The sequence below is a fragment of the Salmo trutta genome, chromosome 6 (genome assembly GCF_901001165.1).
Source record: "Salmo trutta chromosome 6, fSalTru1.1, whole genome shotgun sequence".
Taxonomy (NCBI): Eukaryota; Metazoa; Chordata; class Actinopteri; order Salmoniformes; family Salmonidae; genus Salmo; species Salmo trutta.
Window position 1 is genome coordinate 13,666,397 of NC_042962.1, and position 70,688 is coordinate 13,737,084.

At 45.4% G+C, this 70,688-nt stretch overlaps 4 protein-coding genes across 20 annotated transcripts in view; 1 reads left to right on the plus strand and 3 right to left on the minus strand.

Moving 5' to 3' along the window:
- Positions 1–3,040: 3,040 nt before the first annotated feature.
- Positions 3,041–23,256, minus strand: LOC115195473 (queuine tRNA-ribosyltransferase accessory subunit 2). 3 transcript variants are annotated; one of them, XM_029755341.1, is made up of 9 exons: positions 23,172–23,256; positions 22,451–22,655; positions 22,290–22,345; positions 20,909–20,985; positions 18,682–18,891; positions 15,346–15,545; positions 9,662–9,813; positions 4,804–4,915; positions 3,041–4,687 (listed from the first exon to the last, which is right to left on the minus strand). In XM_029755341.1, the coding sequence occupies exons 2-9, from the start codon at positions 22,648–22,650 to the stop codon at positions 4,417–4,419; spliced, it is 1,278 nt and encodes a 425-aa protein (XP_029611201.1). In that variant the 5' UTR covers positions 22,651–22,655; positions 23,172–23,256; the 3' UTR covers positions 3,041–4,416. The 3 variants fall into 3 exon arrangements, with proteins under 3 accessions (XP_029611201.1, XP_029611199.1, XP_029611200.1); XM_029755339.1 differs by having other exon boundaries at positions 9,635–9,813; XM_029755340.1 differs by having other exon boundaries at positions 9,635–9,813; positions 22,451–22,651; positions 23,172–23,241.
- On the plus strand, positions 21,351–58,709 carry LOC115195472 (coiled-coil domain-containing protein 191). Of its 6 annotated transcripts, none has more exons than XM_029755338.1 (18): positions 21,351–21,628; positions 29,114–29,155; positions 29,296–29,431; positions 29,536–29,683; positions 29,830–30,011; positions 30,236–30,459; positions 30,648–30,801; positions 30,901–31,091; positions 31,435–31,687; positions 32,626–32,758; positions 38,602–38,902; positions 40,839–40,930; positions 43,413–43,495; positions 43,732–43,833; positions 46,514–46,657; positions 53,350–53,502; positions 57,766–57,920; positions 58,184–58,709. In XM_029755338.1, the coding sequence occupies exons 3-18, from the start codon at positions 29,411–29,413 to the stop codon at positions 58,350–58,352; spliced, it is 2,505 nt and encodes an 834-aa protein (XP_029611198.1). In that variant the 5' UTR covers positions 21,351–21,628; positions 29,114–29,155; positions 29,296–29,410; the 3' UTR covers positions 58,353–58,709. The 6 variants fall into 6 exon arrangements, with proteins under 6 accessions (XP_029611198.1, XP_029611197.1, XP_029611192.1 ...); XM_029755337.1 differs by having other exon boundaries at positions 21,352–21,628; positions 29,531–29,683; XM_029755332.1 differs by lacking the exon at positions 21,351–21,628 and adding an exon at positions 23,817–24,085 and having other exon boundaries at positions 29,531–29,683.
- Positions 58,710–60,597: 1,888 nt separating this feature from the next.
- LOC115195474 (palmitoyltransferase ZDHHC23) lies at positions 60,598–68,087 on the minus strand. Of its 7 annotated transcripts, none has more exons than XM_029755344.1 (5): positions 67,616–68,087; positions 66,311–66,517; positions 65,506–66,198; positions 62,705–62,785; positions 60,598–61,225 (listed from the first exon to the last, which is right to left on the minus strand). In XM_029755344.1, the coding sequence occupies exons 1-5, from the start codon at positions 67,672–67,674 to the stop codon at positions 60,952–60,954; spliced, it is 1,314 nt and encodes a 437-aa protein (XP_029611204.1). In that variant the 5' UTR covers positions 67,675–68,087; the 3' UTR covers positions 60,598–60,951. The 7 variants fall into 7 exon arrangements, with proteins under 7 accessions (XP_029611204.1, XP_029611202.1, XP_029611203.1 ...); XM_029755342.1 differs by having other exon boundaries at positions 62,705–62,872; positions 67,616–68,086; XM_029755343.1 differs by having other exon boundaries at positions 62,705–62,872; positions 66,311–66,484; positions 67,616–68,085.
- A 1,870-nt stretch (positions 68,088–69,957) lies between these two features.
- Positions 69,958–70,688, minus strand: part of LOC115195475 (protein Aster-C) — an 18,350-nt gene continuing 17,619 nt past the window's right edge. For all 4 annotated transcript variants that reach the window (XM_029755351.1, XM_029755352.1, XM_029755353.1 and 1 more), the window contains exon 18: positions 69,958–70,688. This exon is cut by the window's right edge and continues 834 nt beyond it. The gene's annotated coding sequence lies outside the window, so the exon portion shown is untranslated.

Sequence of the window (70,688 nt, forward strand, 5' to 3'; positions counted from 1 at the left end):
GGTCGGTAACCACCCCTGGAGGTGATCACTGAGAACTCAACCAGCTGGTTTACTGCAGTAATGGAGCTGGTCGGTAACCACCCCTGGAGGTAATCACTGAGAACTCAACCAGCTGGTTTAAGCCACAGCATTTTATAGCAAAGTCCCTCCTCCTTCAGTCTACATGACACACAACAGATGTATGGAATGGGTCACAAGGTTAAGATTTGAATGAAAGATACTGTCTGCTGTGAATTAATAGTATCTGCTGTAAAAACATGAGAACTCATTGTGTAGAGACCAGTGTCTGGCCCCCCAACTCCATACTGGAGCCATCTCTCCCTGGTACCTTATAGAACAGAAACATTAACTCATGCTCTGGAATGCGGTATCACCAAAGGCATGGTAGATCTTCCAGAGGCCCATCCTCAGAACACACACAGTTGACCGTTCTAACAACCCCTTATTCTGTTGCATAAAACAAATCCAATTTTATTAGTCACATGCACAACCGTTTGATGCAATAAAAGTATTATAACATAATCTGATCCTGACTACTCTCCCAGTCTCTGCTGCTGAAAAACATCCCCACAGCATGATGCTGCCATCACCATGCTCCACCGTAGGGATGGTGCCAGGTTTCCTCCAAACGTGACGCTTGGCATTCAGGCCAAAAAAGTTAAATATTGGTTTCATCAGACCAGAGAATCTTGTTTCTCATGGTCTAAGAGTCTTTAGGTGCCTTTTGGCAAACTCCAAGTGGGCGGTCATGTGCCTTTACTGAGGAGTGGATTCCATCTGGCCACTCTACCATAAAGGCCTGATTGGAGGAGTGCTGCAGAGATGGTTGTCCTTCTGGAAGGTTCTCCCATCTGTCGTGGCTTTGGCATCATTAAAACGGAAGACATGTTTATCAAATAACTCTCTGTAATTATTATTACGCGATTAAACTGATTCATCGTGTAACTGTAATTAACTAGGAGGTCGGGGCACCAAGGAAAATATTCAGATTACAAAGTTATAATTTTCCTAATATAACTTTCAGATATCATACTATCTGATCTGAGTCTTCTGATTAATGACGTATTCGTTTACCTCACGTCAGTCTCATTCCAAACGTCGTAAATTGTTGGTTATCTGCACGAACCCAGTCTTCACTATGAGTCATCCATTCATCAATTGTCTTAAAATCATTTATTTACTAACTAAATAATTCACAGAAATGCATAACAAACAGATATGGTTACAAGGAAATGATAGGAGAATGTGCCCTAGTGGGCTAAACCGGCATGGCGGCTTGTTACACAAAAAGGGAGTGGGGTCTGAAATTGAAATGCTAATCCTTTGCACATGAACGCTCACTCATTCGGGAACAATTGCAATCAATATATATATTTACACTCAGTGTGTTGTCGGGATCTTTGTTGGAGAGTTTGGTTCTGTTGGAGAGTTTTCCGCGCTCTCTCTCGGTTAGAATGGATATTTCAAAGTGACATTCATTAATGTCGTTATAGGACGGATGTTTCGTCGGTCTTCGCGTTCAATGATACCGAATTCCTAGCTGCAGACTAGTAATTAATATCAAAGACTTGTTATTATTCTGTCGGTATCAATAGTCTAAGAGTTTAACCACGTGGTATGGTTAAAGTTCAGAATGAGGAATGCATGGTCAAATCTTGGCCCTCTCTTCTCGAGGTAAGCTGGTCTGGTGATAGAAACCCTGGGCGGGGGTTATATTCCGAATACAGAAAAAGGCTGTCTCATGACGCCAGGTCCTGTCTGTGTCCCTGGGGGTGTGCCAAGGACTTAGTTAAGACTCCAAAGGGAATTTGAGTTTCCTTCATTAAACAGTCCAAAATCACATTTACACAAGTTCACAAACAGTTCCATCCTTATTCATTCATTCATTCAGTCTCACAACTGAGGCTATCATATACACAGAGCCATGGTAATGTGGCTGTATTGTCTCTCATGAGTTTCACAAAATTGTACCAAACGGACCAGTTCGTAGCTGGATTTTTCACCGATCTTTTATACCTTCTCCAGAACATAAATGTCGTTCGGTTCTCCAGTCCTGTGAGGTGGAAGAATTCCTTTGTCTCTACGTGAAAACACCCTGTTTTTATACTGTGGCCATGAGGTGGGACATTTTCTTAGGAATTTACGACCCCTTCTGACCACAGCAGCCTGGGTGTAGGAGACAGAGGGGGATTGTGAAGAAGTGCAGGGGGAGGGGGTCAACTGTGCTCGCTGTACCCAAAGAGGGCAATGTCATGACACATCTTCACAGAGGAACTCTAGAGCTCTGTCAGAGTGACCATCAGGTTCTTGGTCACCTCCCTGACCAAGGCCCTTCTCCCCCGATTGCTCAGTTTGGCCGGGCGGCCAACTCTAGGACGAGTCTTGGTGGTTCCAAACTTCTTCCATTTAAGAATGATGGAGGCCACTGTGTTCTTGGGGACCTGCAATGCTGCAGAAATGTTTTGGTACCCTTCCTCAGATCTGTGCTTTGACACAGTCCTGTCTCGGACCAATACGGACAATTCCATCGATCTCATGGCTTGGTTTTTGTTCTGACATGCACTTTCAACTGTAGGATCTTATAGACAGATGTGTGCTTTTCCAAATCATGCCCAATCAATTGAATTTACCACAGGTGGACTCCAAGTTGTAGAATCATCTCAAGGATGATCAATGGAAACAGGATGTACCTGAGCTCAATTTTAAGTCTCATATCAAAGGGTCTGAATACTTATGTAAATAAGGTATGTTTATTTTTAATACATTTGCAAAAATGTCTAAAAACCTGTTTCCGCTTTGTCATTATGGAGTATTGTGTGTAGATTGATGAGGATTTATTTTTATTTAATACATTTCAGAATAAGGCTGTAGTGTAACAAAATGTAGAAAAAGTAAAGGGGTCTAAATACTTTCTGAAGGACGTTGCCCTGACAACCAATCATTCTCCACAGCTGTATACCAGGGTACAGGATGCATCAGTCACTTTTATACAGTGTGTGTGTGTGTGTATACGGAAAAATGAATTAATAAAACCGTCAGGTATAAAGCACAATTACATTTATTAGATGTGGGAAAAAACTATCCAAGTTTTCATCAAATACTTGATTGAGTGCGAAAAATAATTATAGAAAAAGAGGGACCTAAATGAAAAGCAGATAAATAAAGCAATAGGTAATGATGCTAACAGCATCAGAGGTGTTTATAGAATGATGCTAACAGCATCAGAGGTGTTTATAGAATGATGCTAACAGCATCAGAGGTGTTTATAGAATGATGCTGACAGCATCAGAGGTGGTTATAGAATGATGCTGACAGCATCAGGTGTATTTGTAGAATGATGCTGAAAGCATCAGAGGTGTTTGTAGAATGATGCTGACAGCATCAGAGGTGTTTCTAAAAGGACAACATTGAGACTGATGTATAAAATGTATGTCAAACAAAAAACAATGATTGCAAAGTTAAACTAATGATACAGGTCTGCACAAGGACTACTTTGAACAATTTCCACAGAACATTTTACAAAGACATTTAATTGAACAGTGCAGATGTAGTTTGGTAACAGAACGACAGTTTGCTGTTTGAGACCGTCATTCTGTTACCAAACTTTGCATCTGCACTGCCCCATTTCCACTGGCCTGCCACCTGGTCCTCCTGCCCACTTTCCACTGGCCCTCCACACCCCTTCATCTGGTGCTCCTGCCCCCTTTTTCCACTAGCCCTTCAGCTGGTCCTCCTGCCCCCTTTCCACTGGCCTGCCACCTGGTCCTCCTGCCCACTTTCCACTGGCCTGCCACCTGGTCCTCCTGCCTACTTTCCACTGGCCTGCCACCTGGTCCTCCTGCCCCCTTTCCACTGGCCCTCCACCTAGTCCTCCTGCCCCCTTTCCACTGGCCCTCCACACCCCTTCACCTAGTCCTCCTGCCCCCTTTCCACTGGCCCTCCACACCCCTTCACCTAGTCCTCCTGTCCCCTTTCTACTGGCCCTCCACACCCCTTCACCTAGTCCTCCTGCCCCCTTTCCACTGTCCCTCCACACCCCTTCACCTAGTCCTCCTGCCCCTTTCTACTGGCCCTCCACCTGGTCCTCTTGCTCCCTCTCATGTTATATCTTTTTTATTTGTTGAGATGCCTATTTTGTTTTTACGGATGACTGCCGCCCGCTGCAAAGCCAATTTCTCCTTGGAGTCCCCAAAATGCATCCTGACTGCCTGAAAGTAATCACTGATCTGACATGACTGGGTAGGTGAGCGCAATTAAACAGAAACTTTGCCTTCGTCTAGCCACCTTCAAACCCACAGATTCTCCTCAAGGAAGGAGAGAAAAGGTCGCCCAACACTTTCACCTGAATCACTCCCATTATTCCTCCCACCTTCTGCCCAGCCCCCTCCCTGTCCCACCCTTACCTCTCCAACAAACCTATCCATCCTTCTCCCCAGCCCCCACCCCGCTCATCCCCTTGCCTGGTCCTTCTAGTACTCTTTTCTTGAGGTGGTCCAGCTTGTCGCTGGCTAGCGCCCCCCTGAGGGCAGTGAAGAAGGCGCAGTAGTGGGCCGTGTTGTGGAGCATGAGCAGTACTCCAGCCAGCAGCTCATTGGTCACCAGCAGGTGGTGTAGGTACGCCCTCTGGTGGTTCCTGCAGCAGTAGCAGCCACACCCCTCCACCAGGGGACTGAAGTCGTCTCTGTACCTGGAGAGCAGAGGGTCACACACAGATGAAACAGGAAGACACACACACATTCCTTAGAATAGAGTGAGAGGGACAGAGGCACACACCAACTGGCACAAACACTAATGGACACAAACCTCTTATCTTTCAGGTTGATCTCAAAAAGAGTCATCTTGGCTTGTTCTTCTTGGGGATTATCAGTTCCATTCTTCTGACCTACAGCAGCTTCGGACTTGTCCAACTCCACAACTGCCAAAATACACACCAATCAAATCAATCCCTTTGGCCACACCCATTCAACTAGACCAATCTGATCCATTTACTAAACCCACACATTCCAAAGTCCATAGAAGTCAGATCATGTCCTAAAACCATACATCCTAAACCAATTATGGCCCATTGTGTTCCAATTTCACGATCTTCTCCTTTCCCACAAAGGAATATCAGTATTTGCTGAATTCAAGGCCCCGTCCACCAAAACACACATTCACTCACAAAAGCATCCCCCCCAACACAAGGGAAATTCCTCGCCCAACAGCTTCAATAAATAGTTATCAGGCACTTCCTTCTAGAGAGAGCAGCTGAGGTCAACTGAAGGGCAAACAGAATGATCCAGTCAGTGTGACAGAGAGAGAGAAAGAGAGCGTGAGCAAGCGAGAACAACAGGACGGGGGGGGGGGCAAAGGAGGTGGGAAAAGAGGTGAAAAATGGAGAGGAGAAAGAGAAGTCAGGTCAGGAGGGAATGATAGTAAAGAGAGGGAAGATGAGTTTGACAGATGGCAGAAGAGAAGGGAAAAAAGGGATAGAGGGAGAGTAAAGAGAGGGATGGAGGGAGAGTGAATAGAGGGAGTGATCTGAAGAGAAAGGGAGGATAGCGAGAATGAGAGAGAGGACAAGGATGGCAGGTGGTAAGCCGAGGGCCTGTGGTGCCAGAGAAGAGAAAGATTGGGGCGAGGGCTGTGACACCTCCCCACAGAGCCCTCTAATTAGCTGAGGGGGGATTTGGATGCTGTCTCCTCATTCGCTGATGGACCCCAGTCCTGTCCTAACACTCACCTCCAGTGAATCTCGATACACTCCCCCGTGTAGAATCGATTAGTGCTATCTGATACTTAAATCAGTCTGATCCTCACCTTCTGAATCTGTTACTTTGGCCTGATATAAAAACTTTTACAGTTCTCAAACGGAAAATCCCATGGGACGCTTCAATTTCCCTCAGGAATGCTTTAATCATATTGTGTTTTCTTTTCCTTTATCAGAGATTAACGGCAGGGCATGATTTAATTGTTATCAGTTTACTGGGGTAACAGTGAGATCATTTATTGATTTAATTTCACCATCTGACCCGTTGGGATTGTATCTCCACCCATTTATTTGATTTAACCGAGGGCTAGAAAACACATATGGCATCTTATCCCCGCAAACACACACACACACACACGTCTCTATTTATCTTGTTCACACACACAGCAAGGGACGCAATTATAAAGAAGACACTTTCTATCATATTCACACAGTAATTAAAAAAACATACACACACACACACACACACAGGTCTTTGCTGCCATAATTCCCAGTGGTATTGAACTGGAAGCTGGTTGGGAACAAAGTTTGTTGATTAATTCATGATGTTAAGCCAAAGAAGCCTCTCTTCAACAGAGAGATCTGTCTACAGTGGCAGAAGGATCTGAGTGAATTAGAGACTGCTGTACTCTGCTGGACTCCCTGCGGTGAGGGGAAAGCCCAACGCCCCATGACTCTTAACTTCATCATCCTCCTCCTCATCATACTGATTAACATCAATTATCTTCAACAGCGTGATCACAGCCTTCGCCCATGAGAGCCCACTGTAATGTTTAATCATGTACAGTGCCATGCAAAAGTATTAATCCCCGTTGGCGTTTTCCCTATTTTGTTGCATTATAACCTGTAATTTAAATTGATTTTTATTTGGATTTCATGTAACGGACATAAACAAAACAGTCCAAATTGGTGAAGTGAAATGCAAAACAATAAAACACGGAAAAGTGCATATGTATTCACCCCCTTTGCTATGAAGCCCCTAAATAAGATCTGGTGCAACCAATTACCTTCAGAAGTCACATAATTAGTTAAATAAAGTCCACCTGTGGGCAATCTAAGTGTCACATGATCTGTCACATGATCTCAGAATATATACACCTGTTCTGAAAGGCCCCAGAGTCTGCAACACCACTAAGCAAGGGGCACCACCAAGCAAGCAGCACCATGAAGACCAAGGATCTCTCCAAACAGGTCAGGGACAAAGTTGTGGAGTACAGATCAGGGTTAAAAAATATCCAAAACTTTGAACATCCCACGGAGCACCATTAAATCCCTTATTAAAAAATGGAAAGAATATGGCACCACAACAAACCTGCCAAGAGAGGGCCGCCCACCAAAACTCACGGACCAGGCAAGGAGGGCATTAATCAGAGAGGCAACAAAAGAGACCAAAGATAACCCTGAAGGAGCTGCAAAGCTCCACAGTGAAGATTGGAGTATCTGTCCATAGGACCATTTTAAGCAGTACACTCCACAGAGCTGGGCTTTACAGAAGAGTGGCCAGAAAAATGCCATTGCTTAAAGAAAAAAATAAGCAAACACGTTTGGTGTTGGCCAAAAGGCATGTGGGAGACTCCACAAACATATGGAAGAAGCTACTCTGGTCAGATGAGACAAAAATTGAGCTTTTTGGCCATCAAGGAAAACACTATGTCGGGCGCAAACCCAACACCTCTCATCACCCCGAGCACACAATCCCCACAGTGAAGCATGGTGGTGGCAGCATCATACTGTGGGGATGTTTTTCCATCGGCAGGGACTGGGAAACTGGTCAGAATTGAAGGAATGATGGATGGCGCTGAATACAGGGAAATTCTTGAGGGAAACCCGTTTGTCTTCCAGAGATTTAAGCTGGGACGGAGGTTCACTATCCAGCAGGACAATGACCCAAAGCATCCTATGGCTTCCATTGGCTGTCTAAAGCCTTCAGAAAGTGGTTTGAGCATTCTCCTGTCACTGGGCAGAGTATAGGAGCTCATTCACTGAGTGGTCTGCCTGGCAACAAAGGTCACGCGAGCACGCCGTTCCTTTTTCTTCTTGAATGAATATGCTATTGTCCGGTTGGAATATTATCGCAATTGTACGTTAAAAATACATAAAGATTGATTTTAAACAGCGTTTGACATGCTTCTAAGTACGGTAATGGAACATTTTGACTTTGTCTCTCGTTCCGTGCTCGCGCCTTTGGATAAGTGATCTGTACGCTCGAACAAAACGGAGGTATTTGTACATAAATATGGATTATTTGGAACAAAAACAACATTTCTTGTGGAAGTAGCAGACCTGGGAGTGCATTCTGACGAAGATCAGCAAAGGTAAGAGAATATTTCTAATACTAATTCTGAGTTTAGGTTGCCCCGAACTTGGCAGGTGTCTGAATAGCTCACCATGATGGCTGAGCTATTTACTCAGAATATTGAAAAATGTGCTTTCTCCGTAAAGCTATTTTAAAATCTGACACAGCGGTTGCATCCAGGAGTAGTCCATCTATAATTCTTTAAATAATTGTTATATATTTTGTCAACGTTTATGATGAGTATTTTTGTAAATTGATGTGCACATTCACCGGCCGTTTTGGTGGGAATACATTTTCTGAACATCACACGCCAATGTAAAATGCTGTTTTTGGATATAAATATGAACTTTATCGAACAAAACATACATGTATTGTGTAACATAATGTCCTAGGAGTGTCATCTGATGAAGATCGTCAAAGGTTAGTGCTTCATTTAGCTGTGTTTTGGGTTTTATTGACACATGTCCTTGCTTGGAAAATGGCTGTGTGATTATTTTTGTCTATGTACTCTCCTAACATAATCTAATGTTTTGCTTTCGCTGTAAAGCCTTTTTGAAATCGGACAATGTGGTTACATCAAGGAGAAGTGTGTCTTTTAAAATGGTGTAAAATAGTTGTATGTTTGAGAAAGTTGAATTATGACATTGTTGTTTTTGAATTTGCCGTCCTGATATTTCACTGGCTGTGTCCCGCAGGTGGGACGCTAGCGTCCCACGTAGCCCATAGAAGTTAAGGGGAAACATTTAAATGTCTTGAAATGGCCTAGTCAATGCACAGACCTCATTCCAATTGAGAACCTGTGTTATGACTTCGATTGCTGTACCTCAGCAGAACCCATCCAACTTGAAGGAGCTGGAGCAGTTTTGCCTTGAAGAATGGACAACAATCCCACTGGCTAGATGTGCCATGCTTATCAAGACATACCCCAAGAGACTTTCAGCTGTTCTGACAGCACTGTATCACACCTGTCAGTGTGGAGCGGGTCCATGGTTCTGACAGCACTGTATCACACCTGTCAGTGCGGAGTGGGTCCATGGTTCTGACAGCACTGTATCACACCTGTCAGTGTGGAGCGGGTCCATGGTTCTGACAGCACTGTATCACACCTGTCAGTGTGGAGCGGGTCCATGGTTCTGACAGCACTGTGTAACACCTGTCAGTGTGGAGCGGGTCCATGGTCCTGACAGCACTGTATCACACCTGTCAGTGGTCCATGGTTCTGACAGCACAGTATTACAGCTGTCAGTGGTCCATGGTTCTGACAGCACTGCATCACACCTGTCAGTGATCCATGGTTCTGACAGCACAGTATTACAGCTGTCAGTGGTCCATGGTTCTGACAGCACAGTATTACAGCTGTCAGTGGTCTATGGTTCTGACAGCACTGTATCACACCTGTCAGTGGTCTATGGTTCTGACAGTACTGCATCACAGCTGTCAATGTGTTCTCAAAACATCACAAGTAGCCAGCAGAATGAAAATAATTGAATTGGGTGGCATCTGATGCACCCCCATTTGTTGAAGTCATTCAAGTAGCTGGCCACATAAGGGTTAGTAGTCAGCTATTGGCGCTTATGGAACACACAGACCTGTTGGGGGTGCCTGTACACCTGTACCTGCTGCCTCTGGGTCAGTGGTGATGTTGAAAGGGAAGGTGAGAGCACAGCCTCGCTCTGTCACCTGGAAGGGGAAGAAGCTCTCAAACAGGTCCACTCCCGCCTCCACGCACGCCAGCACCTCGTCTGGCCGCCCCACACCCTGCAGCAGCCTGACAGACAGAAAGAGAGGCAGGCGGGCAAACAGACAGAAACGGATTACACTGTTGATCAATGATTGAATTATCAGACAAACTGAAAGAGACTCTTACCCATCTCTCTAATCTATCAGTGTTATCCCTGAAGCACTACAGATGCAGCATCTCTCCCTCTCACACACACACACACACACACACACACACCAAAATCAATACAAAAACAGAACATCCACATACAGAACACATGCATGCTCACAGCAGACAGAAAAAAACAGGTTGCATCCTCCTGAAACCCATTCCCCCTTAACCCACCTCAGTCTCAAAATCACTCACGTTTCCCCCTCACTCTCTCTACTCCACTGCCTCGAGTTTCCAGGGCCAAACTAATTTACCATCCCATAATGGTGGCAGAGGGAGGGAGTGGATCTCCCAGCACCACCACAACCCAGGGGCAGGCCGACCCAGCACAGGCCCGATGGAGCCTCTTTTCATTAAGGAAACGCAGTACGGCCCAAAGTGAGCATCTGGGGGTCTCTGATACGACCTGCAGCACCACTCTCTCCACTACTCCTGCTCCTTCCCAGAGCCCCAGTCGGCTCCCTCACCTCCAGGGCAAGGAGGAATAGGACAGAGGGAAGCAGGCTGAGTTCAGTGGGGAGTCTACTCTCTAGCCAGACCAGTATTCCCAGTGCGGCTGGAAGAAGAGTCGGAACGGGGTTGCCATGGCTCCCAGGAGGGAAGGCAGGGGTTGCCATGGTTTCCTGGAGATTCTGAGTGAGCATTATGAGCACAGAGTGATGGAAGGATAGAGGGAGGGGTGTCTGTCTTCCTCTTAGTCTCCCACTGTGAGAGTAACAGCAGTCCACTAGGGGGTTTTAGGGTTGAGTGTGTGCGGGGTAGGATTTAATAGTGTATAATATGGGGATGGGGGTCGCCGTGTTTTCACCAGGGGTTGGAACTGAAATTATTTCCCCAAACATTTCATTCGTTAAGTTCCGTTCCACTGTTCCGACCTGCAAAATAAAGTCCAGAACCAGTACCGGTTATATCGTTGCTTTGTTTGTTTCTGTCATTTATTTTTACATTAGCTCGACCTTAAATTACTTCAATCAGTGCGGACTGAGCAGCTTGCTATAAGCGGGCAAGTTATAGTTCTTTTAGTCTAGGCAGCTGATGCATGGGCGCTATCGGCTGCCTAGGCTATAGTTGTTTACATGCGCAATGGACAGACAAGTGTAGGGTGCGAGATACAACTGAAATGTTGAGGGTGGGGAGAGGGCATTGTTATGACATGCATTATCTGAATTAGGCCCACAGAATTATACCTAGGAAGGAGCGGCTTCTATGAAGGAAATTTTTGGAATGTCTATACAATGCAGAGACTTGGCTTAGTGTTGGGACAGGCTAGCTAACAAGCTTGTGTGTGCAGAGCGGCACAATAAATAAAAACACGCCTTTTCGTAGTTAATAAATCCAATGTGAAACGTGATAACTATAGCATCCGTAACTAGCATGGAAAAAGTTAATCCATTCTTCTCTAATTAAAAATCTCTCCCTAATTTCGGAATCACACTTGTAACGTCAGTAGGCTACCTTGGCCTAAGCTTCGGCAGGGGGAGGGGCAGGTAGCCTAAACACACACTGGCAAAGAATTTCATCTAGCAGGCAGACACTGGAACACGTTTCTGAGTGACGGACTGAGGGCTTTGCATAGGCGCCTTGTTGCGTTTTTTTTGTGAAACTGAAAATAATGCCTGGAATGAAAGTTATTACCGTAATTTCCGGACTATAAGCCGCAACTTTTTTCCCACGCTTTAAACCTCGCAGCTTAAACAATGCTAATATATGGCTAATATATGGATTTTTGGATTTGGATTTTTCCCGCTTTCAATTTTTTAATAAAAAAAAAAAAAAAAAAAAACACATTCTGTGACGTGCTCAGTTTTTTGGCGGCATAAAGCTTTTATTAGACCAATGAAATTGCCAAACGGGTTAAGGTCAAACAACTTTTTTGTTTACTGTTTAGATTAAATCGAGCGCTCTCAAACTTCCCATCATTCTGATTACGGTAGTCATTTTGTCACCCTCATCATGGCAAAGACACGGAGAAATGCATATGATGCAGCTTTCAAGTTGAAGGCGATTGATCTGGCTGTTGGAAAAGGAAATAGAGCTGCTGCACGGGAGCTTGGTCTTAATGAGTCGATGATAAGACGTTGGAAACAGCAGCGTTAGGAATTGACTCAGTGCAAAAAGACAACTAAAGCTTACTGCTAATTATTATTTTTTTGTTACAAGCCGTTTTTCGTTAAGGCCTGTGTAAAGTTCATTTGTTTCAATGTACCGGTAGGCACCTGCGGCTTATATATGTTCAAAATAATAATAAAAAATAATAAAAAATTGTGGGTGCGGCTTATATTCAGGTGCGCTCAATAGTCCGGAAATTACGGTAATCAGTTCCCATGCTTTTACAATAGTGGTTCTGTTCCAGAACAGTATAGGTCACTTCTTCCTGGTTCTGATTTTGTTCCTCTAAAAATGTATTTATTTTTCGGGTTCCATTTCCCTGAACCGTTTCCAACCCCTGGTTTTCACAGGTGTCACATGATGACTCAATTAGAGCCATTAATTGGTCCTCTCCCCTTACCTGGTCCCTGCTGTACGTTCTAAAATCGGTCTGAGTGGAGAGAGAGAAGAGCCAGACTGCAGACGAGAGACAAAGAGGAGTGGAGAGAGGGAATAGACAGACTGGAACAGTGGAGAGAAGAGACCGAGAGGAGTGGAGAGGAGAGGGAGATAATTAAAGTGTTAAAGGAGGTATGGATTGTTTTTGAAGAACATCCTGCTTTGGGGGGGTGGAGCGAGGGAAGGAGAAACACAAATAATTGGTGCTGTAAGGGGAGGAGGGGTGAGTCAGGGAAGGAGAGAGAGTGGGATGGGATGAAGGAGCATTCATATTTAGGGTTTATGGGAGTGTAGGTGTGGACAGGGTGAGTAAGAAGGGTAAAAGCTGCTAACTGGAGCTAGCTACAGCGTATGAAGCGTTAATGGGCAGGGTTGCCAACTCAGTAGCTTTGATCTATGTCATTGTGACATTGACTCCTGCCAGCAACTTTTCTTCCCTCTGAAAGCGATTAGCAACATATTCAGATACTTTTTTTAAGGCAGCCTCAGTGTTTCCTCAGAGTTGTTGATAGATTTACCAACTAACTTTTACTGCCGTGAAGCAGCCGAGAGGAGCGAGAGAGAGAGTGGGAGAGAGCAGCTGCCTGAGGCAGAGCTGCAGCACACACAATGTGCTGACAAAGAGCACATCGTTCTGTTTTGACAGTTTAGTCATAATAGACATAACATAGTGGGATATGTCATTCCTGCCAATGCACTCTACAGAGGGAGCTGTTATGTCACAAGCTTATAGACCCCTTTCCAGTACACGACACACTGATGTCACGCACAGATGCGAGCAACTCTTGGCTGCAGTGAGGGAGCCATCGTTATCTGCGCTCATTCAATAGATTTACGTTTTTATTACTTCTAAACAAAATAACTTTTTGGGGTTCTGATTAAAATGTTTTGTTTATTGCTTGAACATTAGCTAAGATTATATTTGGTTGTTATCTTCGCAAAATAACTATTTTGGATGCAGCATTTGTTAGCTAAAATGCTAATGCTCAATGACATTGGCTGTAACAAAAGCTAGCCAATGTGTTTTTTAAGTATAATTCAGTTGATTTACGATGATGACGCAAACATTATACACTGCTCAAAAAAATAAAGGGAACACTTAAACAACACAATGTAACTCCAAGTCAACCACACTTCTGTGAAATCAAACTGTCCACTTAGGAAGCAACACTGATTGACAATAAATTTCAACAGGTGGAAATTATAGGCAAGACACCCCCAATAAAGGAGTGGTTCTGCAGGTGGTGACCACAGACCACTTCTCAGTTCCTATGCTTCCTGGCTGATGTTTTGGTCACTTTTGAATGCTGGCGGTGCTTTCACTCTAGTGGTAGCATGAGACGGAGTCTACAACCCACACAAGTGGCTCAGGTAGTGCAGCTCATCCAGGATGGCACATCAATGCGAGCTGTGGCAAGAAGGTTTGCTGTGTCTGTCAGCGTAGTGTCCAGAGCATGGAGGCGCTACCAGGAGACAGGCCAGTACATCAGGAGACGTGGAGGAGGCCGTAGGAGGGCAACAACCCAGCAGCAGGACCGCTACCTCCGCCTTTGTGCAAGGAGGAGCAGGTGGAGCTCTTCCAGAGCCCTGCAAAATGACCTCCAGCAGGCTACAAATGTGCATGTGTCTGCTCAAACGGTCAGAAACAAACTCCATGAGGGTGGTATGAGGGCCCGACGTCCACAGGTGGGGGTTGTGCTTACAGGCCAACACCGTGCAGGACGTTTGGCATTTGCCAGAGAACACCAAGATTGGCAAATTCGCCACTGGCGCCCTGTGCTCTTCACAGATGAAAGCAGGTTCACACTGAGCACATGTGACAGACGTGACAGAGTCTGGAGACGCCGTGGAGAACGTTCTGCTGCATGCAACATCCTCCAGCATGACCGGTTTGGCAGTGGGTCAGTCATGGTGTGGGGTGGCATTTCTTTGGGGGGCCGTACAGCCCTCCATGTGCTCGCCAGAGGTAGCCTGACTGCCATTAGGTACCGAGATGAGATCCTCAGACCCCTTGTGAGACCATATGCTGGTGCGGTTGCCCCTGGGTTCCTCCTAACGCAAGACAATGCTAGACCTCATGTGGCTGGAGTGTGTCAGCAGTTCCTGCAAGAGGAAGGCATTGATGCTATGGACTGGCCCGCCCGTTCCCCAGACCTGAATCCAATTGAGCACATCTGGGACATCATGTCTCGCTCCATCCACACCACAGAATGTCCAGGAGTTGGCGGATGCTTTAGTCCAGGTCTGGGAGGAGATCCCTCAGGAGACCATCCGCCACCTCATCAGGAGCATGCCCAGGCATTGTAGGGAGGTCATACAGGCACGTGGAGGCCACACACACTACTGAGCCTCATTTTGACTTGTTTTAAGGACATTACATCAAAGTTGGATCAGCCTGTAGTGTGGTTTTCCACTTTAATTTTGAGTGTGACTCAAAATCCAGACCTCCATGGGTTGATAAATTGGATTTCCATTGATTATTTCTGTATGAGTTTGTTGTCAGCACATTCAACTATGTAAAGAAAAAAGTATTTAATAAGATTATTTCATTCATTCAGATCTAGGATGTGTTATTTTAGTGTTCCCTTTATTATTTTGAGCAGTGTATTAAGCAGGACATTCATGCAAGCTTTAAAATCCAATTATAATCCGAATGTAGTGTGAAATACACTCATAAGCAAATAAATAGGAACTATTAAGAACTACCATGTGTTCTGCCACCATCTTGTGCGGCAATTTTTTCTAACACAGAAAGGGGTCTATAAAGGGGTCTGTGATGCATCCATGTAGTGCCTATGAAGAGTTTTTGTATGCTATATAGCCTTTATAAGAACACACACACACACACACACACACACACACCTGGGTTTGTCCTCAGGCAGCTCCTTGATGACGGCAGTGATGAGCTGGGTCCGGAGGTGCTGCTCCATGGCTGCAGTATGGAGACCGTCCAGACAGAATCCTCCTACTGGCCGCTTGGCCGTCTCCCTGGCCGACCGCACCCTCTCCTCCAGCACATCTCCTCCCTCCACCACCCCCAACACCTCCACCCCACTCAGCTCCTGGAGACCACAGAGAAAGAAAGAAAGACCGGGTTCATACACATTTTGACAGATGGTATTTTATGACTTTTCCATGACTTTTAACCAAATTTCCATGACCAACAATGTACAGAAGGTATAAAAAGTAAGCGTAATGTGGTATCGACACTGGGAGGCTGCTCTCTAATTCCATGTACCATCTCCTGTCTCTGAGCAAGGCACCTCCCACAAAGTAGAATACCTGTTAGGCAACTGTATAAAACATGTGGTCAACCCTCAGACTGGAGAGCTACTGGGTGTGCAGGCTTCTGATCAAGCCCTGCTCAAACACGTCAGAGACAGTTTATCAGGGTCGGTTGAGCAGCTTACTTCTAAAATGTAGTTTGCTAGAGGAGGACAAGAATAAAAGCCTGTACACCCATTGGTTCTCCTGGAGGATGGTTGACCACCCTTGATGTAAAACATTGCAACCAAATACATTTTATGCCTTTTTTAAATAAGTCACTCATTCAATAAATTATAGATAAAGAATCCACACATTCTCTTCAGTCATATTTAGCTACCTTAGCAGTGTTTACTTTGCAGGCTGACTAGCATCTATTGAGTTACAATGCCTCAAACTGGATGCCCAAATCAACTGGAAGTATCTACAAAACAAGATCCACATAATCCAAAATAAATGGTACATCTCACAAATTTTCCTAAAATTAAATGTTCCCGATTCACAAATTATTCTGATTCACATGATTCAATTCAACGCGATTCAACCGAACCCCAACTAATACAATGACAAAGTGAATCGTTCGTTTCATTAAAATATAATTGTTGAAATGAATCATATAATTAGTTTAAAAAAGTAAATCAACTTTGCATTATTTTTATTTAAACTAGGCAAGTCAGTAAAAAATAAAAACACACACACACATACATACATACATATATATGTGTTTTTTTTTGGGGGGGGGGGTGACAATGATGGCCTACCAAACGGCCTCCTGCGGGGCTGGGGGATTAAAATAAAAATATTGGACAACACACACACACGACAGTATGGCCTTATTCACAAATGTCAGTGTTTTTTGGGGACATTGACATGACAAACATGTATAGCTTAACAGTTAACTAGAGTACAAAATACAGTTGAAGTCGGAAGTTTACATACACCTTAGCCAAATACATTTAAACTGAGTTTTTCACAATTCCTGACATTTAATCCTAGTAAAAAAATCCCTGTCTTAGGTCAGTTAGGATCACCACTTTATTTTAAGAATGTGAAAATGTCAGCATAATAGTAGAGAGAATGATTTATTTCAGCTTTTATTTCTTTCATCATATTCCCAGTGGGTCAGAAGTTTACATACACTCAATTAGTATTTGGTAGCATTGCCTTTAACGTTTCAGGTAGACTTCCACAAGCTTCCCACAATAAGTTGGGCGAATTTTGGCCCATTCCTCCTGACAGAGCTCGTGTGATTGAGTCAAGTTTGTAGGCCTCCTTGCTCACACAGTTCTGCCCACAAATTTTCTATAGGATTGAGGTCAGGGTTTTGTGATGGCCACTCCAATACCTTGGCTTTGTTGTCCTTAAGCCATTTTGGTACAACTTTGGAAGTATGCTTGGGGTCATTGTCCATTTGGAAGACCCATTTGCGACCAAGCTTTAACTTCCTGACTGACGTCTTGAGATGTTGCTTCAATATATCCACATCATTTTCCTACCTCATGATGCCATCTATTTTGTGAAGTGCACCAGTCCCTCCTGCAGCAAAGCACCCCCACAACATGATGCTCCCACCTCCGTGCTTCACGGTTGGGATTGTGTTCTTCGGCTTGCAAGCCTCCCCCTTTTTCCTCCAAACATAACGATGGTCATTATGGGCAAACAGTTCTATTTTTGTTTCATCAGACCAGAGGACATTTCTCAAAAAAGTACGATCTTTGTTCCCATGTGCAGTTGCAAACCGTGTCTGGCTTTTTTATGGCGGTTTTAGAGCAGTGGCTTCTTCCTTGCTGAGCGGCCTTTCAGGTTATGTTGATATAGGACTCGTTTTACTGTGGATATAGATACTTTTGTACCCGTTTCCTCCAGAATCTTCACAAGGTCCTTTGCTGTTGTTCTGGTATTGATTTACACTTTTCGTACCAAAGTACATTCATCTCTAGGAGACAGAACACGTCTCCTTCTTGAGCGGTATGACGGCCGTGTGGTCCCATGGTGTTTATGCTTGCGTACTATTGTTTGTACAGATGAACGTGGTCTTGGCTGATTTATTTTGATTTTCCCATGATGTCAAGCAAAGAGGCACTGAGTTTGAAGGTAGGCCTTGAAATACATCCACAGGTACACCTCCAATTGTCTCAAATTATGTCAATTAGCCTATCAGAAGCTTCTAAAGCCATAACATCATTTTCTGGAATTTTCCAAGCTGTTTAAAGGCACAGTCAACTTAGTGTATCTAAACTTCTAACCCACTGGAATTGTGATACAGTGAATTATAAGTGAAATAATCTGTCTGTAAACAATTGTTGGAAAAATGACTTGTGTCATGCAAAGTAGATGTCCTAACCGACTTGCCAAAACTATAGTTTGTTAACAAGAAATTTGTGGAGTGGTTGAAAAACGAGTTTTAATGACTCCAACCCAAGTGTATGTAAACTTCCGACTTCACCTGTATGTTTTGAATTGTCTACCTACCTAGTTAGTCTGTTCTCTATCACATTTTATAGGCCTGCTACCTGCTGAATTGTCCGACTGTCTCTCTCTCCTTGAGCAACAACACACTCGTCTCACACAAACAGACACACTTTGTCATTCCGAACCTGGCTGATGTTTATTTTTATATGACTGTTAAAATATATAACTGAATAAATAAATTACATTAAACAGAAATGTAATTCATTCTATGACTTTTCCTAAACTTTCGGATTTTATTTTAAAATTCCATGACTTTTCCAGGATTTTCATGACCGTACACACACTGGAAAGGGTGAGAGAGAGACAGATATTTTGACAGTAAAAGTAGCCCGTGTCTGTACAGTATACTTATAAATGACTGCCACACCCCATGCAAGTGAAGCTTTTAATTGAATTCCTCTAATATTGGGAGCATCATCATGGCCTTGTGTGAGGCTCCAGCAGCATGAGTCCCAGACAGACCTGTGTTTTGTGGTGGAGGAGCAGACACTCATCCAGGTGGGCCAGGGTGCGGTCCACTGACTTGCGGACCCTCTTGCGAGAAGTGTTGATCTGCCAAGTCTCTCCGTCTGCCATGCTCTGGTACAGGTCTGGCTGGACAGCCTTCTGAAGAGCCATGAACTTCGCAACCGTCAGCTCGATACGACCGCCACTGCCCCACACAGACACCGTCTGGAACAAACACAGACAGTGTTAGCACAGATAGAATAATGAGCCAGATAATTCACCGGATGTATAAATGTGAAGCTTCCTCTTGGCGTTTCCTCTCAGTACCAAAAATGGGGATGAGAGGAAGCACAGTGGGAGAAGATGGAACAAAAAGGGTTTTGGCGAAAGACAGAAGAGGCGGAGAGGAGACTGGAGGTGAAGAGAGGGAACAGGGGGTGAACGGTGGTAGAGAGGAAGGGCGGAGAGGAGACTGGAGGTGAAGAGAGGGAAGGAGATGTCCGACATTCTGCACATTTTCTCACCAATAAAACATTTGATCTCAATACAGTTTTCGGTTCCCAAAACTAACTTAGTATACAGTGCCTTCGGAAAGTATTCAGACACCTTGACTTTTTCCACATTTTGTTACATTACAGCCTTATTTTAAAATGGATTTTGCAAATGTTTTACAAATTAAAAACACCTTACTTACATAGGTAATCAGACCCTTTGCTATGAGACTCGAAATTGAGCGCAGGTGCATCCTGATTCCATTGACCATCCTTGAGATGATTCTACAACTTGATTGGAGTCCACCTGTGGTAAATTCAATTGATTGGACATGATTTACAAAAGGCACTCACCTGTCTATATAAGGTCCCACAGTTGATAGTGTATGTCAGAGCAAAAACCAAGCCATGAGGTGGAAGGAATTTTCCGTAGAGCTCCGGGACAGGATTGTGTCGAGGCACAGTTCTGGGGAAGGGTACCAAAACATTTCTGCAGCATTGAAGGTACCCAAGAATACACCGGCCTCCCTCATTCTTAAATGGAAGAAGTTTTGAACCACCAAGACTCTTCCTAGAGCTGGCTGCCCGGCCAAACTGAGCAATCGGGGGAGAAGGACCTTGGTCAGGGAGGTGACCAAGAACCCAATGGTCACTCTGACAGAGCTCCTCTATGATGATGGGAGAACCTTCCAGAAGGACAACCATCTCTGCAGCACTCCTCCAATCAGGCCTTTATGGTAGAGTGGCCAGACGGAAGCAACTCCTCAATAAAAGGCCCGATTGAAGTTTGCCAAAAGGCACCTAAAGGAGTCTTACACCATGAGAAACAAGATTCTCTGGTCTGATGAAACCAAGATTGAACTCTTTGGCCTGAATGCCAAGAGTCATGTCTGGAGGAAACCAGACACCATCCCTACAGTGAAGCATGGTGGCAGCATCATGCTGTGGGGATGTTTTTCAGCGGGAAGGGACTGGGAGACCAGTCAGGATCAAGGCAAAGATGAACGGAGCAAAGTACAGAGAGATCCTTGATGAAAACCTGCTCCAGAGCGCTCAGGACCTCAGACTTGGGTGACGGTTCACCTTCCAACAGGACAATGACTGTAAGCACACAGAAAAGACAACGCAGGAGTGGCTTCGGGACAAGTCTCTGAATGTCCTTGTGTGGCCCAGCCAGAGCCCGGACTTGAACCAGATCAAACATGTCTGGAGAGACCTGAAAATAGCTGTGCAATGACTCTCCCCATCCAACCTGACAGAGCTTAAGAAGATCTGCAGAAGAATGGGAAAAACTACACAAAAACAGGTGTGCCAAGCTTGTAGCTTCATACCCAAGAAGACTCAAGGCTGTAATCGCTGCCAAAGGTGCTTCAACAAAGTACTGAGTAAAGGGTCTCAATACTTATGTAAATGAAATATTTCCTGTTTAAAAATAAATAATTGTAAACATTGAAAAATAAAAGTTATTGCTTGGTCAGTGGGGTAGATTTGAGAAGAGAAAAAAAGTAATCCATTTTAGAATAAGGCAGTAACGTAACAATGTGGAAAAAGTAAAGGGGTCCGAATACTTTCCGAATGCACTGTAGTTATAACAACCTATGTTGTTAGTGTCAACTCTGACACATACAACTACACACACACACTCAATCACACTTAACTCCCAGAAATGTAAAGCATTTAGACTGACACCAATGCTTAGTCTAAAATATAATTTTTGCTGGATAAGTAGAACCCCAAACATGACCTCTGACCTTGTTGGTGATGTGACCTGGGGGGCATGAGGTCGCAGGGTCGTGGAGAGAGCAGTACAACACTGTGTCATGAAGACCTGTGAAAAGGTCAACCGCAGTATTAAAGCATGCATAACACTGCATTCATTCTACTGCAGAACAGACAGCACAGCCGGTCCAGTAGCACGAGTAAAAGACGCATCACCTAATAGTATACACAGCAGCAGGAGGTAGAAACATAGACTTGTTGGTAATGTCAGATAGTTCGTTCATTCTGTTAAATACACACTGGAAGCCATGCAAGAGAGGAGGCGTGGCCTTATCAGAGGCCAGCTGTGAGAGAAGATCAGAAGGTGACAAAACCAGAACCTAAACAAAAGCAACAAGCACTGGCAGGCGGTGGCACGCTCACTTTTAATTACCCAATCAGGTTGCTCCCTCCCTGCCTGCCTCAAGACACAATGTAATAATTCCCTGCGTGTGAACAAGTGCTGGGACGCCAATTATATTTTCTCATTTCAACTTGGCTTGCCCAGGGGCAGGAAACAGCTCAGTGGTGCCACACTACAGCCAGCCATCTCTGTTAGAGAGTGATGACATTTGACTTTCCTACATGAGGGCTGTTTCAAAGCCATTCGGGACTTATGAAGCATACATTTGGAGCTCTTAGAAAGGGCTAAGGCGGATTGTGCTTTTCAACAACGCACTTCTGCATCTTCCATTCAAATATTCAGCAACGAAGTAATGTACTTTTCTCTTTATGTCCAACTGCTTTCTAGTTAAGCTGAGACAAAATGTATAGAAAGTTCTGTACATGTGTTCATGTTAAAAACTTAAGACACTTTCACTTACATTAATGAAAATGTGGTCACATAGTAGCACGTCTAATAGGATATGCTCTAAGCATATGAATGCATGACATGTTCGACTTTCCTACTGCAACGGCACAGTCAGTGTAGAGCGGACAGTAGATGTAGTGAGGGGGTGAGTACAATTTGTGGAACGTTCCAACAGGAATCTGTTACAAAACTTCGTAAATTACAAGGTTGCCAACCAAGGTTGCCAACAAACAACGGATACAAAGTTGTATAGCGGCAGAATAAGATACCGGGTAGGGCGTGGGCCATTTCATTATGTTTTTCACTCACCATGTTTATTACCGAAAAATGTCTGTCCTCACTCTGGTAGCCTATGGACAAACATTAAGAATAAGCTAGGTGGTGAATTGATGCCTATTCGGCAGCTAGTTAGCTAGGTTTGTATGCGTTGCTACTTTGTATGCGTTGTTTGTTGGGAACCTCGTACTTTACCAAGTTTATGGAATAGATTCTTGTTGCAACGTTCCACAAATTATACCCACCCGTAGTGAGGCATAATATCAACAAGAATAGTCAGTGCCAACCTGCAAACTTCCTGACTCCCTCCTTGAACTCCTCCAATACTTCCTGGTGTTCCGCTCTAAACGAAGTACACACAAAGCAAGTACTTTAAATACTATTTTGATGTGTGTGTGTTTTAGAGAGAGAGACAGGGAAAGAGTGTGCTAATGGAAGAGGCTCTCACAGTGTGTTCAGGGTGAGCTGTGTGACGGAGGGCAGGTTGTTCAGTGTGTGCAAAGTGTCCTGGGTGAGGTGTGGCACGGTGCCGCAGCGGGTGTACAGCAGGCACCCCGGCACCTCTAGGGAGTGTTGTCCTGCCTTGCCCAGTCCCGTCAGCACACCTAGCCGACAGCCCTGCACCACCAGGGACAGCTCCAACTTCATCCTGCCTGACAGACAGAGGAGCGAAACAAGGTGGATGATGACAGATGACGAAAGAGAGTGGGCTTGTTTGACATCGACTGACTGATCTACTACTCATTATTATTTGTAGATCAGTCAGTCAAAATATACCCACAATGAATCACAGATTTGATGCCCTCTAACACGCAAGTGTGAAAGATGGAGTATTGACATTTGTGGTGCAAGTAGAAAGGCATATTATAAGCATATAATAGAACATAATAGAAACGGCTGATGCCAGTAATTAACAGATATTTACGGTTTAAATGTTTGTCCATACGTACTATGGCCAAAATGGGAAAACAACTGACTAGCTTGACGATGTTGTTAGCAATCGCTATCACTACTGTAGCTAAATTCAGTGGCGTTTTTAATAGTCCAGCATAATAACAAATGTTAACATTTGTCTGATTTTCGAAAACCTAGACAAAGCTCAACAAGATAAAGTAACGTTTTGATATTTTCAAAACATAGTAATTGAACATTAAGCATCTTTCGCTTACCAGGAACCAAAGCACGTGAAAACTACACGTCGCGGAGTTAAGAACGGCGCACGCACTCCTGTCACTTCCATTGTACGTCATCATTTTCGGAGAGAGAGAGAATCGTCACGATTTAACAAATCCCAGTCATAATTATGGCTGAAGCACGCCTATTTGTACAATTTATCTTCTTCAAATCTATTGCTGCCCCTAACGGTATGCCTAACCCTAACCTTAAATGAAGACTAAAAAGCACATCTTAGTTTCTATAAATGCGAACGATATTTTGACTTTGTGGCTGTGGTAACTAGTGACAATTTGCAGAGCTCTCATTACAAAACCTAATTGCTGTTGAGTAAACAGAGTGTGTGCATACATTATAACATCTGCAAACCCTTTCTGTGGGACTATGATAATGCTGTGTGGACTTTTGCACATTCAACCAAGGTTGACTTGGGGTCTATTTTAACAACACAGTCAAACGTTCAACATTTGGGGAGGGATCCAAAGTCACTATAGTTACCAAAGGGACGTTTCTGTTGACAAAAGGTTGGAATGGGACTTGTAGTTTACTAATGCCACTATCAAGCAAACAGAGCGTTTTAGAAACGTGGCTATTGACTACATTACCAAGGCATCTCGTTCTATTTTCAGCGCACTAGCAAACAGCAGAACAGCATGGAGCTAGCTGCATCACTTTTGGATTAGCTTCAGATACCTATTTCAGTGCAAAATTATACTTTTTTTTTTGCTGTAAGCGTAGCTAGTGCTATAAGTAGTTAATGTAAATTATGTAGCAAGTAAAATTGTATTCCTCTGTATTAATTAGGTAATAAGTGGCAGCTAATTTGGCGTCAGAAATGGCATATCCACGTAACCCTGATATTTTTCGCTGGAAAAGAGTTACTAAGACTAAAAAACCCACTGCAGATAAGGTACGGTGTTATTGTCAATATACTGTCTGGGTGAGTGAGAAACTTTCTACTTTTGACAGGTATGAGGTAAAGTCAAATATTGTTGAGTGTCACCTAAACTTAGTGATGCACAAATCATTAATTGATTACCTCGAACTGATATTTCAATGCATGATCAAACACTGCATGACTGCAAACAAAACTTTTAAAGGTCTGGTGCAGTCAAAAACATGATTTGCCTTTATTAAAAAAATAAATGTATTTCCCGCCCCTTTTTTCGTGATATCCAATTGCGATCCAATTACGATCTCATCACTGCAACTCCCCAACGGGCTCCGTAGACGCGAAGGTCAAGTCATGCCTCCTCCGAAACATGACCGCCACATGGCGTTTCTTAACACCAGCCCTTCTTAACCCGGAAGCCAGACGACCGAAGTCGGCCTGCAGCAGTGGCGGTTCTAGACCATTTCAACTAGGCCAAGCTGGGGCCAGTTGTACTGTTAGAGGGGCCAGTTACATTAGACGTTATTGTTGTCATATCGTTTTCTTCACTGCATTGCAGGCATTAGCAGGCAAAAGACCATGTTCATAATCATCATCGTTGCCACTGTCTAATAACGGATGTAAAAAAAGAAAGATAGCAAAAAGTTATGTAAAAATTATTTCATACTCTACATTTAGGGGGGCCACAAGGGGGTCCAAAATTGTTGTCACAGGGGCACTGGCCCCCCCTGCCCCCCAGAACCGCCCCTGGCCTGCAGGCTACAATTATGCTAATGCATTTTAGTGTAAGAGCTGTTTAAAAAGACCGCTTGAAATTTCAGCCTGTTTTGTTGGGATGGAGTTTTGGCCGTGGTGACATCATCAGGTGGCAAATTAGTTAATAGACCAATAAGAAAGAGAGTTCCAAGCCTCTCTGCCATTAACAGTTTATTTTCAATGTTCCCCTTCGCACTCAGACAGTCCAAGCTTAATTCTTACTTGAGAAATTGCTCTTTACTAAGAAGCAATTTTACAATTTTATTTTTACCATTTTAATTGAAAACAATCACAGCAAGGTACTTAATTGTTATCCAGAAAGGATTTAATATTGAGATAAAAACAGCTGTGTTGGACCTTTAAATATATTCAACTGTATCATATTTTCTGTCTCCATCTCTCAGACATTTCCTTATTGGAAGAAACCTATCGAGATGGGTAAACCATAATAAAAGTGCCCTCAAAGCTATCTTTAGAAATAAGGTGGGGCTTCAGAATGTATGGATTTTTACGTCCCAGTGGCTGGAGAAGGCTGAAGAAGCCCTTACAGTTTAAATGGCCTTTTTGATGTCGTGACTTGACTTTAATTAACATGAATCTGAAGACTGTTATTTAGCTAATTAACTATGTTTAATTGTTACCCGATTAAATGAATCATGTAACAATTAACTCATTAGGATCTGGGGCACAACGAGAGTGATTGTTTAAAGAGTTACCATCTCCCGAATTAAACTCAAAGATCTTTACCTATCACATCTATAAACAGTCAACTTATTAATCATAACCTCGTATCATATCCCATTCTGAACAGTCGTAACCTCCTTGTGTAACAGTGTAGGTTCCGTCCCTCTCTTCGCCCCAACCTGGGCTCGAACCAGGGACCCTTGCACACATCAACAACTGACACCCACCGAAGCATCGTTACCCATCGCGCCACAAGAGCCACGGCCCTTGCCACGGCCCTACTTCAAGTCTCAGAGCGAGTGACGTCACTGATTGAAACGCTATTAGCGCGCACCACCGCTAACTAACTAGCCATTTCACATTGGTTACACTCACCCCCCCTTTGACAACCTCCTTTTTCCGCAGCAACCAATGATCCGGGTCAACAGCATCAATGTAACAGTGTAGGTTCCGTCCCTCTCTTCGCCCCAACCCGGGCTCCTTGCACACATCAACAACTGACACCCCACGAAGCACCGTTACCCATCGCGCCACAAAAGCCACAGCCCTTGCAACGCAAGGGGAAACCCTACTTCAAGTCTCAGAGCGAGTGACGTCACTGATTGAAACGCTATTAGCGCGCACCACCGCTAACTAACTAGCCATTTCACATCGGTTACACTTGCATCTGCAAAAATCCGAGCACCGGTTATTGACTGAAGCCTTAATATGCTGAAAACAGGCCCCTAGCGGAATGATGGCAACATGGCTGCTTGTTAACTAGTATGGGCTATGTGGGACACTAGCGCCCCACCCGCGGTACAGCCAGTGAAATATCAGGGCCGCAAATTCAAAACAACAAAAATCTCATAATTTAAATTTCTCAAACATACAAGTATTATACACCATTTTAAAGATAAGATTCTCCCTAATCTAACCACAGTGTCCGATTTAAAAAAGGCTTTACGGCGAAAGCAAAACATTAGATTATGTTAGGACATCACCTTGACAAGAAAAACCACACAGCCATTTTCCAAGGAAGGAGAGGCGTCACAAAAACCAGAAAGACAGCTAAAATGAATCACTAACCTTTGACGATCTTCATCAGATGACACTCCCAGGACTCAATGTTACAAAATACATGTATGTTTTGTTCGATAAAGTTCATATTTATATCCATAAACCCCATTTTACATTGGCGCGTGATGTTCAGAAAATGTATTTCCACCAAAACGCTGGTGAATGAGCACATCAATTTACAAAAATACTCATCATAAACATTGATAAACTTTACAACAGTTATTGAAAGAATTATAGATATACTACTCCTTAGTGCAACCGCTGTGTCAGATTTTAAAATAGCTTTACGGCGAAAGCACATTTTTCAATATTCTGAGTACAGAGCTCAGCCATCAAAGCAAGCTATACAGTTACCCGCCAAGTTCTGGAGTCAACTAAACTCAGAATTAGTATTATAAATCTTCCCTTACCTTTGCTGATCTTCGTCGGAATGCACTCCCAGGACTCCCACAAGAAATGTTATTTTTGTTCGAAATACACCATATTTATGTCCAAATACCTCAGTTTTGTTCGCGCGTTCAGGTCACTAATCCAAAGGCATAATGCCAGAGCGGAGAACCAGAGACGAAAAGTCAAATAGTTCCATTACCATTCATAGAAACATGTCAAACAATGTTTACAATCAATCCTTAGGCTCTTTTTAACATAAAACGTCAATAATATTCCAACCGGACAATAGCGTATTCATTACAGAGGAAAAAGAAGGTGAGGCGCGCCAACGTGTCCGCGCAGTAAACAACTCACTGGTCCCAGGCAGTCCACTGATTGACTGAGCTCCTATTCTCTGCCCAGTAACAGTGGACGGATGAAACAAGTTTCTAAAGGCTGTTGACAGCCAATGGAAGCCTTAGGAAGTGCAAAATGACCCCACAGACACTCTAGTTTGAAAAGGGATTAGATAGAAGAACTACAAGTCACTTCCTGGTTGGATTCTTTCTCAGGGTTTTGCCTGCCATATGAGTTGTGTTATACTCACAGACATCATTCAAACTGTTTTAGAAACTTCAGAGTGTTTTCTATCCAAATATACTAATAATATGCATATCCTACCTTCTGGGCCCGAGAAGCAGGCAGTTTAATTTGGGCACGTATTCATCTGAATTTCCGAATACTGCCCCGTCACTAAAAAGTTAAAGAAGAGATGAAGAGGGGGAGAGGGACACTTAACATTGGTACATTCAGAAACTACTTTCACCTACAGTAACCATATACTTTGCACACGAACCGCCGCCCGCTTTAAGTAAGAAATCATGAATGTATTTACGTGAAATGCCTGGGTTCGTCGGAGATCTCCTTGGAAAGGGGGTTGGGCCTTTTCGCGGCACGCTTGTAAGGCTCTGATTGTCCAAAATGGTTCCAACAAGTCTTCTACTGTTGTCCTTCTTTGTAGTTGTCCGTTATCCAGTGACTTGTCGTGTAGTCCTGAACAGAACTATAGAGTTAATTTTCCTTCCATTCGCTCTTGAAGATGCTTCTTTGAAGATAGGCTAGCCAGCCGTATCGATGGTTCCCCAGTGGTTTGATGAGAGTAGCGTAATGCGATGGTTTGAGCAGAGTAACAGGATGTTCCTACTTAAATTCGCTTTCGAAGATACTTTACTAAGGACAGCTAATCAGCCGTACCAGTGATTGTCCGGGAGGTGATTTTATCGTCTCCGCCTCGTGTTGAGATTCAAAGTTCAAACCGTTTTAAACGTGTAGCTGCCCATTCACACTTTTCTGGCCAATGTGTTTTTTCCTTAACCCATCATTTATACGTTTTGCTTGAAGGGCGGTCCCAGCAGGCTGTCACACTCTCTGACCTCACTCCGGGGCGGTGGTTACTCACTGTGCAAAGTTATGGAAAACAATTATCTCTTATAGCTTCTCACATCACATCCCTCTCTTAACGAAAACACTTTCATCATTTTTGATATTACATACACAACCCATAGTATGGAAACTTCATATATGTAGTGGGTATACTTTCAAAGTTACAGTATTTCCTTTATAGCATTTTTTATGACATCACAAAATGAGTGTTCTTTTGATCGCCTCTGACCATTCTCCACGTTATACGTTACAAATATTGTTCCAGTAGTTGCTTTTGAACGTGTTAGAGTTTCAGAGGGAAAAAGGTCTGTTGAGACAAAGCACATTCCTTTGGTGAATTTGGAGAGCACAGGCCTGGATCTTTTCCCTTGATTTACACCAGGACGTGAGTTGTTAATCCCCACTAGTTCTTTCCTTCCCCTCTACGGGTGAGAGGGGGTCTGATTGAAGTTATTCATTGCAAACCTGATCTGACCTGTTTGGATTCTCGTGGGCAGTCATGACATTGAGATCCTCTGGTAGTGCTCAGGGTGACACAGGGATACTTGAATCACGCTTAGAAGAGAAAAACTTTTTTCAACTGCTATAGGAAATGAATCTGAAATAATCCTCAGACATTAGGCATTGGCTGGGCTCTCTTGGTTTTACATCCACCGGTTAACCACTCTCACTGTCTGTGAAACTGTCTGAGCTCCTGTTCTTGTCATGATAAATAAGTCTCATTTTCTACAATAGCAGGTGCAGCTCAATAATGAGGAGATCAACCAATGGATGAAGGTGAGAACTCTTTCACTTTGTCCATCTTTACCTCCTGAAACCAGAGATGGACTGTTTGTGTTTGTGTGCAGAGGATATTATTCTGCTATATCTGTCTATAAGGCCATATGTATTCATGAGGTGTGCTTTTGTGTCCCCAGACAGTGGAAATGGCCTCAGACTTTGCATTGACTGAGGTTTTTTCCCTGAAGAAGCCCCATCCAGTGATAAGCAGTCAGTCAATGGCACTACACAGCACAGAGCAGCTGTTGGATCATGACCAAGCATACGGGGAAGGTAGGCCACACACACACACACACACACACACACACACACACACACACACACACACACACACACACACACACCTTTTTTGTGACTCTTTTTTTCCTGTAGCCCAGGCTCTTCTTAGTGATTGGATGAACAGCAAGTTGCGTCTGGAGATGGAGATGGAGGAAGAGGAGGATGTGATTGTCTCCCCTGAGAAGAACAGTCCAGAAGCCATGCCACCTGCCCAGCCTGTTTCCCTGGACTACAGCAACTTTGATGGTACAGAGACACTAACCTACACAACAACACACATTTAACTCTTAACTTCCATTTGACAATATGTGGTTCAGTTAATACATCATACCACCGTCAGTGGGTCCATAAGGACCATATGTCATACAGTACACCCTCCGTCTCTTTCTCAGACCTGTATTCTCACCTAGCTGAGGAAGAGGAGAGCTCAGCGGTTAACAACTTCCTTCAAGACCTCATGGAGCGGGAAGTAGTGGATTCTGGGATAGTGGAGGATCTGGTACTAGACTCTGAAGAGCGAGACAGGAGGATGAGGAGGGACCCGAGCCTCACCATGGAGGCACGTCACCGACAGGTACAGAACCAGAGAGACGTTACGCAGGATTGGACAGTCACAGGATTCCCAAGATTTTTGACAAAGTTGAAAACATTGTAGTATCTGCATTGGGAGCCAAATGGAAGTCCCAGTGAATGGAAGTGAATTAAACTGTTTACTACAACAGCTGGACTTACGTTCACACCTTCTGCTCTCTTTTATGACATCATCCACATCTAATTCCTCCTTTTTTCTCATTCCAGGTGCGTGAGAACCGTGCACGGCGGGACGCGGAGCGGGAGAGGTTGCACAGGGAAAGGGTGGCGCGGAGGCAGGCCAGGGAGGAGGCACAGAGGAGGGAGCAGGGGGAGGAGAGGCGGAGGAGGCAGGAGGCACGCAGGCAGGAGGAGATGGTGCAGCAGGAGATGGTGCGACTGCGCCACGAGACGGAGGAGAGGAGGAACCTGGAGCAACTAGCCAGGCAAATGTACAGTAACCCTGGAAACAGCAAGACAAACAAAACCACGCATTTACTTCCACACTCCTACAATCACCTGCATCACGCCAATGCAATGAGCTCTTATTCAGAATGCTGGGTCTCTAAAATAAGCCAATCTGTTTGGAGCTAGGTCAGGGCCCTGTAGGTCTGACTGTGTCTGGGTGTCTCCCCCACAGGGAGAGGGAGAGGATCGCCAGGAAGACGGCAGCTAAGAGCTCTCTGGTACTCCAGCCAGGCCCTTCATTCTCTACTGCACAGAAACAACATGACACTGAGAGACCACTCAGACTAAAGCAAGCAGAGGTCAAGGTTCAGATGCACAACCTTAAGGTTAGTAGAATACTTGTGTGGAGGGGAAGGACATAGTTCTGTTGGTGGTGTGTGCTTAGTGCTCACAGCATCTGAACAACACATTGGTGTGTGTTTCAGTGTCTGCAGAGGCACTTCTCTGGCTGGTACTCAGTGCTGTTGGAGAGGAGGTTGCAGATGGGCAAGGCGGCGGCGCTCTGTGATTGGAGGAGACAGCTGAGGGCGTGGCGAGACTGGTGGGCGCTGGTGTGGGCAGGGCGAGAGCAGCGGGAAGCGGAGAGAACAGAGGAGGAGTTACGGACCCAGAAAAGGTAAGCACAGAATGGAGTCTGTCCCAACATTACAATCTGCATACTTTATTTAGCTGGCCTGGTGTTCTGGGAGGGTGAAGTTTTATGTTTCGCACTTTGGTTCAAAAAGTGAAAACTATACCTAACTGGCGCGCAGGCTGAATTTAATATTAACACTGAATCTGACTTCTGAACATTGAGGAAGAAAACCTGGACAGTTTTAAATTAGGTCATTTGTTTTGCCTTGCCAAGTTTTGCCTTGCCAAGCCTGTAAACACCTGGTGAAGATGATTAGTAAATCTGGCCCTCAAACTCGTCAGTCACACCAGGTGTTTTGTCTCTAATAGTGCGTAATCCCTCGTAGATGCTGCCAGGTGGCGATGGTGAGTGACCGGAGGCGTTTGCTAAGACGATGCCTGAGTGATTGGCGGCTGTGGTGTCGGGCGGAGAGAGAACGCCGGGAGCTGTTGTCACAGCAGCAAGAGACGCGGCGCAAGATGACAGCCCTGATCAATGCCGCGGCAACTGGGAAACTCAAGATGATGGAGGAGACGCATACTCCTGAGCCAATCACTGCCCTGCCTGAGCCTTCTGACCAATCAGAAACTGTAGAACTGGTGAGTGACACTTGTAGAGCCCTCCCACTGAGGAAAGTCAACACAAACAAAGTATAGGCATAGCTACGTAGGAGGACACAGACAAAATGACAGATACAGATTCAGACTCTCACTCACACACACACACACACACACACACACACACACACACACACACACATTGTTGTGTCTGCCCATTGGATATACATTAGCGTATCACAGTACAGACAGAAGCCCGAAGGTGGTAACGATCTGTAGTCATGAATTAAATATTAGCTATAGCTTATATCTGCAATGGTAAAATGAATCTCCAAGGCGATAAAATGTGCTATTGTATTCATTTGGTGAAAGTCATGCATTAGTCTATCAGTATCTACTGAATAAACAAGTTCTGTTTCAGAGTTCCTCTCCTCGCATGAGTTGGCCCGTACTTTTCTCTCTGGGAGTTGATGAAATATTCACAACACGGCAAGGTTTGCTTTCTCCTCAGAGAGAGGAAGTGACTGACAAATAGGGAGATACTGAATAGTGGAATAGAGCATGAGGGAGAGAGGAAAAGGAGAGGGAGAGAGGCACAGCAACTTCTATCTAGATCAGGGCTGTCAAACTAATTTTGCCATGCCGCATTTGGTCTTCACTGAGGTACAGAGGGCCGCACTTTAAATGAGTTATAATATTTCCTTGCCATCAAAATGTCTTAAAATTAGTCCCATATCTATCACTGTTGGAATTTTCTATGCTCCCTGACTGTTAAGCATTCATTAGATGACTGTTAGAAGAGACTTTAAATGTAGGTCATTATCATTTCTATAAAGTTTTAATTTAGTTTTAGTTGTTTCAATGTCAATTGAGATTGTTCTTCCCAAGAAAAACAGTATTTGTATTTTTTTATGATCAACTTCATCCCATTTCCCGTATTTCCATGTGACCCGTACACTTCACAATTCCTGTCTCTGCAGAAAGGTCAGCCAGGGTCACAACCTGCTGGCCCCACCCCCTCTCCTGCCTGTCAAGGGGACGGACAGCTGGGGGCTGTGGTAAGGCACACCCTCCCCTGGCAGGTGACACGGCGTAACGCGGCGCTGAGTGCAGGTGAGTGATCAAAGTAAATGTTTAAATATGTTAGGGGAAACTCCTACCTACAGTTGAAGTCGGAAGTTTACATACATTAAAACTTGTTTTTCAACCACTCCACAAATTTCTTGTTAACAAACTATTGTTTTGGCAGTCGGTTAGGACATCTACTTTGTGCATGACAAGTAATTTTTCCAACAATTGTTTACAGACAGATTATTTAACTTATAATTCACTGTATCACAATTCCAGTGGGTCAGACTAAGTTGACTGTGCCTTTAAACAGCATGGAAAATTCCAGAAAATGATGTCATGGCTTTAGAAGCTTCTGATAGGTTAATTGACATCATTTGAGTCAATTGGAGGTGTAGCTGTGGATGTATTTCAAGGCCTACCTTCAAACTCAGTGCCTCTTTGCTTGACATCATGGGAAAATCAAAATAAATCAGCCAAGACCTCAGAAAAAAAATTGTAGTTCATCTGTACAAACAATAGTACGCAAGTATAAACACCATGGGACCGCGTAGCCTGTATACCGCTCAGGAAGGAGACGCGTTCTGTCTCCTAGAGATGAACGTATTTTGGTGCGAAAAGTGCAAATCAATCCCAGAACAACAGCAAAGGACCTTGTGAAGATGCTGGAGGAAACAGGTACAAAAGTATCTATATCCACAGTAAAACGAGTCCTATATCGACATAACCTGAAAGAGCACTCAGCAAGAAGCCACTTCTCCAAAACCTCCATAAAAAAGCCAGATACGGTTTGCAACTGCACATGGGGACAAATATCATACCTTTTTGGAGAAATGTCTTCTGGTCTGATGAAACAGAAATAGAACTGTTTGCCCATAATGACCATCGTTATGTTTGGAGGAAAAAGGGGGAGGCTTGCAAGCCGAAGAACTCCATCCCAACCGTGAAGCACAGGGATGGGAGCATCATGTTGTGGGGGTGCTTTGCTGCAGGAGGGACTGGTGCACTTCACAAAATAGATGGCATCATGAAGGAGGACTACCGACGTAATCTGCCTAAGGGGGTTTTTAAACTGGCTCTTCTGTCGCGACGTCCCCTGAATGCCCATCTGCTAGCTGCGGCCCGCTAGCTAGAGCATATCGGACTGTTAGCTGAAGAGGCCCGTCGGACAAATTCTTTGGCCACTAAACCTATTTTGCCAATTGGCCTGGACCCTTTTACCACACACAGCCCTGCTGATCCTTCACAACTGGTCTGCCGACGTAACAGCACGAGGGGGCTACAACAGACTTCTTCCGCCGCGACGTCCCTCTAAGGCCCTTCTGCTAACTTGCTATCCCCGGCCCGCTAGCTGTCTGAATCGCTGTGTCTCCAGCCCGCCGAGCTACTCACTGGACCCCTACGATCACTCGGCTACGTATGCCTCTTCCTAATGTCAAAATGCCTTGTCCATTGCTGTTTTGGTTAGTGATTATTGCCTTATTTCACTGTAGAGCCTCTAGCCCTGCTCAATATGCCTTAGCTAACCCTTTAGTTACACCTCACAAACATGCGGTGACCTCACCTGGTTCAAATGATGTTTCTAGAGGCAATATCTCTCTCATTGTCACTCAATGCATAGGTTTACCTCCATTGTATTCACATCCTACCATACCTTTGTCTGTACATTATGCCTTGAATCTATTCTACCGTGCCCAGAAACATGCTCCTTTTACTCTCTGTTCCAAACGTACTAGATGACCAGCTCTTATAGCCTTTAGCCGTACCCTTATCCTACTCCTCCTCTGTTCCTCTGGTAATCCAGGCCCTGCAGTGCCTAGCTCCACTCCCATTCTCCAGGCGCTCTCATTTGTTGACTTCTGTAACCGTAAAAGCCTTGGTTTCATGCATGTTAACATTAGAAGCCTCCTCCCTAAGGTTGTTTTAAGCACTGCCAACCCAGATGTCCTAGCCGTGTCTGAATCCTGGCTTAGGAAGACCACCAAAAACCCTGAAATTTCCATCCCAACTATAATATTTTCCGACAAGATAGAACTGCCAAAGGGGGTGGAGTTAGCCTGCAGAGTTCTGACTTACTATCCAGGTCTGTGCCCAAACAATTTGAGCTTCTACATTTAAAAAATATACCTTTCCAGAAACAAGTCTCTCACCGTTGCAGCTTGCTATAGACCACCTTCTGCCCCCAGCTGTGCCCTGGACACCATATGTGAATTGATTGCCCCCCATCTATCTTCAGAGCTCGTGCTGTTAGGTGACCTAAACTGGGACATGCTTAACACCCCGGCCACCCTACAATCTAAGCTTGATGCCCTCAATCTCATACAAATTATCAATGAACCTACCAGGTACAATCCCAAATCCATAAACACGGGCACCCTTATAGATATCATCCTAACCAACTTGCCCTCCAAATACACCTCTGCTGTCTTCAACCAGGATCTCATTGATCACTGCCTGCATCCGTAATGGGTCTGCGGTCAAATGCCCCCTCATTACTGTCAAACGCTCCCTAAAACACTTCGGCGAGCAGGCCTTTCTAATCGACCTGGCCCGGGTATCCTGGAAGGATATTGACCTCATTCTGTCAGTAGAGGATGTCTGGTTATTCTTTAAAAGTGCTTTCCTCACCAACTTAAATAAACATGCCCCTTTCAAGAAATGTAGAACCAGGAACAGATATAGACCTTGGTTCACTCCAGACCTGACTGCCCTTGACCAGGACAAAAACATCCTGTGGCGTACTGCATTAGCATCGAATAGCCCCCGCGATATGCAACTTTTCAGGGAAGTTAGGAACCAATATACACAGGCAGTTAGGAAAGCAAAGGCTAGCTTTTTCAAACAGAAATTTGCATCCTGTAGAACAAACTCCACAAAGTTCTGGGCCACTGTAAAGTCCATGGAGAATAAGAGCACCTCCTCCCAGCTGCCCACTACACTGAGGCTAGGAAACACTGCCACCACTGATGAATCCGCGATAATTGAGAATTTCAAAAAGCATTTTTCTATGGCTGGCCATGCTTTCCACCTGGCTACCCCTACCCCGGTCAACAGCCCTGCACCCCCCACAGCAACTTGCTCAAGCCTCCCCCATTTCTCCTTCAACCAAATCCAGATATCTGATGTTCTGAAAGAGCTGCAAAATCTAGACCCCTACAAATCAGCCGGGCTAGACAATCTGGACCCTCTCTTTCTAAAATTATCCGCTGAAATTGTTGCAACCCCTATTACTAGCCTGTTCAACCTCTCTTTCGTATCGTCTGAGATCCCCCAAAATTGAAAATCTACCGTGGTCATCCCCCTCTTCAAAGGGGGAGACACTCTAGACCCAAACTGCTACAGACCTATATCTATCCTACTCTGCCTTTCTAAGGTCTTGGAAAGCCAAGTTAACAAACAGATCACAGACCATTTCGAATCCCAACGTACCTTCCCCGCTATGCAATCTGGATTCCGAGCTGGTCATGGGTGCACCTCAGCACGCTCAAGGTCCTAAACAATATCATAACCGCCATCGATAAGAGACAATTCTGTGCAGCTGTATTCATCGACCTGGCCAAGGCTTTCGACTCTGTCAATCACCACATTCTTATCGGCAGACTCAACAGCCTTGGTTTCTCAAATGACTGCCTTGTCTGGTTCACCAACTACTTTTCAGACAGAGTTCAGTGTGTCAAATCGGAGGGCCTGTTGTCCGGACCTCTTGCAGTCTATGGGGGTGCCACAGGGTTCAATTCTCGGGCCGACTCTCTTCTCTGTATACATCAATGATGTCGCTCTTGCTGCTGGTGATTCTCTGATCCACCTCTATGCAGACGACACCATTCTGTATACTTCTGGCCCTTCTTTGGACACTGTGTTAACTAACCTCCAGATGAGCTTCAATGCCATACAACTCTCCTTCCGTGGCCTCCAGCTGCTCTTAAATGCAAGTAAAACTAAATGCATGCTCTTCAACCGATCGCTGCCCACACCTGCCCGCCCGTCCAGCATCACTACTCTGGACGGTTCTGACTTAGAATATGTGGACAACTACAAATGCCTAGGTGTCTGGTTAGACTGTAAACTCTCCTTCCAGACTCACATTAAGCATCTCCAATCCAAAATTAAATCTAGAATCGGCTTCCTATTTCGTAACAACGCATCCTTCACTCATGCTGCCAAACATACCCTCGTAAAACTGACCATCCTACCGATCCTCGACTTCGGCGATGTCATTTACAAAATAGCCTCCAACACTCTACTCAGCAAACTGGATGCCGTCTATCACAGTGCCATCCGTTTTGTCACCAAAGCCCCATATACCACCCACCACTGCGACCTGTATGCTCTCGTTGGCTGGCCCTCGCTTCATATTCGTCGCCAAACCCATTGGCTCCAGGTCATCTATAAGTCTTTGCTAGGTAAAGCCCCGCCTTATCTCAGCTCACTGGTCACCACAGCAGCACCCACCCGTAGCACGCGCTCCAGCAAGTATATTTCACTGGTCACCCCCAAAGCCAATTCCTCCTTTGGCCGCCTTTCCTTACAGTTCTCTGCTGCCAATGACTGGAACAAACTGCAAAAATCTATGAAGCTGGAAACTCATATCTCCCTCACTAACTTTAAGCACCAGCTGTCAGAGCAGCTCACAGATCACTGCACCTGTACATAGCCCATCTGTAAATAGCCCATCCAAATACCTCATTCCCATACTGTTATTTATTTTGCTCCTTTGCACCCAGTATCTCTACTTGCACACTCATCTTCTGCACATCTATCACTTCAGTGTTTAATTGCTATTTTGTAATTATTTCGCCACTATGGCCTATTTATTGCCTTCCCTCCCTTATCCTACCTCATTTGCACAATGTATATAAACTTTTTCTATTGTATTATTGACTGTATGTTTGTTTATTCCATGTGTAACTCTGTGTTGTTGTTTGTGTCACACTGCTTTGCTTTATCTTGGCCAGGTCGCAGTTGTAAATGAGAACTTGTTCTCAACTAGCCTACCTGGTTAAATAAAGGTCAAATAAAAAAAGGAAAATTATGTGGATATATTGAAGCAACATATCAAGACATCTGTCAGGAAGTTAAAGCTTGGTCGCAAATGGATCTTCCAAATGGACAATGACCCCAAGCATACTTCCAAAGTTGTGGCAAAATGGCTTAAGGACAACAACGTCAAGGTATTGGAGTGGCCATCACAAAGCCCTGACCTCAAGCCTATATGAAATTTGTGGGCAGAACTGAAAAAGCATGTGCGAGCAAGGAAGCTTACAAACCTGACTCAGTTACACCAGCTCTGTCAGGAGGAATGGGCCAAAATTCGCCCAACTTATTGTGGGAAGCTTGTGGAAGGCTACCCAAAACATTTGACCCAAGTTAAACAATTTAAAGGCAATTGAGTGTATTTCAACTTCTGACCCACTAGAATGTGATGAAATAAATAAAAGCTGAATTAAATCATTCTCTCTACTATTATTCTGACATTTCACATTCTTAAAATAAAGTGGTGATACTAACTGACCTAAGACAGGGAATTTTTACTAAATGTCAGGAATTGTGAAAAACTGAGTTTAAATGTATTTGGCTAAGGTGTATGTAAACTTCCAACTTCAACTGTATATCTTAGTTAAGGGCAACTTGTCTATCCTCTAGTTCTATCAAACAGCGGTTGGAACCGAAACGATTTTCCAATCATTTGTTCTGAACACAACCACTATTTTTTGGTTCCGTTCCAGTGTTCTGACTAAGGTAGTTAAAATATATATTGGTGAAAAGGGGAAACTTTAAATATATATATATATATATATATATATCAGTGATTAGATTTCTACTTCCACAAAGGGTTAAAAATGTGCATCATTTCACAATGGATGATAAAGTGCTATTCTATTCAATAGGCGAGCTGAGGCGAGCACGGCAGAGGGGCGAGGTGGGCGATGGGGACGGCAGTGTAGGTGCTGCCCCCCGGTCTCATAGAGCAGCGGTGTGTGGGGGACGGTTCGAGCGTCGCCATGCCAGCCAGCAGCAGACCATTGCAGCGCAGAGGATGCTCCTCAGGGAGCAACAGAAGCAGATTGCACGCCTGCAGGAGGAGCAAAGCATGATGGGACTGAGGCAGGAGGCCCAGACAGCCACCCAGATCGCTGTCCCAGCATCCCCAAGGCCCAGAGGGATGACCTCTGACCCCAAAGAACCCAGGTTGGTCCCTCTTCACATTACCATGGGAACCCAGGTGAGGAGAAGAGGCACACAGGTTGCCAATGTGGGGTGTGTCTGACCTTAGCCCGTCGTTATAGGGCCGGGTAGGGCCTGTTTTTCCATCAATAACTAGGGTACAGGTAGGGCTCGAGTATCACTAAATTGATCACTAACATTTTGAAGCTGAGCTATTTGCTCCTGCTAGTCTTATCTGACTAAGATCATAACATGGTGTCACAAGTGCTTCAACCTCGTCAAATATAAGACAGGAGAGATTATTTCACAAAGTTTAGTGTGACGAAAAGTAGCTTACAGCCACTGCTCTCTAATGTCTCATCATTGAGGAGAGCAGCCCAAGCGGAGCCGTTGCTTTGGATATTCACCCACTCAGAGCCACCATGAGCAGAGTGGATACAGAGCAAGCAGCGTGCAGGGAGTGAGTGACAGACAGAGCGGAGCAGCTAATGGATTTAGTTATAAAGTTATTTCTGATTTTTGGCAGGACCGGGCTTTACATTTGGCAGAAGCAATCTGGCCTGGGTAGAATAGGGCTTGAATGTCGCGGGCCTGGGTAGGTTAGGGCCTGAATGTCGCGGCCCTGAATGTCGCGGGCCTGGGTAGGTTAGGGCCTGAATGTCGCGGGCCTGGGTAGGTTAGGGCCTGAATGTCGCAGGCCTGGGTAGGTTAGGGCCTGAATGTCGCGGGCCTGGGTAGGTTAGGGCCTGAATGTCGCGGGCCTGGGTAGGTTAGGGCCTGAATGTCGCAGGCCTGGGTAGGTTAGGGCCTGAATGTCGCAGGCCTGGGTAGGTTAGGGCCTGAATGTCGCGGGCCTGGGTAGGTTAGGGCCTGAATGTCGCGGGCCTGGGTAGGTTAGGGCCTTAATGTCGCGGGCCTGGGTAGGTTAGGGCCTGAATGTCGCGGGCCTGGGTAGGTTAGGGCCTTAATGTCGCGGGCCTGGGTAGGTTAGGGCCTGAATGTCGCGGGCCTGGGTAGGTTAGGGCCTGAATGTCACGGGCCTGGGTAGGGCTCGGGCTTAAAAGCCAATCGATACCAATGCGGGACTGACTAGAAATGACAGTTTCGCTTGGACGGAATGACGTGTTAAAAGTGGCTGATTTCCGTCAGAGGTCATAGGACCCAAGGGGATCAGCAGCACTCGCATTGGTAGATCAACATTTAGTATGCAGCAAACATGAATTGGTACGAAAGCTCATGACTTGTGGACACTCCTCCGCTACTTGTAGGCAGCGAAGTGTTCTCGTTTTGAAGGCTGTATAAGGCTTTTACATCGTGCTCACGTCTGAAGACGAGACATTATCCTGGTGTAGGCTTGGGTAGTAGTGATTTATATTATACTACCGAACACTCAAGTGTAGGAGTATGAAACATTTAGTTACACATGGAACTCGTTTGCGGTAATTCTCTCATGAATTAAGTCATCAGCAGAGGATACGCAGAGGATTAATTTTATTAAAACAATACATCACTTCCCCTTGAGAATAAAACTCAGGCTAATTAGAGATTTACTAAGGTAATAAACGTGATTTACTATGGTAATAAACGTGACTTACTATGGTAATAAACATGATTTACTATGGTAATAAACGTGATTTACTATGGTAATAAACATGATTTACTATGGTAATAAACGTGTTCTGCCTCCTGCATATTACTCCAGGCGTGAGAACATGTCTGCTGAAGGGTTCACTAATTAAAAGTTAATTGACTGATAAGAACACGATGTCCTCCTCACTACCATTCAGATAAAACAGGAGATACCCTCTTCTTGGACCCTCCCTGCAAACAAAAACAAGTCCTTAGAATGCCCCCTGTGTGCAGGGCTGGTTGGGTCAGTCTGGTAAATTGGGAATAGAGTAGATCGATATTAGAGAGTGAATATTTAATGTGTGTTTCTGGGTGATGTTCTGTGTTTCAGGGCTGGAAGAGTCGCTCGGGGGAACGATGGCCGTTCCCCAGCCTCCAGGAAACCAGCTGTCCGTCAGCCATGTCTTCATCCCACCGTCATGGGTCAGTCAGCACATTCACCTCCATGTTAAACTCTGAGTAGAGCTAAACTACACACACACACACCGCTTCCATATGGTTGATCACACAATGGTCTGACTATGTTGTCGTGGAGAATAATAGGAAAGAGGATAAAATGTATTTCATGTCCGTGAGTCGGATGTATAGTGCCGTAGCTGTATAGAGCTGTAGCTAGCGTACATGGACGAATAAAGAGTCTTTTACTCCGTTTGCCTGAAGTTTCCTATACATAGGAATAGAAGGGCTGTGGCGAGAGCAGTGGCAAGGCCTGTAGATACTCTCTCTCACACACACTCTCGCTCTGTCAAACACACATTCTCCTTTGGAACAACACACCACAGAAATGTACAGTGCATTCGGAAAGTATTCAAACCCCTTGACTTTTCCCACATTTTAATACGTTTCAGCCTTATTCTAAAATTGATAAAATTGTTTTTTCCCCCCCTCACCTCTTCACACAATACCCCATAATGAAAACGCAAAAACAGACATTTTAGCAAATTTCTTAAAAATAAAAAACTGTACCAGTCAAAAGTTTGGACACATACTCATTCCAGGGTTTTTCTTTATTTTTTACTATTTTCTACATTGTAGAATAATAGTGACATCATCAAAACTGAAATAACACACATGAAATCATGTAGTAAACAAATCTAAATATATTTTACATTTGAGATTCTTCAAAGTAGCCACCCTTTGCCTTGATGACAGCTTTGTATTCCTGGCATTCTCTCAACCAGCTTCACCTGGAATGCTTTTCCAACAGTCTTGGAGGATCTAAAATATGAAATATATTTTGGTTACTACATGATTCCATGTGTTATTTCATAGTTTTGATGTCTTCACTATTATTCTACAATGTAGGAAAAACCCTTGAATGAGTAGGTGTGTCCAAACCTTTGACTGATACTATAAGTATTCAGACCCTTTACTCAGTACTTTGTTGAAGCACCTTTGGCAGCGATTTCAGTCTCGAGTCTTATTTGGTATGATGCTATAAAGCCTGGCACACCTGTATTTGGGCAGTTTCTCCATTCTTCTCTGCAGATCCTCTCAAGCTCTGTCAGGTTGGACGGGGACTGTCACTGCTCAGCTATTTTCAGGTCTCTCCAGAGATATTAGATCGGGTTCAATTCTGGGCTCTGGCTGGGCCACACAAGGACATTCAGAGACTTGTCCCGAAACCACTCCTGCGTTGACTTGGCTGTGTGCTTAGGGTTGTTGTCCTGTTGGAAGGTGAATCTACGCCCCAGTCTGAGGTCCTGAGCGCTCTGGAGCAGGTTTTCATCAAGGATCTCTCTGTACTTTCTCTCTGTATCTTTCCCTCGATCTTGACTAGTCTTCCAGTCTCTGCTGCTGAAAACATCCCCACAGTATGATGCTGCCACTGTAGGCAAGGTGCCAGGTTTCCTCCAGACGTGATGCTTGTCATTTAGGCCAAATATATAAATCTTGGTTTCATCAGACCAGAGAATCTTGTTTCTCATCGTCTGAGAGTCTTTAGGTGCCTTTTGGCAAACTCCAAGGGGGCTGTCATGTGCTTTTTACTGAGGAGTGGCTTCCGTCTGGCCACTCTACAATAAAGGCCTGATTGGTGGAGTGCTGCAGAAATAGTTGTCATTCTGGACGGTTCTCCCATCTCCACAGAGGAACTCTGGAGCTCTGTCAGAGTGACCAACGGGTTCTTGCTCACCTCCCTGACCAAGGCCCTTCTCCCCTGATTGCTCAGTTTGGCCGGTCGGCAAAAACTTCTTCCATTTAAGAATGAGGGAGGCCGGTGTGTTCTTGGGGACCTTCAATGCTGTAGAAATATTTTGGTACCCTTCTACAGATCTGTGCCTCGAAACAATCCTGTCTCTGAGCTCTACGGACAATTCCTTCGACCTCATGGCTTGTTTTTTTCTCTGACATGCACTGTCAACTGTGGGGCCTTATATAGACAGGTGTGTACCTTTCCAATTAATTGAATTTACCACAGGTGGACTCCAATTAATTTGTAGAAACATCGCAAGGATGATCAATGGAAACAGGATGCACCTGAGCTCAATTTCAAGTCTCATAGCAAAGGGTCTGAATACTTATGTAAATAAGGTATGTTTTTTATTTTTAATACATTTGCAGACATTTCTAAAAACTTGTTTTCGCTTTGTCATTATGGGGTACTATGTGTAGGTTGAGGGAAAAAATAATTTAATAAGGCGTAACAAAATGTGGAAAAAGTCATGGGGTCTGAATACTTTCCGAATGCACTGTATGTACATTATTAGAAAAAAAGTGCTATCTAGAACCAAAAAGGATTCTTCGGCTGTCCCCATAGGAGAACCCTTTGAAGAACCCCTTTTGGTTTCAGGTAGGACCCTTTCCAAAGAGGGTTTTACAGTATATGGACCCCAAAATAGTTCTACCTGGAACCAAAAAGGTTCTCCTATTGGTCTCTCTCTCTCTCTCTCTCTCCCCTTCTCAGCCATGGAGGAACGTGCTCATCAGCGAGTGGAGCGCAGGAGGGAGGTGGAGGAGCTGAAGAGAAAGAAGGAGGAGGAGAGGCTGGTGAGAAATGATTAGGCCAGTGGGGGATATGGAATAGTTATGGGGTGGATATGGAATAGATATGGTGTTGTTCAGATAAGTCTTTAGAGGCTGGGAATTAGAGAGGCTATTGAAGTATATAGAAAGTTATTGGGGACAATTAAACTGTTTGCAGGGGAGTGTGTGTGCGGTCCACTGGAGAGTCTGGGGAAGTGTGATAGTGTGCTAGGAAGCATTAAACTTTCTTCTCTTCTCAGGCCCAGCTGAAAACAGCAGTGAAGGAGAGGCAGAGGGAGGAGGAGGATGAGAAACGTAGAGCAATGGAAAGGAGGAGGGAGGAGAAGAGACAAGAGAGAGAGGTGACGCAATGTTTACAGTGGAACTGTGCTGGGGACAACTTTCAAGTTGAAAGGCGTATTTGAAAAAAAGCTTCCACTTCACTGAGAGTGCATTTAGTTCTTTAGATCCTAGATCAGCACTCCTACTCTGTGACACTTGATACATACGGACCCAGATATTATTTCTTGCCATCACAGGGACAGTACAGAAACACATACTGAACAAAAATATAAATGCAAAATCTAAAGGGTTGGTCCCATGTTTCATGAGCTGAAATAAAAAGGTCCCAAAAAGCTTTTCTCTAAAATGTTGTGCACAAATGTGTTTACATCCCTGTTAGTGAGCACTTCTCCTTTGCCAAGATAATCCATCCACCTGACAGGTGTGGCATATCAAGAAGCTGATTAAACAACATAATCATTACACGGGTGCACCTTGTGCTGGGGACAATAAAAGGCCACTCTAAAATGTGCAGTTTTGTCACACAATGCCACAGATGTCTCAAGTTTGGAGGGAGCGTGCAATTGGCATGCTGACTACAGGAATGTCCACCAGAGCTGTTGCCAGATAATTGAATGTTAATTTCTTTACCATAAGCTGCCTCCAACATCGTTTTAGAGAATTTGGCAGTACGTCCAAACGGCCTCACAACCACCGACCACGTGTAACCACGCCAGCCCAGGACCTCCACATTCAGCTTCTTCACCTGCGGGATCGTATGGGACCAGCCGCCCAGACAGCTGATGAATCTGAGTAGTATTTCTGTCTGTAATAAAAAACTCATTCTGATTGGCAGGGCATGGCTCCCCAATGGGTGGGTCTGGTTTACCTAGTCATGTGATATCCAAAGATTAGGGCCTAATGAATTGATTTCAATTGACTGATTTCCTCAGTAAAATCATAGAAATTGTGCATTTTATATTTTTGTTCAGTATATATACACATAGATGTCATTAACACCTATGCAATAAATAATAATAACATAATATACCGTTAAACGTCTGTCCCTTTTAATAGCCGGGCAACGGCACACATTTGAGCACATAAACACCGGGTCTAAATGATTAAAAAAATATATATTTTAAATGAATTGTTTACGAGGATACCATGAATTGTTTGAGGTTTAATGTTTGATTTGTTATATTAAATCATTTAGCAATGACTCGAGAGAATTTTTTTTAATCCTCAGTTTTTAAATCGCCAGTAAGAAACTGCTAGCCATTGGCTGCTAACAGCTGAGAACTACCAGCAAACTTTCAAGCACAAAAACAGTCAAACTTTGGGAGTACAGACCCACAGAAGTTGTCCGATCGCCCTCTAGTGGTGAAAGTAATAATGGTCAAATGCACAGTCGGATGAGGATAATTATTCTGTCATGGAAAAGTACTTTTTTCCCCTGAAACAAAGCCATACTAACACAAAAGAAATGTAACAGTAGCCACATTTCCATCCACAGTTTTTATGCAAGTTATAACGTATAAAAAAAATCTAAAAATCACAACAGCTGTGATGAAACAGGAAGTTTCAGTACAATGTTGTAAATGCAGACAGAAAGATGGTGGGATCGATGTGTTGGTAAAATTCATTATGCGAGAAATGGCGGTGGGAACTCCTTAATGCGCAAATATTGAGTCACACGATGATGTGGTGTGTGGTCCTCCCACTACGACTCTGGAAACCAAACAGTTTATTAGGCTACAGATTAAATCAATTAAAATGCTGAAAGTGCATGATGAAGAGCTTGATGTGCTTTTCATTCTGGTGACATGATGATCTATGCTTGACTGTCGTTTGACAAATAGAAATCCATAATAATCTCATCGTGTAGACTAGACAACCCTCACAGCCTACCTGCACTGTATCTGTGAGCTGTTGGCTAGAGTGCAGGTGCCAAGACCAGAGTAGCACATTTACTATTTAACACAACAGTTTTTGTGACAAAACAATCGCTAGAGTTGAAAATGCGATGGAAACACACAGAACATTCCATTTTTATTCTCTTAGATCTGTAGGGATGTTTTGATGGTAGCTGTTCAAAGCAATGATGCAATGGTTGGTCAATGCGGTGTGTGATAATGTTGGCCTTATATCCCACTGACAAAGCTTGGTGGTCAGATCTAACTAGACATTTAGAAGCTCTTGAAAATGTGGTTCCTAGCTCTGATACTAGCAGCTTAATCACAAACATAAAACAGAGCCATGTGTGCATAAAGGAGCTACACATTAACACAGTAAGTACCTGTGTGTGTGTGTGTGTGTGTGTGTGTGTGTGTGTGTGTGTGTGTGTGTGTGTGTGTCTAACTGTGTGTGTCTGACGTGTGTGTCTGACTGTGCGTGTGTGTGTCTGACTGCGTGTGTGTGTCTGACTGTGCGTGTGTGTGTCTGACTGTGCGTGTGTGTGTCTGACGTGTGTGTGTGTGTGTGTGACTGTGTGTCTGACGTGTGTGTGTGTGTGTGTGTGTGTGACTGTGTGTCTGACGTGTGTGTGTGTGTGTGTGTGTGTGTGTGTGTGTCTAACTGTGTGTGTGTGTGTGTGTGTCTAACTGTGTGTGTGTGTGTGACTGTGTGTCTGACGTGTGTGTGTGTGTGTGTGTGTGTGTGACTGTGTGTCTGACGTGTGTGTGTGTGTGTGTGTGTGTGTGTGTGTGTGTGTGTGTGTGTGTGACTGTGTGTGTCTGACGTGTGTGTGTGCGTATTCAGAGGGAGCAGGAGAACCAGTGCAGGTTGGAACGAGAGCAGCAGCTCCAGACCCAGGCCCAGCAACACTACCACAGAACTCTTTTACTGCGGCGAGGCCTGGAGCCATGGAAACGCCTAGTCGCCCAGAGCCAAGCCAACATTCAGGTAATCACTGGCGCTGTCGGCCTCGACCAATCACCTGGCCCCATGCAGGGTCTGCACAGAGAGACTCAACACACACACACACACACTCTCCCCTAGAGTCACATAGCTCAGGACAGCCAATCAATCACAGCAGACACCATATTGTATTCGCTTATGGGAGCCCATCGTATCCAATGATGACTTCCATTTCAGAGTTAACAGTGAATTCTTTGGTGGCTGTAGAGTCCAATCTGAGATCCACAAACTTTATTGCAGGTGGGGCATGTGCAGTCTGTGTTGGCGGGGACAGGCATGGTAGTAGGTCTCAGTCTGTATGTCTCAGTCTGTGTTGGCGGGGACAGGCATGGTAGTAGGTCTCAGTCTGTATGTCTCAGTCTGTGTTGGCGGGGACAGGCATGACTGTATGTCTCAGTCTGTGTTGGCGGGGATAGGCATGGCTGTATGTCTCAGTCTGTGTTGGCGGGGGCAGGCATGGCTGTATGTCTCAGTCTGTGTTGGCGGGGGCAGGCATAGCTGTATGTCTCAGTCTATATGTCTCAGTCTGTGTTGGCGGGGGCAGGCATAGCTGTATATCTCAGTCTATATGTCTCAGTCTGTGTTGGCGGGGGCAGGCATGGCTGTATGTCTCAGTCTGTGTTGGCGGGGGCAGGCATGGCTGTATGTCTCAGTCTGTATGTCTCAGTCTGTGTTGGCGGGGACAGGCATGGCTGTATGTCTCAGTCTGTGTTGGCGGGGACAGGCATGGCTGTATGTCTCAGTCTGTGTTGGCGGGGACAGGCATGGCTGTATGTCTCAGTCTGTGTTGGCGGGGGCAGGCATGGCTGTATGTCTCAGTCTATATGTCTCAGTCTGTGTTGGCGGGGACAGGCATAGCTGTATGTCTCAGTCTATATGTCTCAGTCTGTGTTGGCGGGGACAGGCATGGTAGTAGGTCTCAGTCTGTATGTCTCAGTCTGTGTTGGCGGGGACAGGCATGACTGTATGTCTCAGTCTGTGTTGGCGGGGACAGGCATGGCTGTATGTCTCAGTCTGTGTTGGCGGGGACAGGCATGGCTGTATGTCTCAGTCTGTGTTGGCGGGGGCAGGCATGGCTGTATGTCTCAGTCTGTGTTGGCGGGGGCAGGCATAGCTGTATGTCTCAGTCTATATGTCTCAGTCTGTGTTGGCGGGGGCAGGCATAGCTGTATATCTCAGTCTATATGTCTCAGTCTGTGTTGGCGGGGGCAGGCATGGCTGTATGTCTCAGTCTGTATGTCTCAGTCTGTGTTGGCGGGGGCAGGCATAGCTGTATATCTCAGTCTATATGTCTCAGTCTGTGTTGGCGGGGGCAGGCATGGCTGTATGTCTCAGTCTGTATGTCTCAGTCTGTGTTGGCGGGGACAGGCATGGCTGTATGTCTCAGTCTGTGTTGGCGGGGACAGGCATGGCTGTATGTCTCAGTCTGTGTTGGCGGGGACAGGCATGGCTGTATGTCTCAGTCTGTGTTGGCGGGGGCAGGCATGGCTGTATGTCTCAGTCTATATGTCTCAGTCTGTGTTGGCGGGGACAGGCATAGCTGTATGTCTCAGTCTATATGTCTCAGTCTGTGTTGGCGGGGGCAGGCATAGCTGTATATCTCAGTCTATATGTCTCAGTCTGTGTTGGCGGGGGCAGGCATAGCTGTATATTTCAGTCTATATGTCTCAGTCTGTGTTGGCGGGGACAGGCATAGCTGTATATCTCAGTCTATATGTCTCAGTCTGTGTTGGCGAGGGCAGGCAGCTGTTTTTGCTGTCTCCTTGTGCTCCTCTCCTCCTCTGTTCAACTCTGTCAGAGCTGCCGCCAGGTGGAACGGTTGACAGCAGCATCCTCCAGGTCTGTGGGTTTGATGTTGCACTTCTTCAGCAACGTTTTCAGCTGGTCCTTGTAGCGTTTCATCTGCAGACCGCCGGCCAAGATGTAGCTGGCCCCCCTACAGACCGCCGGCCAAGATGTAGCTGGCCCCCCTACAGACCGCCGGCCAAGATGTAGCTGGCCCCCCCTACAGACCGAGATATAGCTGGCCTACAGACAGCCGGCTAAGATGTAGCTGGCCCCCCTACAGACCGCCGGCCAAGATGTAGCTGGCCCCCCCTACAGACCGCCGGCCAAGATGTAGCTGGCCCCCCCTACAGACCGAGATATAGCTGGCCTACAGACCGCCGGCTAAGATGTAGCTGGCCCCCCTACAGACCGCCGGCCAAGATGTAGCTGGCCCCCCTACAGACTGCTAGCCAAGATGTAGCTGGCCCCCCCTGCAGACCGAGATATAGCTGGCCTACAGACCGCCGGCCAAGATGTAGCTGGACATACAGGATCTTCCGCAGCAAGCGCTCCTGAGACATTCTAATGACATGCCCAAGCCAGCGCAGTTGGTGTTGGGTGACCATGGTCTCCATACTCTTACAGTTGGTGTTGGGGGACCATGGTCTCTATACTCTTACAGTTGGTGTTGGGTGACCATGGTCTCCATACTCTTACAATTGGTGTTGGGGGACCATGGCCTCCATACTCTTACAATTGGTGTTGGGGGACCATGGCCTCCATACTCTTACAGTTGGTGTTGGGTGACCATGGCCTCCATATTCTTACAATTGGTGTTGGGTGACCATGGCCTCCATACTCTTACAGTTGGTGATGGGGGAACATGACCTCCATACTCTTGCTGTTGGTCTTAGCAAGTATTTCTGTATGGGGGACACGGTTGCGCCAGGTGATTCCCAGGATGCGCTGCCTGCATCCTATTTGTGGAATCCCTGGCGCCTGTAGGGTCAGGCCTGTAGGTGACCCAGGCTTCACAGCTGTGAAGAAGTGTGCTGATGCTTGATGACGGCGACTTTGGTGTGGAGATCCTGTTTTGGAAGACCCTGCATCTTTTTTTTTTTTTTTACAACTTTTTATTTATCTAGGCAAGTCAGTTAAGAACAAATTCTTATTTTCAATGACGGCCTAGGAACAGTGGGGTAACTGCCTTGTTCAGGGGCAGAACGACAGATATTTACCTTGTCAGCTCGGGGATCCAATCTTGCAACCTTTCGGTTACTAGTCCAACGCTCTAACCACTAGGATACCTGCCGCCCCTGCATCTGAGTTTCACGAAAGGCAGCGTAGGCTGGCTTGATCCCGTTTTGAATTTCAGTGTCGATGCTGCAGTCATCTGAGAGGACGGGACTATTGCCAGTGATCTGTGTTCAATGGTGGCTGGAGGGCTGGATCTCCACTGGCAGACCACCTCTGTCTTGGTGGTGTTGATAGTCTCATACTGCTATAGACCATCACAGCCGCTACAAGGATGGACTGATGGTCTTCCGGAGAGTTGCTTGAAGCCTCCTGATGTTGAATATGTTTCCATCCAGCCTGAAGTCCACTTTAACCCCGCTGCTGTCCTCAAGCTCCTTGTAGAGAAGCTGGGTGACCCATAGGAGGAAGATGTTAAAGAGTACAGGTGCCAGCACGCACCCCTGCCACACATCAATGCGTGCTCCAAAGGGCACTGACTCCCGCCCTCCTACAGCCACCCGAGCCATCATCCCACCATGGAACTGGCAAAGGATGTTGACAAATGTGTCTGGGCAGTCAAATCTGAGTAGAATGTCACATAGTAGTTCCCTGCTCAGTGTTGAGGGCCTTGGAGGTGGACAAAGGACATGAAAAGCTCCTGATGTTGTTCACGGCACTTCTCCTGGAGTTGCCGTGCTGACCGTGCTCCTGTTCTTTCTGAAGCTACATTGTGACTCTGGCAGCAGATCCTCTGTGATGTTGTTCACCAGCCTGTGAAGCATCACCTTGGCCAGGACCTGGCTGGCAACAGCCAGAAGGGATATACCCAGGCTGTTGCCACAGATGGACTTGTCACCTTTGTTCTTATAAATGGTGACACAATGTTGGCATCCTGCCACTGTTGGGGGACGATCTCCCGGTCCCAAACCTCAGTGATGTACTGGTGGAGCGTTCTTAAGGGAGGCTTACTTATTTCCCTCATTAAAATACAAATAATTTTAACATTTTTGACATGCGTTTTTCTGGATTTTTTTGTTGTTCTTCTGTCTCTCACTGTTCAAATAAACCTACCATTAAAATTATAGACTGATCATTTCTTTGTCAGTGGGCAAACGTACAAAATCAGCAGGGGATCAAATACTTTCCCCCCTCACTGTACCTCTGTAGCCAATGGAGTGGGCTGCTGCCTGATAGAACACCGAGCTGACAGCTGCCCACTTCTGGTCCATGGGGTCCTCTGAGCTCAGAAGAGGCTCAGCCTCCCTCAGGCTTTCAGCTCAGAAGAGGCTCAGCCTCCCTCAGGCTTTCAGCTCAGAAGAGGCTCAGCCTCCCTCAGCCTTTCAGCTCAGAAGAGGCTCAGCCTCCCTCAGCCTTTCAGCGAGAGAGCGATGGAACTCATCCATTACTGCAGATTCCTCAAGCCGGGTACAATGCAGATGCCTCTTACTGCAGGAGTTGTGGGGGGGGACGTATTATCAGTGCCATACGGTGATCTGTCCAGCATTCTGCACCCCTCATGGTACGTGTCAGCAGGACGTCATTAGTATCAGAACGTCTCACTACGACATAGTCAATCAGGTGCCAGTGTTTGGAGCGTGGGTGCATCCATGATGCTTTGTATTTGTTCTTCTGCTGGAACAAGGTGTTAGGGATGATGAGATCATGCTCGGCACATAGTTAGCAGTCTCATGCTGTTCTTATTGACCTGGCCAACACCATGCCTACCCAGCACTCCATGTCCTGTTGTTCTGTCCCACCCTAGCATTGAAGTCACCCAGCAGAAAGGTCTTGTCATTCCTGGGGATGCGCTGAAGGTCCTCGTCTGGTGACAGTCCTTTGATGTATTCACAGCTGCACTCAAATACACACGTATTCACAGCTGCACTCAAATACACATACAGACATAGAATACTATTTCCCTAAACAACTACAGGTTTTAAAGGTGTGATTCAGATACCAACAAACCCTCACATAATTCCCAATGGAAATATGGAGCACACACACAAACAATAACAAAATCTTAAACCAAATACACATACACCCTAATCCCAGACATCACGCTCAGAGCTGGAATTGTGTTTACAGTATGATGTCGCTATGAGCACCTGCTTGACTACCTGTTTGTGAGAACCAGCAGGACAAATTGAAATGGCAGAGAGATGGAGAGGGGTACAGGAACAGAGGGGTACAGGAAGAGAGAGAGAGAGAGAGAGAGAGGCTAGAGGAAGAGAGGAGTACAGGAAGCGAGAGAGAGAGGCTAGAGGAAGAGAGGGGTACAGGAAGAGAGAGAGAGAGAGAGAGGCTAGAGGAAGAGAGGGGTACAGGAAGAGAGAGAGAGGCTAGAGGAAGAGAGGGGTACAGGAAGAGAGAGCGAGAGGCTAGAGGAAGAGAGGGGTACAGGAAGAGAGAGCGAGAGGCTAGAGGAAGAGAGGGGTACAGGAAGAGAGAGAGAGGCTAGAGGAAGAGAGTGGTACAGGAAAAGAGAGAGGCTAGAGGAAGAGAGGGGTACAGGAAGAGAGAGAGGCTAGAGGAAGCAAGGGGTACATGAAGAGAGAGAGTCTAGAGGAAGCGAGGGGTGCCTGAAGAGAGAGAGGCTAGAGGAAGAGAGGGGTACAGGAAGAGAGAGAGGCTAGAGAAGAGGGGTACAGGAAGAGAGAGGCTAGATGAGAGGGGTACAGGAAGAGCGAGAGGCCAGAGGAGAGGGGTACAGGAAGAGAGAGAGGCTAGAGGAGAGGGGTACAGGAAGAGAGAGGCTAGAAGAGCAGGGTACAGGAAGAGAGAGAGGCTAGAGGAAGAGAGGGGTACAGGAAGAGAGAGGCTAGAGGAAGAGAGGGGTACAGGAAGAGAGTGAGGCTAGAGAAGAGGGGTACAGGAAGAGAGTGAGGCTAGAGGAGAGGGGTACAGGAAGAGAGTGAGGCTAGAGGAGAGGGGTACAGGAAGAGAGAGGCTAGAGGAGAGGGGTACAGGAAGAGAGAGGCTAGAAGAGAGGGGTACAGGAAGAGAGAGGCTAGAAGAGAGGGGTACAGGAAGAGAGTGGCTAGAAGAGAGGGGTACAGGAAGAGAGAGGCTAGAAGAGAGGGGTACAGGAAGAGAGTGGCTAGAAGAGAGGGGTACAGGAAGAGAGTGAGATGATGGGTTGGAGGAGAGGAATGATTGATGGGAAAGTGACATGAAGATGGATGGTGTAACATCTCAGCTGTACAGGAGGTTGGTGGCACCTTAATTGGGGAGGTCAGGCTCGTGGTAATGGCTGGAGCGGAATACGTGGAATGGTATTAAACACATGATGCCATTCCATTTGCTCCGTTCTGGCCATTATTATGAAATGTCCCTCAACAGAATCCTGTGCTCAGCAACATGTTCAGTTCCAATTTACTGCACACAACCTTGAGCAGCTGAACAACTCGTTCAATATCCCATGTTCTATTCTGCTACTGGTTTACCTTGACGCCCAACAACTCTATTCTCTTTATTTACCAGTGGTCGAAGTCCTATCTTCTTTAAAGACCATGAGTTTGAAATAAATGTCAAATTGTACTGTTCATTTCTCAATACATGTTCACCATGTCAGCCTCAATGGCGTGCAGGTTCCTTATCCTTTTGTACCATGCCATTGTTTGTTACCTGTGAATAGGTGTGCATGCATACGCAGTATTATTTTCATTCCCTTCCAGCTGGCCAGGGCTCATCACAAGCAGTCTCTCCTGAGACGGTGCACGCTGTCCTGGCAGCAGGTAGCAGGCGAGTCCCTGGCTCAGAAATGGGCCTCTGCCGACCAACTGCATCAACACATCCTGCTACGGAAGAGCCTGGGCAACTGGAAAAGGGTGAGTGTATGAACACCATATACACACACACACCATGTAGCAGACGCGCTTATCCAGAGCGACTTACAGTGAGTGCATTCATCTTAAGTAGCTAGGTCGGAAAACCACATTTCAGTCATAGTAAGTAAATGTTTCCTCTAACGTAGCTGTCAAAGTCAGAACTATTAAGGGGAAGAGAGTCAAGTGTGTTAGTTTACAGAATTTTCCTGGGTGGGTTTTCAGGGGGGTGCAGTGGGATTATTTAAGATACTCTTTGAGGTAGGGTTTCAGATGTTTTATGAAGATGGGCAGGGACTCTGCTGTCCTAACTTCAGGGGGAAGCTGGTTCTACTATTGGGGAGCTTGGACTGGGCTGAGCGGGAGCTTCCCTCCCATAGGGGTGTGAGGGCCAAGAGACCAGATGTGGCAGAACGGAGTACTCGGGTTGGGGTGTAGGGTTTGTGTAGAGCCTGAAGGTAGGGGGGGGGCAGGTCCTCTTGCTGTTCCGTAGGTAAGCACCATGGTCTTGTAGTGTATGCGAGCTTCAACTGGAAGCCAGTGGAGTGTGCGGAGGAGCGGGGTGACATGAGAGAACTTGGGAAGGTTGAAAACCAGATGGGCTGTTGCGTTCTGGATAAGTTCCAGGGGTTTGATGGCACAAGCGAGGAGCCCAGCCTACAGAGAGTTGCAGTAGTCCAGATAGTAGATGACAAGTGCCTGGATTAGGACCGGCGCCGCTTCCTGTGTGACGTAGGGTCGTACTCTACAGATGTTGTAGAGCATGAACCTGTAGGAACGAGTCACTGCTTTGATGTTTGCAGAGAACAACAGGGTGTTGTCTAGGGTCACGCCAAGGTTCTTTGCACTCTGGGAGGGGGACACCGTGGAGTTGTCAACCGTGATGTGAGAGGTCTTGGAGCAGGCAGGCCTTCCCCGGGAGGAAGAGCAGCTCCGTCGAGGTTGAGTTTGAGGTGATGAGCCGCCATCCATGCTGAGATATCTGCCAGGCACGCAGAGATGCATGTCAGAAGCAAGGTGGGAAATGAACACCCGCCAAATGCGGGTAGAGTTTGTCATTGGTGGGTAAGAATGTCTACTTCATCAGCCATTTTGGCAGGTGGTTACAGAGAATTTGGGAACGTTTTTTTTTCAATCCAAAGCCCACATGTAGAAGTTGGTCCAATTGACCTGAAAGGCTACTAAAAAGTGTGACTTTTATATTCACACGCTAGGTTGTTCAATGTTAGTTTGAGTCTGCGGCAACTGTCTGCTGCTAGAAAGACGTCGCAGTCTGAGATTTTTTCATCGCAGACAGACAAGTGACCAAGTTACCACGGTAATGGCCCATCCCTTAAAGTGGCAGCTGAACATTTCTCACCTAATGATGGTCTTGATTGAGCATAGATCACTCCAAAAAACATTTATTCATGAACTTTGAGTTATTTCTTATCATTAAAACACTAATACTTGAATTGTTCTCCTAGATTTATTTGTGAGCTTCTACATGTGTACTTAGGGGCACATCATGTACTCCTTGTAAAAAATGTCAGCGTAGAGCCCTGAACTGCAATAATAAGCTGTATCACTCAGCAATTTGTGGCAGGGCAGGCACTTTGTTGATTCTTGATGTTCAGTTGTATAACTTTTTTATGTTTTCACTATTGAATGATTTATTTTAACATACGTTGGTTAAAAGATGCACGTCACAAAAATGTAATTAAGCAATACCCCATTACTTCTTACTAGTAATATATATATTTTTTGAAACATTGGCTGGTTGACCAAAAAGTTAATTTTAGAGAAGTAGAAAAGTAATTGAGTGTCATCCACATAACATTGATAGGAGATACAATGTGAGGATATGATGTAGCCTAGTGACTTGGTGTAGAGAGAAGAGGGTCTAGAACCGAGCCCTGGGGGACACCAGTAGTGAGAGTGTGTGGTGCAGACACAGATCCTCTCCACGTCATCTGGTAGGAACGGCCTGCCAGGTAGGATGCAGAGTCTGAGATGCCCAGTTGTGAGAAGGTGGAGAGGAGGATCTGATAGTTCAGAGGGTCAAAGGCAGCAGATAGATCTAGGAGGATGAAAACAGAGGAGAGAAAGTCCGCTTTGGCAGTGCGGATGGCCTCCATGACACAGAGAAGAGCAGTTTCGGTTGAGAAACCGGTCTTGAAAATCTCCAGAGATGGTCTGGAGAAGGGAGGAGGGGATGGGGTCAAGCGGGTTTGTCGGGCGGCCGGACATCACTAGTCACAGTATTTCATCTGGAGAGAGAGGAGAGAAAGAGGTCAAGGCGTAGGGTAGTTCTGTGTGAGTGGGACCAGTGGACTCAATAGGCTGAGTGAATGAGGAGCGGATGTCGTCAACCTTTTCAAAGTGGTCAGCTGCAGAGAGGGAGGGGTAGGGGGTGGACGATTAAGGAGGGAGAAGGTGGGAAAGAGTTTCCTAGGGTTAGAGGCGGAAGCTTTACCTTTAGAGTGAGAGAAAGTGGCTTTAGCAGCAGATACAGAAGAAGAGAAGGTAGAGGGGAGGGGTGTTTCCATGAGATTAGTAGGCAAACAGCCTCTAGTATAGATGAGGTCAAGCGTATTGCCTGCCTTGTGAGTTTGAGGGAATTGGGAAAGGGTGAGGTCAAAAGAGGCAAGAAGGGGAAAGAAACAGGTGGAAATAAAGGAATCGAAGCCAGACGTTGAAGTCGCCCAATACGAAGAGCGGTGAGCCCATTGTCAGGAAATTAGCTTGTCAAGCTCATTGAGGAATTCTCTAAGGGCACCTGGTGGGTGATAGAGTAGGTGGACAAGTGAAGAAATGGACAGGTGAGTGAGGGAGAAGAGAAAATCTCCACTTAGGAGAAATTAGTAGCCCTGTGCCATCACGACAACCAGATGGTCTCGGACTATGAGAGAACAAGTAGTCAGATGAAGCTGGAGTAGCAGTATTCTCTGGGGTGATCTATGTCTCTGTCAGGGCCAATAAGGGCAGCATAGGCTAAGATGAACACAGCGTTCTTGACCGCAGATCAGCAGTTCCAAACGCTACCGGAGACAAGGAATTCCACATGGGTTGTGCGCGCAGGGTAGACTAAATTAGAAGGGCTGCAGCCAAGGGGTGGGGAGTGCCTGTAAAACCTACAGGGAGAGGAGTGAACAGGTATATTAAACACACAGTTGACAAAGCTACAAAAGAGCAGAATTAACTATTCTGAAAATAACTAGGTAAGATACTCTGGTAAGAGTGGAGCCTTTCTTTCCTTCCTCGAACAACACCGCAGAAGTCTTTTTTTTAAATTTCAACCTTTATTTAACTAGGCAAGTCAGCTATGAACAAATTCTTATTTACAATGACGGCCCAACCCGGACGACGCTGCTCCAACTGTACGCCACCTTATGGGACTCCCAATCACGGCCGGTTGTGATACAGCCTGGAATGTTTCGGCTACGGTCTTAGTTTTGGCCATAAGACTGACACGACAGCCGCTGAGAAAGCAGGGCAGACTGAAGAACTAACACTAACTGCTGATTGCCTAGCAGAGGAGAAACCTCTCCCCTCCAATACAGCCACTGATTACCACAACAACAGTCACAAGTTGCCCTGCCCCTTCATCCTGGTTGATGTGTCAACAATCATCTGCAAGTTGTGAGCAGTTCACACACCAAGTAGGCTACTGGGGAGACAGGCAGCACCTAAAGTAGATGGCCCTAGCTAGCTAGACTAGAATGCAGATGAAGACAAAAATGATACCTATCCCTCCTGGAGATATCAGGCGTCCTCTAGCTATAGAATGAAGCATACACATATATACACACACACACTAACTCACACACATACAGACTGAGGCATACACATATATACACACACACTAACTCACACACATACAGACTGAGGCATACACATATATACACACACACACTAACTCACACACATACAGACTGAGGCATACACATATATACACACACACACTAACTCACACACATACAGACTGAGGCATACACATATATACACACACACACACACTAACTCACACAAATACAGACCGAGGCATACACATATATACACACACACACACACACTAACTCACACACATACAGACCGAGGCATACAAATGGCCACTGTCACTTTTACAACATAAATACATTTTAATACTGATCCCAGTTTAATAGTGATGCGGTGGGCAGTCTTTGGTATATCAGTCCCTGTTGATATGGACATTCCTGTGTACCGTATCCAGCCCTGACCCCTTATCCAGCCCTGACCCGTTCTGTTTTACATGTTCTGGCTCAGCTGAAGGATCACCGCATAGTTCTGGAGGGGCGGGCCGAGAGGTTCTGGCGCACGCACACTCTGAAGAGGGCTCTGATTGGACTGCTAGATCACGTGACCCAGGAGAGGATGGCAGATTGGGATCGGGAGCAGCAGGCTCAGGAACACAGTACCAGGTGGGTGTGTTTACCTGGGCCTTTACCAATAACACCTGTCCTAGAAACATGACACCTGTCCTAGAAACATGACACCTGTCCTAGCCACCTGGTCCTGCTGGGTAGGATGCAGGCATGCTCCATATGTAGGACCTGACTGTATGACTGTATAATCGCTTGTTGTTGTAAGGGATTTCTAAGTTGTTCTGTTTGCTTCTCTCTGTGCGTGTGTGTGCATGTCTGTCTTTCCCTCTTGGTTTCTCTCCTCTCCGTCCTTGTCCCAGGCGGGCGGTGCGGAGCTGTTTCCAAGCCTGGAGACGGTATCCGGGGTGGGTGCGTGAGGAGAGAGAGAGGGAGACCAGGAGGGATCGGCTGAGACGCAGAGTGGCAGAGGTCCTCCCTGACTTCCGCTCTTCTCCTGTGGACTGTACCTGGGAACAAGGCCCTCTGTGACCCACACGTACAGCAGACATACCCATGCGTACAGTACACTCAGACAGACAGGCAGGCAGGCAGGCAGGCAGGCAGACAGAGAATACTTGCAGAGGATAAATCAGTGGATAGGACCCAAAGCAGATGATGAAGTTGCTGCTGTAACAAGCACACACATACCAGCTGTTGCTCTACCTTCATTACCTGAGAAAGGTGGATACAACTTTTAATGAAGACAGTTTGGAAACTTTTGGAACAGCAATGACTCGTTGAAAATTGCAGTTAAAATTCAGGTTATTTAATATTTTTAAGTCACAGTTTGATGCAGTTTGAAGCCATACAAAATAAAAAGCATGATGTTATTCATATCACCATAAACGAGTCTCACTCTGGGTAGTCTGTCGAAGTTGTTCTCCCATATCTCTGTGCTTTTGTTGTTTTATTCTCTTAAGTCTGTGTAGCTCAGTTGGTAGAGCATGGTGCTTTCAGCTGAGCCACAACATGTTAAAGGGCTTTGGGCCAGTAACTGAAAGGTTGCTGGTTTGAATCCCTGTGCTGACTAGGTGAAAAATCAATGTTCCCTTGAGCAAGGCACTTTATCCTAATTGCTTCTGTAAGCAAATGACTAAAATGTAAATGTGATGTTTAATGCAACAACACTAATGATCCTGACCAGCCTCAGTCTACAGAGATGTAGCAACACCATGCTGTTTGATAAATACCCATAACATGTTTCCTTCTGAAGCTCACAGGAACAGTTGCACATAAAAATAACATATAGTGACAACAGCTGTTCCTTTCTTGAGAGGAGTGTTAATCAGTGTTGAAAGGAGCGTCTACTGTAGGGCTTAGTTTTATTTTGGTCACGTGGTTTGGTCACCTCTCCCATCAAAGGCACTTCAACTGAGGAGAGAGAGGATGGTAGGAGGACCCTGGAAAGAGATTGCGGGAGGAAAATGAAGAGAGAGAGAGGGGGAGCGTGAGACAGATCAATGGAGAGTTAGAGATGGATGAAAGGTGCACGGAGCAATTGCAGCACTAGAATGGGAGAAAAGGTCAGGGAGAGAGAGAGGTAGAGATGGTGATATTTGATTGAGGCTGTCAGTCAGTAAAGTTAACAGAAGTGGTTGTGTGTTATTGTAGCCTATGGTTCAGCTCAGGGACGGTGCTACTTCACAACAGAACCGATCACTGTGACACCTTAACAAAGGCTTGCTGATTTCAGACTGGCTCGGCCTCCCTCCCAGTCCCAGACAGAATAAGGAAGGAGAGGACAGAATAGGTAGGGAGGGGACATACAGACAAGGTAGAAGACTGATAAACAGCAGAGAGGGAGATGTCTTTACAGTCTGAGGTGTGGAGATATGCTGCCATCTGGTGGTGAAAGATAGTACAGCAGCCAAATCCTCCAACTCTTGTCCATGTTTATTTTTATATATTTAAATCAGGCAAGTCAGTTAAGAACAAATTCTTATTTACAACGTTGGGCCAATTGTGCGCCGCCCTATGGGACTCTCAATCACGGCCGGTTGTGATATAGCCCGGGATCAAACCAGGGTCTGTAGTGATGCCTCTATTTCGCAGAGTAGGGTGAAGTTGCGCGCCACCCCCCCCCCCCCCCCAGACTGATCTACGGTCAGTTTTATGTACTTCCCCCTAACGGTTAAAGTCAGATTGTATGAGGGTAAGAGATGACTCTAGATCTGTGGGCAACTTCTACCTGGATCGTCCAATTGATCAATGACTGCTAACATGCTGACCACATCGCTCGCGTCACAAAATCAATGTACACATACATGTTATTCAATCATCGCACCCACACTGCTCACCAGCATACGCGTAGCCAGGCGCTAAAATAAAACTTGGTTCTATTTGTGACGCTTGATGAATCCCACCTCCTCATTGGTTTTTAGGAGCATATATCAACTGGGTGATTGAAAGATGAACTGAGATTCAGCGGTAGTGGTAATGCACCTTGAAGTTGGTTGCCAACCACCATATAAAGTCCAAAGAAGAAAACTGGAGGAGCAATTACTTGATATTTCAACCTCCGTGTCCTGATCGCATCTGGTGTGGACAAAATCCACATGCACACGAGCGGTCTGGTCAGCGTGTAACGATGCCATTATGGTGCTGAGCAGCTCAGCCTCACCAGAGGAGAGTTCAACAAAGCTTCTGTTTGCGGTGAACATGTTGCCAGAGTAACAATTTGAGTTGAATAAATATTCCAAAATGTTACAGTGAAACTTCAACCAGCTACTTTTTGTAAGGATTACTGTGGCTTTTTAGCGACAGTATTCAAACTGAAAATGACTTAGCTACTCCTACTAAATATAGTAGAAAGTCTACATGGCCACTTGATTATTTTTAGCGGCAGTTTAGACCTGAAACCGACACTTACGTTCACCGCACACTACCTTCTCCGACTGTTAGCTAACGTTAGCGAATGGTCGTGGCTAACACAAAACAAATGGAATATGTTAGCTAACATTAGCCAATGTTCGCAAACGATTTTCCTTGTTGAACGCACCTCAGGTCAGTGAGGCTGGGCCAGGGGGTGTCTGGACCTTCTCCCAAGTTTAGCTGGACCAGGGGCGCACGGGCCTTCTCCCAAGGTCAGCTACACCAGGTCAGTGAGGCTGGGCCAGGGGGTGTCTGGACCTTCACCCATGGTCAGGAACTCTGCCCAGTTGCCACGGAAACCATGTGAGTAGACTCCTGTGTCAACGACATGGCCCCAGTAGAGACTGCGGGCAGTCTTGTCTCGGAGAGCGGTGCGCGCCTCTCGCTCCGTCACATTGTAGCTGACATTGATGAGCTGCAGGACCAACAGGTGTAGTAGTCCACCAGTCACTATGCTGCTGTACCACGCACAGGTGAAACACAGCGCTGAGCTGGAACACACACACACACACACTAAATGGAGGACATGACTCATACATTCCTGAAAACAATCTCTAGCCCCTAGCCCAAACCCTCTATTTGTGGAAACCAGATATGTGTTAACAATGGGCTGAGGAGTTTTAATACACAGATTCCACCTATCTGGTTTCTACAGATCTACAAACACCCATGGGGTGGGGTAGGGAAGGGGCTATACATATACATATCAGAGCAACATAACATTTATTACAGTGCTGAGTGGGAGACAAAATGGCAGTTACACATCACAATAAAACACGCATTATCAGCAAACACATCCACATCCACACACAGACATTCACCCTTACACAACAAAGCAATGCTGAGCCACAGTAACTGCTCTGTAAATCTGTCAGTAGTAGGGCAGATAGGGGGAAATATGACGATGAAGTCTCTTATAGAAACTCAACCTACATTCCCCCTATAAATACCCAATTATACCAAAACATCACAGCTTTAAGTGTCCCAGATAAAAGAAAATACTGCTTTGATGCAAATAATAACCACTTGTTCCCTTATGGAGTTACCAGGACTGGAATCACGAACAGTGGTTTGTTTGTTATGTTCGACTGTGGTGAATGAGCCTATAGCAGCCAATGTGATAATGGCTGGGGTCATTTTTGCTTGTGTTGCTGTTCTCCAAATAGCATTTTAAAGTGTTTAAATTGTAAAGAAATGCAGTAAATGAGCTTCAACTTTCAACCCCCTCCCCAACCTCACTAAAACCCTGGTTACGGCCCTGGTGCCAGGGGGTATTTTAGGACACTATTGGTCTACACCACCTCATTTCACAGGCTCATTTTAGCCTCTAATGCCTAACATGCTGACCACACCGCTCACGTCGCATGCTCTGCAAAATAAATGTACACATACATGGTACGAGCATGGTACGAGCGTCCACGTAGCCAGGAGCTAAAATAGAACTTGGTTCTATTTGTGACACTTTATGCGCTGCAAGTCCCGAATCTCCCATCTCCTCATTGGTTTTTAGGAGCATATACCCACGTGGGTGATTGAAAGATGAACTGAGGTCCACACTCCAGTTGGTTGTGGTAATGCACCTAAAGTTGGTTGCCAACCGCCATATAAAGTCCAAAGAAGAAGAAGAAGCCTGAAGAAGGAGATATTACTCAAAACAAACTTTTACCCTTTTATCTGTGGATTAATTGTCAGAGTAGAGGACCTTGTGCATTTCAGGTAAAATAGCAACCCAATGTTTATATACCAGGACAAATGAGCTAGCAACAGCAAGCTAGCTAGCTTATTTGCCATAAATGTTTAATGCTTTTTGACTTGTCCCCAAATTAATATAGTTGGTTCAGAGTTCGTTTTGATATTTCAACCTGCGTGTCCTGATCGCATCTGGTGTGGGTTGATAAAATCCACATGCATGCGTGCGGTCTGGTCAGCGTGTAATAGTTTGTGTGTGTGCATTATGTATGGTGTGTTACCTGTGCTGGTTGTAGACGCCAGGGCAGTATACCAGAGAGGTGACAAGGTTCTGTTGAGGACACACGCTGCGCAGCACCAGACTGATCCCATACAGAGAGGTCAACAAGAAGAGGAGGAGTGTCAACAGGAAGCTGCGGTGATTGGACTGGCCCACACAGCTGTTTATCCTACCACAGTGGTGACATGACACACACAGACAGCCAATACACTGTACTAAGATCATTGGGTTACACCACACACAGTACAGCACTGACTGTAATTTGGATGAGAGCACCTGCTGCTAAATGACTATAAATGTAAAGTTGAAGTCAGAAGTTTACATACACTTAGGTTGGAGTCATTAAAATAGGACATCTACTTTGTGCATGACACAAGTAATTTTTCCAATTGTTTACAGACAGATTATTTCACTTATAATTCACTGTATCACAATTCCAGTGGGTCAGAAGTTTACATACACTAAGTTGACTGTGCCTTTAAACAGCTTGGAAAATTCAAGAAAATGATGTCATGGCTTTAGAAGCTTCTGATAGGCTAATTGACATAATTTGAGTGAATTGGAGGTGTACCTCTATTTCAGGGTCTACCTTCAAACTCAGTGCCTCTTTACTTGACATCATGGGAAAATCAACAGAAATCAGCCAAGACCTCAGAAAAAAAAGTCTGGTTCATCCCTGGGAGCAATTTCCAAACGCCTGAAGGTACCACGTTCATCTGTACAAACAATAGTACGCAAGTATAAACACCATGGGACCACGCAGCCGTCATCCTGCTCATGAAGGAGACGCGTTCTGTCTCCTAGAGATTAACGTACTTTGTTGCAAAAAGTGCAAATCAATCCCAGAACAACAGCAAAGGACCTTGTGAAGATGCTGGAGGAAACCGGTACAAAAGTATCTATATCCACAGTAAAACGAGTCCTATATCGACATAACCTGAAAGGCCGCTCAGCAAGGAAGAAGCCACTGCTCCAAACCGCCATTAAAAAGCCAGACTATGGTTTGCAACTGCACATGGGGACAAAGATCGTACCTTTTGGATAAATGTCCTCTGGTCTGATGAAACAAAAATAGAACTGTTTGGCCATAATGACCATTGTTATGTTTGGAGGAAAAAGGGGGAGGCTTGCAAGCCGAAGAACACCATCCCAACCGTGAAGCACAGGGGTGGCAGCATCATGTTGTGGGTGTACTTTGTTGCAGGAGGGACTGGTGCACTTCACAAAATAGATGGCATCATGAGGTAGGAAAATTGTGGATATATTGAAGCAACATCTCAAGACATCAGTCAGGAAGTTAAAGCTTGGTCACAAATGGATCTTCCAAATGGACAATGACCCCAAGCATACTTCCAAAGTTGTGGCAAAATGGCTTAAGGACAACAAAGTCAAGGTATTGGAGTGGCCATCACAAAGCCCTGACCTCAAGCCTATATGAAATTTGTGGGCAGAACTAAAAAAGCGTGTGTGAGCAAGGAGGCCTACAAACCTGACTCAGTTACACCAGCTGTCAGGAGGAATGGGCCAAAATTCACCCAACTTATTGTGGGAAGCTTGTGGAAGGCTACCCAAAATCTTTAAGCCAAGTTAAACAATTTAAAAGGCAATGCTACCAAATACTAATTGAGTACCGTAATTTCCGGACTATTGAGCGCACCTGAATATAAGCCGCACCCACTGAATTTAAAAAAATATATTATTTTGAACATAAAGAAGCCGCACATGTCTATAAGCCGCAGGTTCCTACCGGTACATTGAAACAAATGAACTTTACACAGGCTTTAACGAAACATGGCTTGTAACAAAAATAAATAGGCTTTAACGAAACACGGCTTGTAACAAAAAAAAATTAATTAGCAGTAAGCTTTAGTTGTCTTTTTGCACTGAGTCAATTCCTCACGCTGCTGTTTCCAACGTCTTATCATCGACTCATTAAGACCAAGCTCCCGTGCAGCAGCTCTATTTCCTTTTCCAACAGCCAGATCAATCGCCTTCAACTTGAAAGCTGCATCATATGCATTTCTCCGTGTCTTTGCCATGATGAGGGTGACAAAATGACTACCGTAATCAGAATGATGGGAAGTTTGAGAGCGCTCGATTTAATCTAAACAGTAAACAAAAAAGTTGTTTGACCTTAACCCTTTCGGCAATTTCATTGGTCTAATGAAAGCTTCATGCCGCCAAAAAACTGAGCAAAAAAAAATTGAAAGCGGGAAAAATCCATATATTAGCCGCGTCATTGTTTAAGCCGCGAGGATCAAAGCGTGGGAAAAAAGTTGCGGCTTATAGTCCGGAAATTACGGTATGTAAACTTCTGACCCACTGGGAATGTGAGGAAAGAAATAAAAGCTGAAATAAATCACTCTACTATTATTCTGACATTTCACATTCTTAAAATAAAGTGGTGATCCTAACTGACCTAAGACAGGGAATTTTTACTAGGATTAAATGTCAGGAATTGTGAAAAACTGAGTTTAAATGTATTTTGCTAAGGTGTATGTAAATTTCCGACTTCAACTGTAAGATGTACTTAGAACCCATGATTACACCAAACACACACGTCTAAAGGGTTTGAAGGTTATTATTTTTGCACGATTGTGTGTGTTACAGATCAGTTTGTTTCTTAGACACACAGGCCTATGGCTGATGACAGAGACAAGAGAATGTTACTGATAATTGCTAAGACATTGCTTCTTAGGTCTGTCATGACACTGCGGAGACATTGCTTTGACGTGGCTGTGTAATAAATGACAGACGAGCCTCCTGTGTGTCCAGGCAGACAGGTGTTTTAATGGGACCCACCAGACACAGTGGTGGTCGAGCCGCCGGACACAGATGTCACAGATTCTGCAGTGTCCCGCCCTGGGGGGCCGCAAAACGCTGCACACAGAGCACCAGTTCCTGCTCCGCCCACTATCCATCTGCTCCACCCCCTGGCCCTGCTGCTCCGACCCACTACCCCGATTGGCTAGCACTACTTCCTGCCCGGCCCCGTTGTGGCCGGGGTCTCTGTCCGGTCGAGGGCTGTGATAGGTCACTGTGCTGTGGACGTCAGCCGGGTGTGGCCATACGTAGCCAGGTTCTCTCTTGGTGTGGACAAGGGCGGCCAGAGTCAGGGCCACCCCCAGGGTCACTGTGCCCAACTGGGTCAGCCCTACACCCCCCCTGGGGAAGACCTCGGTGAGGAAGAGGTAGTACATGTAGCCCAGGGAGAACAGGGCCAGGCTGAGGAAGAACAGGGTCCGGCCCTTCTTGCGGTGGGTGACGTAGTAGTACCATAGAACCAGGACCGGTAGAGCAGTCAGAACAACTATACCCAACAGGAAGTGAAGGGCTGCGACATGTAGGAGGACAGGAAGTAGGAGCAGCGGGGGGAGCACCGATAGGTGGACACGCCGGGCTCCGCCCCAGAACCATGGAACACGGAGGCGGTCGGTCATCACAGTAACCAGATGGGACAGGGAGTTGGCCTTCTGGGGCTCTTTTTTCAACCATCTGAGGGAGAGAAGCAGACATTCACTTTCTGATGCGATACCAAACTGGATGAAGAACCATTAGCTGAGAGTGTGAAGGTAACTGGCCGTAGACGGGTAAGCCACTCCCTCACCTGTCACAGGCATCGTCCAGGTCCTCACAGTCACAGCAGCAGGCTGCCACATGGCTCCGCTCCCCCTGTCGGTCCACATACTCACAGCAGCACAGAGGCTCATCCGGCTCCAACGCCTTACTGGCTCGCTTCTTCATGACGGACAGCCAATCAGCCTGGAAAGTGTTCAGTCTCCTGTGGGGAACGAGCCAACAGGAAGGGATGGAGCTGAGGGGTGAGAGAGAGTGCTGTGTTTGTGTGTCCTATTCTCATGGCGGTGCAGATAGATAAATGTGTGTCAGGGACTGGTGAATCATTTTTAGATTGGTAGTTAGTCTAGCCAGCTATCTAAACTTGTTGTAATCATGGCTGAATACTGACAAATCATTTTGACTACGCTACAGACAGCTATATCGGTCCACTAATACAGGACTAGTAAAGACCCAGTCCAGTTTTTCAGGGGGCAGCACCCCTACTTCCTGCGGCTCTGGGCTTTGTCCATTGAACCATGGAGGATTTTGTGCCTACAAACAGCCACCATTAGTATTTATCTCTGAGAGATGTCTGCAAATGAGGGAGGCGAGAGGAACTTGTAGGGGGGCTTCTGTATTAGCTCTGTGGCATTGGCTGTCATTGAAAATCCGAACCGGAGACGGGTGGGGCTCGTTTCTCTGTGGTATCCAATGCACTTTTACGCAGAGGTCACTGCTACCGATATGGGCTTGACAGCGGGGCGACAGACAGGTGTGTCTGCCAGCCAGTCCGTGAAGACTTGTGCGTATCAAATGTCACATCCGCTCTGGCATTCGCGGGCCAAGGGAATGGCCTGTGTAGTAAATGCCTTTCCTAGCTCAATTGTTAAACATTTCCTAGAAAATGAAGCCCGTGTTTTTCCTCCCCTAAGTTAACCCAGGGAATAGTGAATGTAGCCTATCTGAATGCTGTAGCAGACGACTGTCTGCCTTAACCCTACAGCCCTGGAATAAATGTCACCGTCTTGAAAGTTGATACGAAGTATCGTTACATGCGTAAAGATTAGCGGTTACCAGTTGAGTCTATACTTAATAACCCTATTGTTAACTACAAACATGTCACGTGTAATGGGAAATAGCATAACCTACCAGTATTCGTGTACTTTGCTGAAAACGAATCATATGGGCTACTTCCTTACAAAAAATTGTAGGCTGGGCTACATTAGAAACTGCTTACTGAACTGTCGCGGAAATGACAGACTGGCCAGCGGTCACAGACAACGTTGTTCGCAACCACACATGCCTAAACATATTCAACTGAATGTAGCCTAGATATGCAACTGATTTAGGCTACCTGCCCAACAGTGTTGTCAATCCAACAAGGTACCGTATTTGTCGTCTCCCTTCCGACATAAAAGTAATTACATAGCCAATCCCAGACCGCGCGATACTATTGTGCACCGGAACCCTATAGTCGCTCCATTTAACCCTTTCAAAAGGCTGCTCATCTCCGATGGTATGTTTTGTATTAAAAGCGAGGTCTTCAAATATACCTCCTCCTCCGTCGCTGGTGTAATCTTGTCAGGCAATCCTGCCTCTCCTGTTTACAGAGCGGCAGGGCAAGTTTCTTTCTCCATCAGACTTCTGACGTCAATAGAGGGGGTAACCCTTTCCGTAGGTGAACCTTTACCAGTGTGCATCAAGACAAGGTAGGCCTACTGTCTATCAACAATACCGTGTTCAATGAAATAAGCGAACATTAAGCTTATTATAGCCTAACTTGAAAGCTCTTTGGGTCCAACGCCAAGTTGTTGGCTAAATGTAACCTATCAACTGGAGAGCTAACATGCTGACCAGACCGGACACGTCGCGTGCGCGAGCAACGCAAAATACATTTTGAAATCCATGTTATTCAATTACTGCACCCACATTGCTCGCGCGCGCCAACGAGCGTCTGCGTTGCCAAGGGCTAAAATAGAAGTCAGTTCTATTTCTGACGCAGATCGCGGTGAAAGTCCTGCCTCTCCCATCTCCTCATTGGTTTATAGAAGCAGGTACCCACTTGCCATCTCCTCATTGATTGAAAGACTAAATGTTTTTCAGGTTGTCATAGTACTATGAACGTGTAGATGCCGATCACCATACAAGTTCAAAGATGAAAAAGCCTGGAAGGAGGAGAGATGACTAGAAACGATTGACCGTTTTATGTGTGGATTAATTGTCGGAGTAGAGCACCTTGTGCATTTCAGGTAAAATAAGTCAATGTTTATATCCCAGGACAAATTAGCTAGCAACAGCAAGCTAGCTAAATAGGACAAATTAGCTAGCAAGTGCAAGCTAACTAGCTAAATTGCCATACATATTTAATGCTTTTCGACCTGTCCCCAAATTAATGTCAGAGTTTGTTTTGATATTTTTACCTGCGTGTCGTGATCGCGTTTGGTGTAGGGGGACAAAATAAATGTATGCATGATAGCGCACGCGCGCAGCCGGTTTGGGTTCCGTGTAAGGCTCCTGTCTGACAGCGAGGGGTTGCACTATGGTGGATTTCCTATGATCTAGGAAGCAAGGTGGATTGGGTCAAAAGTCTTTACTCCCGCAGTAAATTAAAGCACTTGTCTCTTCTAACCAAGTCGATTTAAACAGCCACAATAATGCCTATTCATTTTGAAAGACAGTGGGTGCTCTTACACATTAAAGGTAGACTTAGCAAATGACATTGCCTCGAGCAGCACCCCAGATATTGAGATTTCACTCACACACCATATCTGCGCAAGTGCACGTTTCACGCTTTTAGCCAAAACAGCATGGTAGCCAAAACAGCATGGTAGCCAAAACAACATGGTAGCCAAAACAGCATGGTAGCCAAAACAACATGGTAGCCAAAACAGCATGGTAGCCAAAACAGCATGGTAGCCAAAACAGCATGGTAGCCAAAACAGCATGGTAGCCAAAACAGCATGGTAGCCAAAACAGCATGGTAGCCAAAACAGCGGAGGACAGACACCATGTGGTTTACTTCATCTCTTGGAGTCTATCTTTAAGGACTTCGCTCAACTACAGTTACGGAATATGCAGCATCAGACTTCTGGAGCTGGTACAAATACTTCACGGACAATGGAAACACAGGGGGGTTATCTGTGCATGGTCCCGAGAGACCAACACTAACAAACCACTCACCTTCAGACTGCCAGCACAAATGCATGGTGGTATTTAAACAAAGTGAAGTAACCCCTAACACACTTTACTCACATGTGGTTAGTAAATCCTGTTATGTACCCTCCCCAGAGAATTAGGATAAAGGTAGAAAGATGGATTATGCCGATTGTGCAGTCAGCACTTTTAGCATGCCATACCCCCACTGTCACATCCTGACCATGGAGTGGTCTTATTTTCTATGGTAGAGATGGTCAGGACGTGACTGGGGGTTTATCTAGTTTATTTTTCTATGTTGGGGTTTTAGTATGATTCCCAAATAAAGGCAGCTGGTCATCGTTGTCTCTAATTGGGGATCATATTTAAGTAGTTGTTTTTCCCACCTTTATTCTGTGGGAGATTGAGTTAGTTGCACCTCGTCACGGTTTGTATGTCTTGCATAGTTTCACATTTAAATAAAATATGTGGAATAATACCCACGCTGCGCTTTGGTCCATTCCTACACACAAGCGTGACACCCACCCCACATTGACAATAATATGTGGAGAAATATGGTTTCTTTATTCAAAGCATCAATACAGTACATCTGTCTTACAAATGTGCAAAATAGCCAACATAATTCAACTTCATATAGGGATAGTGTGGAAAACAAATGTTAGTGTGTACCCTTTTAAACTATTCACATGCCATAGTTTACACTAATGCAATGTAAACAAACAAAACTATGGAAGATTCCCGTGCAATTATAGAACAAGGATGGGTTTTACATACAATATGACGTTTTACCACCACACACACAACGAGTGGTATTTGCTTGAGAAAAAGTAAATTGTGATTAACAATAAAAACAAAGCTAACAAGGCAGTAGTGTGAATCAGAATCCACTGACCAAACTTGTGCTGCTCACATTCTCATAGTGGGTGTACACATAAGCAGTGCAGTGTTTGAGTGACGTGGCTTCCTGAATTGGTTTGTTTTACTATCATGTGGAATTAACATGAATTACAGAACAGTCACTAACCCTCTTAATTTAGCTTACTGTATATGGAACAGTCATCAGGACTTTAACGTAATTAACAAAATGCAATCAGTATTATTATTTGCATATTTTAGCTCTAACCAATTAGTCCTGAGAAAGTTCACCTGGGCGTGTGTTCAGTGGGGTGCAACGTTACAGAAGGTTCAGATAGAACTATATTATGTAGAACAAACATGCTTCTCCATCATGTAGAATAAGGATTCATGACAGCTTTATAGAAGGCATTTCTATC

What these genes read in the sequence shown, in the direction of transcription:
- LOC115195473 (XM_029755339.1), bottom strand. Translation starts at nt 22,650, where the DNA reads ATGAAGTTGGAGCTGTCCCTGGTGGTGCAGGGCTGTCGGCTAGGTGTG. An exon ending in GGGAGTCAGGAAGTTTGCAG is followed by an intron (nt 20,986 to 22,289) that starts GTTGGCACTGAC and finishes ACCTTTTCACAG; the next exon opens with GTCTTCATGACACAGTGTTG. An exon ending in TCCTCCACCACAAAACACAG is followed by an intron (nt 15,546 to 18,681) that starts GTCTGTCTGGGA and finishes TGTGGTCTCCAG; the next exon opens with GAGCTGAGTGGGGTGGAGGT.
- LOC115195472 (XM_029755332.1), top strand. Translation starts at nt 24,011, where the DNA reads ATGGCATATCCACGTAACCCTGATATTTTTCGCTGGAAAAGAGTTACT. An exon ending in AAAAACCCACTGCAGATAAG is followed by an intron (nt 24,086 to 29,113) that starts GTACGGTGTTAT and finishes TTTCTACAATAG; the next exon opens with CAGGTGCAGCTCAATAATGA. An exon ending in TCTGACCCCAAAGAACCCAG is followed by an intron (nt 38,903 to 40,838) that starts GTTGGTCCCTCT and finishes TCTGTGTTTCAG; the next exon opens with GGCTGGAAGAGTCGCTCGGG.
- LOC115195474 (XM_029755342.1), bottom strand. Translation starts at nt 67,674, where the DNA reads ATGTCGGAAGGGAGACGACAAATACGGTACCTTGTTGGATTGACAACA. An exon ending in TTGACAACACTGTTGGGCAG is followed by an intron (nt 66,518 to 67,615) that starts GTAGCCTAAATC and finishes CTCACCCCTCAG; the next exon opens with CTCCATCCCTTCCTGTTGGC. An exon ending in GGCGTCTACAACCAGCACAG is followed by an intron (nt 61,226 to 62,704) that starts GTAACACACCAT and finishes TGTGTGTTCCAG; the next exon opens with CTCAGCGCTGTGTTTCACCT.